Here is a 69725-nt window from a genome sequence, read left to right as displayed (position 1 = left end):
TTTTACAGAAAATTTGTAAAACATACTCCACTGTTAACACACATTAACACAGCAGCAACACGCCTGCTGACAGCGAGGAATTCAGTGATGACTGATTACACACCTCCTACCCTTACTGGACTTCACCTCAAGGGAAGACAGACAGTAAACAAGCAGTCCCAAACATATACATATTTGTATATGAGGCAAATACAGCCTAGCGGTTAAGAAGGTGAGTCCTGGAGCCAGACTGCCCAGGCGTGTAGCCTGCCTTGCTACTTCTGACCTGTATGTAGTAGAACACATGACTTAACCTCTCTGTGCCTGTGTCCTCATCTGTAGAATAGGAATCATAACACATTTGTTGTCAGGAGTAAATAAGTTATCTATGTAGACCTTTTGAAGGTCACCTGAGAAGGTAATGTCAATAAGGGAAGTGGAGACTCCCCTTGTGGTCCAGAGGTTAAGACTCCCGTGCTTCCACTGCAGGGGGCACGGGTTTGATCCCTGGTCGGGGAACTAAGATCCCACGTGCTGTGCAGTGTGGCCAAAAAAATAAATTAAAAAATAAATAATAAGGGAAGTACAGGCACCTGTACTGGGCACCCTGGAGCTGATGACAGGGGACTGAGGCACACATTCCTGAAGAAGTGGTTTTTACCATTGAAAGAGGAAGGACTAGGAGGAGTGAGACAGAAGGGAGGGACGAACTGGGAGAAGACTCCCAAGTAGAGGTGTAACCGCGGCAGTTGATGCACCCGGTCACTGGTTGTTTGGGGCCCACTTGGCAGAGGGGAGAGGTTCCCCCTCCAGGCTCCTCTCACCACACGGAGTACCGAAATCTCTGGTGCTCTGCTGAGAGGGGGGACTTTAAGAGACAAGGACTGTTGAACAGGAGGTTGGCCACAGGTGATGCCCTGGGGTGGCGTGAAGAAGGTATCCTCTGAACTTCCGTTCTGCTCCCTGAGCACCTGCAGCCTCTGAGGACTCCCGTTTTGAGTTACCTTCTTTCTTTCCTCATGCCCATCTTAGCTAGAATCCTGGAGGTGAAACATCCTTAACCTCATCCATAAGTCCTGGCAATTTCTTTGAATTTTTGTTCCTGCTTCAAAGTGGGCTGGCTCGGGGAGGAAATAACGGTCTCAAAATGATAAACTGAAGAGGGAAATGCACAGGATCACCAACCTCTCCGCGGCGTGGCCCAGCACAGAAGCAAATTTTGGCGAGGGTGGGATTGGAGCAGAGTCCAAGGGGGAAGTAAAGCAAGTGAGCCTTGAGGTGCCTTACCTGGAATGCCTACTACACACACGTGTCAGATGTACATACACAACATGGTACACGGTTTGCACTTCAGGAACATGGAAAGTAATGGGGGGCTTAAGCAGGAGAGTGGGAAAATCAGACTCAAATGTTACAAAGATCACACTGGCTGCTGTGTGACAAATGAACTAGAGGAAAACCCAATTAGAGGCAGGAGCACCTGTTAGGAAGCCAGTGCAGTAGAACAGATGACAGTGGTGATCTAGACCAGGGTCTAAGCTAACTTAAGACTATTTGGCATTTCTCCAATTGCAGAATTCCAAGGATGCTGGAAGCCTATGGATGAGGATATAACAGTTGTAAAGACTCACAAAATGTGTACTAGTACTTCCAGGAGAGTTCCATTTAAACAGCCCCCCTCCCCAACCCCGCTTCCTCTGGGAGTAGCTAGCTGTAGTCCTGCATAAAAGAAAGATCTGCCACCCAAGCACCTCTGCCTATGAGATATAGAGAAAGCAGAGACTGTAAGTGTCTCATCTGAGCAGCTGACATCCTGGACAGTGACCACTCTCAGGCTTCATCTAGTATTTTTTCTCCACCTACTCCTATTCCCCATTTTACAATTAGGAATACTAAGGAGAAGCCCCTTGCTCTGCTGAATACTAATGCCAGAACAGTTTCTAAGCCAAAGCAGAAGCATCCAACAACAGGGGCTGGAGAAAGAGGACAGAAGGTAGGAGTGTGACAAATATCCTCCAAGCAGAGTCCCACCTGCCCTCTAACTTCCCACTAGGTGTTTGAAGCTCTTCCAGGAAAGCCCTGTTCCAGACTCAGGATTAGGAAAGCAGGAAAGCAGGGTACTGGAGCCTCCTAGCATCAGCCCTTCAGGTTCCCTCACATCCACTGTGTCATTTTTGGAAGATGCTGCAACCTGAGTCAGACAACAGAATAAAGAACATTTATTCCCAAGCAGAAAAGCAAAGGCAGATAAAACTGCAGGGGGTTCCTAAGAACCTGTTTTCTATGTTTAGGATCAAGAGAAACCTGAAGAGGGCCTCTGAAATTTACAAAGCTTAGGGGTGTTAGTGAAGAATGGCCAGTCCCTTCTTGCAAAGGTGACAGGCCTGACATCATTCATGAGTCATTCATTCATGACTCAACCCTGATGTCATTTGTTCTTTCCAAACCTTCCCTTTGGATTTCTCCCCAGAATCATTTGTGTATAGTGTGTCTAAATTTTAAGAGCCACAGATTCTTTTCGGAATAACAACAGTAAGAAGGTATAAAAGTCTACCATTCCTCCTCTGCAGCACCCCTCCAGTCCATTTCTTCTTCTTCATTTTTTTTTTTTTGGCCATGCTGCCTGGCATGTGGGATCTTAGTTCCCTGACTAGGGATTGAATCCACGCCCGCTGCAGCGGGAGCATCAAGTCTTAACCACTGGACTGCCAAGGAATTCCTCATTTCTTCTTTTGTGTTCTCAATACAACCAGTGACATCCTGGCACTTACTGTGTGATGGGACCGATGTAATAATCTTCTAACTGGTTTCTCAGATGCCAGCCTTTTCCAGCTCCAGTATATCCTGTATATCTCTGCTAGACCATTTTTCCCAAAACCCCATTTCATCACTTCCTGTGATCTAAGAATCTATGACAATTCACTACTAAATCCAAACCCTAATATCCAAACCCAGATATGTTCAAATAATCAAATCTCATTTTCTACCTAACAAGACTCTTCTCTGCCCATGTGGCAAGGCTGCTCCCTTCACTACCCTTCCAGTGTACTGCATTTATCCTAGTGAAGTTGCTTTGGTCTTAATAGGGTCTCATCTGCCTAGGCCACTCTTCTTGTCACTTGGAATCCCACCACTTTTTCTCTCATAAGCAAACTCAACCCTTTCATGAAATCTTTTCTAACCTCAGAAATCCTTACCTTCTGAATACCAGACACTGTGAATGAAACAGCCTTCACGTTAAATAATAAGATGGGAACAAAAAAGGGAGAAGACCTGTTTCCAAGCCCTATTTGTATTCCTTTCCTAGGACTAGAAAATCGAATGTAAGGCCTTTGTAATGCAGGCATCTACCTTCTTTCTGATTAGTTAGCCAGCATACGCTGGTTTACCAGCAGGAAAAACAGGAATGTAAGGAGCCCTGGCAACTGAGTAGGGCCCTTGGCCTCTGGTGACATCCCAACTGCTTATGTTGGAGCAATGTCAACTCTGAAATGGAACAGTAGTATCAGGTGATGACTAGTCTATGGAATAATACATAAATCTTCACTAATACCAGCAACCAAAACATGCTGTTTTCTTTTTATACTCAGAAATGATGTCTTAGTAACATGAACATGTCAATTCAGTTAAACATCAATAAAGAATACATTAACGACTGATTAGTTCTTATGCATACAGCCAATGAACACTCCAAAAAAACAATAAAGTCCATTGTTTATGGATAATTAACATATCCAGAATTTTCCACTGGGCCCAAATCTCCTTTTCTCAAGCGAGTTTCGTTTTGTAGGGCACAGTTTGTCATTCCATACATAGGAACTTAACTAAAATCAGCAGAAGAAACTCTGGGGACTGAAGCTCAAGGCCTCCATACATTTTTACATCACTGATGTCTCAAAATGGCACAAGGTCACAGAAGCAGCTACGGACCATTACGCCCAAGAGGCTAAGCACTGGCAGGAATGAACATGGACTGCAGTGACACTGGGGGACTTTCCAGAGCCATCCATACAGTGAGTCTTTCTTACCTTTTAAAAAGACACATACTCCTTTGGGAGTTTCTCCCCAGGAAAATACATTTAAACTCAAAACACTGCATAAACTTCATCATAAACTCCATAAAACCCATCCAGTGAGTTCTTAGGGGTCTAGCCGCAGATAAGGAACTGTTAGTCTAGATTTCTACCAGATACCCATTTATTCCTACTACTGAAGAGTCTGAAGCACATCGCTTCCCATTTTCCTGCTCGGATTTAGGGCTACTCAGTAGATAGGTTACACACATTGTGAGAAGGCGGGATGTACTCAGCCTACAGCCTCAGGAGTCCACACTCACTTAATTATTGCCTTTGTTTTAAGTTATTTCAGGGTTGGTCCACAGGACTTTGCAGGGGCTGGGGGGGGCATAAAATTTCTTCCCTTCTTACAAGACTCCCAAGGTGGGTCAGAGTTGGCCACAAGTACAAACAAGACTCAACACAGTCAAGTGCCCCCAGGGGAATGTGGCAGGACTGACAGTCTGCGGTTCTCTCTGTAGCAGCTGTAACGTCAGATTAGGGAAACCACCTGGGGGGCTAACATTGGCCCCTTCCCTTCCCAAGAGACAAATCTGGCCCTAAAACACAGAAATGCCTACAAGGAAGGTCTGGGATTGGAATAGTTCTCATCACAGAAAATCCCTCTTCCAGGCCTGGTCCTAGATAAAGTGGCCCTTCCGTATCTAAGTCAAAGAGCTGAAGAGGACTCTCAGCTGGGGTTTCCTATTGCTCTTATAACTCAGTTTCATCTCATCTTTGCTTTGTTGCTCTGTGGGTGCCAACAGCTTTGGCCAGGTGTGAGGAAGTGTCCATTACTATTATTTGCTCTGACTGCTCTGCACAAAGATGCCAAGTAAGGATGGAGCAAAGGCCTTGGCAGTTACTCTTGCCTTGGACAGATGAATGGCTGTAGTCCACCTTGTCCCTAAGTTGCACCTGTTTGTATTCCAAGTACTGTGAACGCAGATATTCAGAATTCCTTTATAATCAAGATGCCTAAATTCTGAAATCATTCCCCAGCTCTGATAAAAAACTTGCCTTCTGTGATCTGGAGGCAAAGCAAGGATTTCTGACTACTGCTGATCGCTTCTGGAGCCCTGAGACTGGCCATTAGCAACTTGAAACCACAATTTTCACTGAGGATCCAAACCTCAGAGCACCTTTTATTTGCTTAGGGCTACTAAACGGTCAAGGTGATGTTAGGGATGTAAAAAAGATGCTGCAAGTGCCCACAAGATCAGGTTTTGTGGCAAGCCAGGACCACCACTAATTCTCCACGATGACTTCTCCACAGGACTTGCTCAAGCACAAGCACAGTTATCAGATGTGCATTCTACACAGATTGCACCCGCTGAGAAGAACAAGTCATGGTCTGCAACACAGACTTGTGTACACCAAAGATCCCAGGTTGGCATTTTGGTCCATGCTTAGCAAATCTTCCTGCTCTGGCCATCAGGACAGCGGGGACCGACAACACTCAGATGAGCTGTCCCAACCCAAATCCAAAGCAGCAGCTAGCAGGTCTCCTCTGCTGCTTCATGCCACACTCCAAACATGATGACTGGCTTACACACCAAACCTACTCGGTCTCTCTCTCTCTGTGTTCCCTCTTCACCTCTACTCTGTCACTTTCACGAGGGCTGGAGGCTGGCGTGAACAATTCTAAGCAGAGAACAGGCTGGGGCTGCCACAAAGGCTCCTGAGCAAGTGATCAGCCACAACAACTACATTAGCGTAATGATGTGGGAAAACGCTGGCCAAAAAAAAAGACGGAATTTCCAAAAGGTAAATTTCTGTGTATTCATGCCTAATCTTCAAAAGTTGTGTAAACAATTTTTTTCTACCTTCCCCATCACTTGTACAATTTTTGTCAAGTCCAAACGTAATTTAAAATGAGGTAGGTAGTTTCTCTCTCCTCGTGCCTTCATCTTTGTCTTGACTGTTGAGGCCTGTGCCGTGAAAGCACTCGTGTCCCGTGCAGGGGGAGCACCAAGGGTGGCACCAGTGACTGCAGAAGCTTCTCAGTTGGCTATTTTCTCAATCTCGTCCAAGTCATCTGTGTCCAGTCTTTCTATCTTCTTATCTGGGGGAAGGAAAAGAGAATTCAAAGAGACCAACATGGGGTTACAGAGACACACACTCAGGGAAGGAACAGCACAGCAGGGAGGGAGGAAACACAGGTCTCTGCTGCCTAGGAACGTGCTGTGCCTCTGGCCACAGAGATCCTTCACTGAACCCCAAAGGCTTCCAGTGACTGAGCAAGGGACACGGACAGCAACAGCCAGAGCCGCAGGCCCCTCAGCCTGGCCAGGGGGGACTGTCATTCAAGTCCCTGAGCCCTGAGCTCTCCAGGTGTGCATTTGAGAACTTCCACATTGTAGGGAAGGAGGGGAATGGGACAGAGACAAAGGCCTCTCTCGGGGCCACAGGAAAACCTACCCTTCATCCTCCCCTCCCCCACTGGACTTGCCCCTGTAAGGGAAGGGCCCAGCAGGGGACACTCCCAGGGACTCACTGAAATGCTCCTGGATTCTGTTCAGGATGTTCATGCTGTGCTTGCTGTCCACCATGTTCACGGCCAGGCCCCTCTTGCCAAAGCGGCCGGTGCGCCCGATCCGGTGCAGGTAGGTCTCGTTGTCCGGGTTCCCATCCTTGTCCACGGGAAGGTCAAAGTTGATGACGACAGACACCTGTTCCACATCGATACCTGCATGAAGGAGAGTTGGACAGGAGTAAGGATGGGAGACAGAAATCACTGTCGTCCACAGTCAGGCCTACACACACCAACCTCAGGTGGAAGGAACAGTCTGGGATGGGCCAGCTCTGGGATTCAGACAAAGGGGCAGGTAGCAGAACCCAGAGGGAGAAAACAGAACTGTGGCAGGTGCTGACCAAATTATGAAATCAGCCATCAGGCTCCAGAGAGCCTCTGCTGGATACCAGTATCTGGAGAAGCAGCTAAAGCCTCACGGGGGGCCCCAAGAAGAGCAGGCGCCGTTCTAAGCCACCAAGTCAGGACTCCTGGCTTCTGTGAAAGTTCTCCTCTGCCTAGGGAATTCAAACAGGCTCTCCTAGAGAACAGGATCTCCCGCAAACCACCGGAGTGTGCCCCAGATGAGGATCCCTCTCGCTACCCTGAGCCTGCAGACCAGGACACAGTCTCTGCTCACCGCGGGCACACACGTTGGTGGTGACCAGCACCTTCTCTTTGCCCTCTCGGAAGCGCTCGATCACTGCAGCCCTCTGCTCTACCACCATCTCACCACTCAGCAGAGCCACCTGGTGGCCTTCCTTTGAGAGCTCTGCTGCCAGCCAACTAGCTGTTTTGCGGGTCTGGAGTGAAAAGAATTGTTTTAAGTGAAGATACCTGTAAAAAAAAAAAAAAAGAAGACACCTGCAGAAAAGTGGCTTGTTGCCATTAATATATATGAAGGCTCTACTGAGTTCAGTCAGCAGGTTAGGCTTAAAGTTTCTGAATATTTTTTAGCCATGTGATTTTTTTTTTGAATAAATTCCTTCAATGATCTTAGTGTTTACCTATAAAGACTGGTTTGAGCCAAAGGGCTTCATTCCTAAGTACTCTATATTACTAAAACTTTAAAATTATTTTCCTGGATGTTATTTGGAGGTTTTTTTCCCAAGTTATCTCTAAGAAGTGGGACCAAAGAAGGTTTAGATCTTCAGTCTTCCCCTTACAACTCATTACAACCTGCGAGAATATGTCCTGGGCAGATGGAGGTGATTCATTTCCTTTCCAGCCACAGGGAAGGAGCCTGGTCCCCCAGCACTACGTGGCGCTGGCTGAGAGGGAGGGCACAGGGCCACACCCTCCAGTGGAGCTCCTCCCCCGCAGGCCTCCTCCTGCTGCTGCTGCTACTCACATGGCAGAAGATCATGGCTTGAGCAATGGTGATGGCCCCGTAGATATTACACAAGGCCTGGAACTTCTCATCTCTGCTGTTGCACAGGACGTAATACTGCTTGATGGTGTCCAGTGTCTCCTCCTCGCGCTTCAGTTTGATGATGTTTGGGTCTGGGACCACTTTCTGGGCAAATTTCCAGACAGAGTCTTCAAAGGTGGCAGAGAAAAGCAGCATCTGGCAGTTCCTGGGAAGCATCCTGCAAGGGAAGGCCCAGGTGTTCGACATGACCCCGACCGAGTGTTTCACTGGAAGGAACAGAAGCACAGCCTCCCCAGGCTTGGATGACCTGCGTCCCCAGGAAGGTGGCAAAGCAGGGAGGAGCACTGCAGGGAGGAGGGAGGAGCAGACGTGGGGCAGGGACAGGTGGTGGTAGAGTCCCTAAGTCTCCTTCCTCAACGCAGGCTGGGGGTATGGTCAGTGCGACATGGAAACGGCCCACCAAACAAATGCCTCTGAAAGCTGCAGAGTAAAGAACCTAGCAGGAGCAAGAAAAGGAGGGTGAAGGAAAAGGAGATGACGCTGCAGATCAAGAGGCCGAGAAGTTCCTCCTGGCTCAAGAGTTCCTACCTCTGGATGCGGATGCTCTGATCTTGGTGGCCCTGAGTAGCTATCATCACGTCAGCCTCATCCAGAACAAACACCTTGATCTTCTTGGGGTCAATGAACTTGAGCTTGGAGCACCAGTCCAGAACGGTCCCAGGGGTGCCGATGACAATGTGCTCACTGATCTTCTGACCTCTTTCCACTGTGGAGACAAGATGTGCTCTGTGGGTGTTTCCATGGCACAGCCAGCTCTACTCTCTGAGCAATTCTAAAGCTATGATGTATTTTAAAGCAATTGTTTTGATGTTTGCGTTAATATTTTAAGGAAAGGTTAGGATAGCACTACAGGATTTAATGGACATACACACAAAAAACAGTAATGCCGAAAAGATTTGGTAAGAGTATAAACAATGAGATGAAAATGGTATTCTTTTACATTCTCTATAATCATCAATCCTCTTTCAAGGATTTCTTATCTTTATTTCTTCTCTGTCAACATCATTCTCCCTTGCCCGGGTTTGCATTTCCTCACAAGTAGACTTTTTCAAAGTTCTCACTCTAGTATACTCTGCCTCTCAGTTCTCCCAGCGTCTAAGATGTCAAATGAGTCAGTCGCCTTTATGTGCCCCTTTCCCAGGTCAGTAAATAAGATTCATTATGAAAGGTTTTGTCTTTTCCAAGAAACAAACTGCCTCTCTTAGAGTGCTTCCCCAGACTAGGCCTGGCACAGCATGGCACATTCTTGGCCCTGTGCAGCCTGAAATTGAGAATTTGGCTCATTTTGGGTTAGATGGTACTTACTGATTCAATTTTTAGTCCTTTAATTACAGTATAACCTTAACCAAATACATACAAGCTCCCATAGAAGTCACAGCCAAGGGACTTCCCTGATGGTGCAGTGGTTAAGACTCCACGCACCCAATGCAGGGGACCCAGGTTCAATCCCTGGTCGGGAAACTATATCCCACATGCATGCCGCAACTAAGAGTTCACATGCCACAACTAAGGAGCCCATGTGCCGCAACTAAGGAGGCTGTGAGCCGTAACTAAGACCCAGTGCAACCAAATAAATAAATATTAAAAAAAAAGTCACAGGGAAAATTTTGCCTTAACATGAATGTTGAGTCAATTTAAAGCTAACAAATGCTCCTTTTTACTTCAGTTAACAAACCAATTACTGCCCTCCACAAACAAATGTTCAGAATCCTCTGCCATTCTAACTCAAATACAAACTGCAATATTTTAGATGTCTTAAGACAATTAGGGGGAAATGAAATGGACTAGATGTTAGTTATTAAAAATGTGTTATTTTCTTGGTTGTGGTAAGGGTATTGTGGATATGCTGCAGAATGTTCTTACTATGAAGTGCACACTAAAGTACTTAGGAATAAAGAGCCACAGTGTCTACAAATTACTTTCAAATGATTCACCCAAAAAAAAAAAAATACGGACATATATACAGATAAAGCAAATATGGCAAAATGTTTACTTTTCGAATCTAGGTGGAAGGCACATGTGTTCATTGTATTATTTCAACTGCGTACATTTTGAAATTTTTCAAAATAAAAAGTAATTAGCTTGATTAACAAGGATCACATATTCATACTCACATTTATTGCCACGAACAGCATAAGCTAGCTTCAGTTCAGGGTAAAATTTGCCCATCTGCTCAATCACTTTTCCCGTTTGAAGAGCGAGCTCGTAAGTTGGGGAGAGGCACAGACACTGGTAGGGAAAGAATGCAGAGAGAGGATTCAAGACACTCACTATTATGCAACAGGGAATTACCATTAGAACTTAATGATTCCTCCAGCTGAGGCTGAAGCAAAGAATATATAAAGTGCACACCATTTGACTCTTTAAGCTGCAGAGTCATAAGCTATAATTCTCAGGGGTCAGAACTCTGGCTGGGTAAAGACACTTGAGAACAGCTATTGGCCACTGGTATACCAAAAGCCCCATGTGAGTAGGGATCTGAAATTCCAATTGGAGATAAGCTTCCTTTTCTCTTACTCAGAAGGTTCTCAGAAGTTCCTAATGGATGATAGTTGTAGATTAAGGAAGTTTTTCTTGCAACTAAAGAAGCCAAGCCTATCAGATCAGCAGTATCCCAGGCCTGGCAAATCATTGAAAGGGGAACAGGATTTTTGTTATTACTGGAAGATCAACCATGTTGTTTGTGCTCAACTTACGGGGTTCTAGTTTATGTGAAAAGTAATACAAAGCTCGGCTTTTAATCCATCAAATGGCATTTCCCTTCCAGCTATGAGTTAGAAAACCCAAATTCACCAAGCCCTTACCTGGGGGTATCTGTTTGCAGGTTCTACTTGGCTAAGCATGGCCAACACAAAGGCAGCTGTTTTACCAGTACCAGACTGAGACTGGGCTATTAAGTTCTGTGGGCTGTACAAGAAAACAAACTGTTTAGGAGTATAAATCTCATGCATTCTTTCAGCGAATAAAAATGAAGCATAAAGCTTAATTAAAGAATGAATATTCCGACTTAATTTACAGAAGGAGGCCTTGGATTCTGTAGTAAAGTTACATATGCTAGCTTCACAAATAGAAGATTTTATGGTTTTGATTTGAAGTACTCCTTCCTTATCTTTTATCTGTTCTTGACATAGCAGTGAGTGATTCTTCTAAAATGTGAGTCAGCTCATGTCACTTTTCTGCTCAAAAACCTTCCAATCACTCCAGATTTCATTCACAGCAAAAGTTAACATTCTTCTAATGCCCTACAAGGTCGCGCCTGGTGTGGCTCCCCACTAGCTCCCTGTTCTACCACCTCACCACTGCCGGCCCCCTTCCTCACTCCACCCCCCTACAGTGGCCCCGGCGCTGCTCTGGAAACATGCCAGCCATGCTCTTGTCTGAGGGCTTCTGCACCGGCTATACAGTGCCTGCTACTACTGTCCCCAGACGGTAACATGACAACTCTCTCCTCTCCTTCAAGTCTTTGCTCAGATATCACCTATTTAATGAGATTCTACCCTAACTACTTGATTTAAAGTTGCAACCTACTTTGAAAAGCCTTAAAAAAGATGTACTGGTAGATGGATACATGATAAAGCATAGTAAATAGTCACAGTAAAATGTCACTGAAAGAATCTAGGAGGTGGGTGTATAGGTGTTCACTATAAAATCCTTTCAACTTTTCCATAATAAAACGTAGAGAGTCAAACTGCAGTCAGGTCCTTGGTATTCCCAATCCCCCCATCATGCTCTATTTTTCTCCTTAGCACTTATCACCTTTTAAAAAAAGAACTTTATTGAGATATAATTCATATACCATACAATTCATCCATTTAAAGCATACAAGTCAATGCTTTTTGGTATATTACATTAATGATATTTTAAAATTGTGGTAAAATAGATAATATAAAATTTGCCTTTTTTTTTTTTTTTTTTTTGTGGTACACGGGCCTCTCACTGTTGTGGCCTCTCCCGTTGCGGAGCACAGGCTCCGGACGCGCAGGCTCAGTGGCCATGGCTCACGGACCCAGCCGCTCCTCAACATGTGGGATCTTCCCGGACCGGGGCACGAACCCGTGTCCCCTGCATCGGCAGGCGGACTCTCAACCACTGTGCCACCAGGGAAGCCCAAAATTTGCCATTTTTAAGTGTACAATTCAGTGGCATTAATTATATTTACAATCTTATCACCTTTTAACAGACTATATATTTGATTTATTTTTAGTAAAAATATATCATCTATACTCCAAACTAGAATGTAAGCTCCTTGTGAGCAAGAATTTTGGTCTGCTTTGTTCACTAATGTATCCAAGTGCCTAGAATAGTATCTGTTACAAACCAAGCCCTCAATAAATATGTTAATGAAGAAAAAGTACTAGAAAATTCTCCCAGATCTCTTCTAACATTGACAATCTAACACTGAGCATCTATGAAAGCATCAAGATCCATAAATACAAGTGGCAAATGTGAAACAATCTAATAAGCAGTCAATTTATTCATTTTTAAGTATGCTCAAAAGACATTATACATCTTGAAAAATACATTATGACACAGAACAAAAAAAAACTTTGAGAAAATACAGACCTAAAGCATCTATTTTCAGACAAATAGGGAAAGGGGGATTTAGGATTATATGCAGTACAAATTTAGATAATCATATGTGATGTAGGGATCAGTTTTTATAAACAGTTCCTCATGCTCTAGAACCTTGTTCCTCAAAATGTGGTCTGACACCAGCAGTACTAGCAACACCGGGAAGCTTATTAGAAATGGTGAACCTCAGTCCCCACCTCAGACTTACTGAAATCAGAATCTGCATTTTAATAAATTCCTATGAGATTCAAACGCCTATGAAAGAGTAAGAAGCACTGCACCAGAAAATGACCTTAGCAATTGTACTATTCTGGTCTCCTAGAACCCTGTTTGGTTTTTGTCTTCTACATTTGACACATATATTTTACTTATCCATATAATGAAATCATGGTGTATATAAATGATATAAATGTATTTACCAACATAGAAATATTATTATGTAATTATCGTATCAAAAAAACATTTAAACATTTTATATGGTTCCTTTAAGAAAAAAGTATACATATGCAAGTTTACATAGAAAAACATCTAGAAGTCTCTACTCCAAATATTAATAGTGTAGGGGAGAGGGAGATTACAAATTATTTCTTTTTTCTTATTTTTCACTGTTTTCTAACTTTTCTAAAATGAGCATGTATTACTAGTATAGTTTTTTAAAATAATAAAAGTTAAAAAAAAACATGGGAGGTTAAAAATGGGATAGAGTTGCATCAGGACACGTACGGCTCAGCAAGCATTAAAGGCAATGCGTTCTCTTGTATCTTGGATGGACGGTTGAAGCCCATGGCGTAGACTCCCTTGAGAAGCTGTGGTTTCCTAGAAAAACAGTTAAAGATGAAAGTCACAGTCTCTTTGGTTAAGGAAAGAAGCCAAATATCTAGCTAACAGTACTGGAACTGTGAACTGGACACAATGTATAAGTGCAGCTAAAGCTTTTACAAATTACCTAGAATTTTTACTTACTAGCCCAAAGCAGCTAAATTCTTTTATTAAATTTGTGTTAACTAAAAATGTTCTGTAGTGATGAAAAAATTCTTGTAACAGGCCTAGGATTTCTATCTAAACACAAAGGGGAGAGACAGAAAGTAAATGCTCACAGCCGAAGCTCCTCGAAGGACTTCACTGAGTAGAGTGGGGAGTTTGGATCCCGCTGCAGAACTTCCACTTGGTTGGTGTTATCAACAAGGTTGCTTCTGATCAGCTTGTTGAGTAAGGACTGGGCGGCTCTGTCCTCTGTCAGGAAAAAAAGAGTGTGAAGATTTAAAAAAGTCCATGAAATCCAGCGTGATGATCTCATCTGAATTCAGCTGCCATTGGTATTTTAAGCAATAACATGCATTTGTACTGGGACTCCTAATTCAAGGTAGAGCTTAGTTTAGATTTATAAATGCAATTAAAATAGTTTTATTAAAGGGAAAAATTATGATACTCATATCATCTGTTGGGGCCTCATATTCTTCTCCAGAACTCTATTCCTAACAACTATCCTTTCTTGAGGTTACTGATTTCTCCTATCCAAACCCAAATATTTACTCCCCAATTTACACTCAATATAAATTTAAAATTATGAGCTTAAGGGACTTCCCTGGTGGCACAGTGGTTAAGAATCCGCCTGCCAATGCAGGGGACACAGGTTCGATCCCTGGTCAGGGAAGATCCCACATGCTGTGGAGCAACTAAGCCCGTGCGCCACAACTACTGAGCCCATGTGCCACAACTCCTGAAGCTTGTGTGCCTAGAGCCCATGCTCCGCGACAAGAGAAGCCACCACAATGAGAAGCCCGCGCACCACAACGAAGAGTAGCCCCCACTCGCTGCAACTAGAGAAAGCCCATGCACAGCAACAAAGACCCAATGTAGCCAAAAATAAATAAATAAAATAATAAAATTATGAGCTTAAAAAACACATCACAACAATGGAAAAAAAATTAACAAAGTCTGTATCTTGATGTTGGATGAGCTGTTCATTAAATGTGTCAAAATACCAACAAATATATATAATTTTATTAGAAAATGGTGATGCAAGTTAAAATTTCTTTTATAAAGACCAATACAAGATAATCATTCAGGGAATATTTCCTGCTGCTGCTGAAGTTTATCAGTTGTTCAAAGTAAAATTTCTCTAAAATGTAAAGAATTAGAATCCCTTTACCAATGACTATGTTGAAATTTTATTAGCACTGTGACTCCCATTAAAGTCCAGCCAAGTAGGGTGTAAAAATGAAACCTCATAACATTCCATTCTCTTAGACTGTAGAACTTCATGTATACGTAACTCTAGGCTAGGTTACCTTTCTCTTCTTCATCTGCCTTCTCTGTATTAGCATTGGTCTTGACCACAGCACCTTTATCAGACACAAAGCGGCCGTCATTCAAAATCACATCCCATACCCAACAGCTGAGACAATTCAAATTCTATGAGACACTAGAAATGTAAAGGCCTGGGGAGCAAAAAAATAAATGAGGAAACCAAGCCACAGATAAAAACATTTTATTGTTCCTATATAAACAAAGGTATGAAAACTGTTGCTTATATTTCAGTTCTTTCCAAGTCCTCTCACTTTACCTCAAAAACTAATATTAATCCCTCACAGCGTCAATAGTTCTCTCATGTTACAGAAAGATGGTTACAGCAATGACCAAAACCACCTTGATGCTCAACAGAGGAATATCTATATCTATGCAAATCATATTTCGTCAATATACAAACACCATAGTGCCATTAAGACTCTTTGTATATAAATTGTTGATTAATAGAAACATATATTCAATGTTGTAGTTCTGTAAAAACGTACAGAAAAATAATTCAGAGTGAGGTGTTGCAATTTCTCCCCTATAATGTTAAATACATCAACAAAAATTCAATGGACATCTTAGGTTTTTGGTAGATACGATTTCAGAATAATTACAATAGGTTAACCCTCAGGTTGTTCATACTTTGTCTATCTCATCTCAAATTGAGGAATATTTTAAAAAACATAATCATTGGTGGTATATTTTCATGGTTAGTAATACACTTTATAATTTATAAGCCAATTAGGCATCCTCATGCTTATATGAAGCAGCACACCAAACAATCCCGTTTGTTGATTCCCAAATCAAATGACTGCCAATATCTGCCAGCCCCCTGTCTGGTACACATATAATCTTTTTCCAGACAGTTGTCATGTTAAAACATTAATACTAAAGGAAATTATTTTTGTTTTCAAACTAGCATTTAGTTACTCACCATTGGCATCTGGTTTGATTTTCTCTTCCTTAAGATGCAAGTTGCTCAACTAAATGGAGAACATGGGGGGGAAAGTGTCAGGAAAATCACTTAAAAGATTTTGCATCAATAGTGCCTCCCCCAGTGAAGCTGGGAAGAAATGAACCACTCTCATGACCTATTCGTTAGGACATATTCATTAGGTTGTTCTGCTGGGCTCCTTTTGTTTACTAAATGTTAGAGTGAGAATAAACAAAATATCCCACAAAACCAGTTGAAAAAAACTGGTTACACAACAGCTCAAAATCCACACTTCCTAATTACAATCCTTAGAAAGAATTATAATTTGTGAGTTTGCTTAATGCCCGGATTACACAGATTCTCTCAATCTCTCAACAGAATACCATTTGAGTTGTCACTCTCATTTTTCAAATGAGGAAATTTAGAGAGATACTGGAAAATGGCAGTCATTCTTCAGAGAACACTGAGGCGGGAAGACTGCAATGAAAAGCATCTGTGGGTGGGAATCAGTCACGCTGCAGGCTATGTTGGAGCGACAGAGCCACAGCACGCCAGTATGCATCCTCACATTCGGGTTGCCTTGTGCTAGATGTCTGGTATTTTAAATTGGGAACAGCCTAGAGCATCATGGCACACTGTGTAATCAAAATATCCAGCAGGATGAAGTGGGAATAGAAAGGAAGGGATAAAGGAAAGACATTTCAAAGAAAGATTTATTAGGACTTTGATTAAACACTGTAAGTTAGGGATATCCTGGAAGGACTTATCTCCCCTATTAGGATGAAAATTTGTCAATTATACCTCAATAAAGCCAAAAAAAAAGAAGAAAGAAAGGAAAAGAACAGAACTTAAAGACGGGATATTTTTATTTTTAGTTGACCTTCGGATCTAGCCAAAGCAGGTGCTCTAATCATAAAATATTAAGTGGAGCTTAAGACATCATGTAGAGAAGGGAAAAAGAATGAAAATCACCACCACAATCAAATGGCTATTGCTTAAAGCACCACTTGCACAGGTTTTCTGTCTTGAGGTTCATTTCTGCTTTTCCTCTAAGTCCAAGAAGGGGGAAAGTGGAGGGAGGAATGAAAAAACTGTTTTAATAAGTGGTTAGCTGGGAATGGAGGAACCTCACTTCTATTGATGGAAACTGAAAAGGCAGTTTCTGGTGTCTGTCTGCTTCGCTGTTAGGGTGGATGGAGGAGGAAGCAGGGGACGGGGGAACACACTGGAGAGACTGGCAAGACGGAATTGGCAAAAAAAAAAAAAAAAAAAAAAAAGGAAATCACTATGAAGCAGTAAAAATCCTTCATTAATTCTGAAGGACAGAGAGCACACTAACAGATAATGAATGAGGCAACCTGCACCGTGTATGATATATAGTAGGCGTTCAATATATTCTAGTCTTCACTAAAGCACTCCTCTTCCACATCCTGCCAATGAACATGGTTTAAGCCTAATATTCAAGGCTGTTAAAAACAGAGACAGACAGACTGACTTACTGGCAATATTTACAAGAGCAGGGTTAATAGTACTCACGCCTAGGGTGATAACTGCTACCTAAAATAAATGATAGGGTTGAGGTATAAGTGAGTTAGAAATATCCTTTACTGTAATAATCAGTGATAAAAGGACAACCTATTCTTTTGTTGGTATATTGTTACAATTGAAGCTAACAGAGTAAATAAACAGTTAAATAAAATGCAATGTACAGAAAAAGTTGATAGCAACAATGTAAATGAAACCAGGAAATGTTGTTTTGATTACAATGTATCAGAATTCTGGAGAGGTTCCAGCAGATCCTGAAAACATACTCAGCCCTCACTTTGCTGTAAGGATCTCAAAGCCTAAACAGCAAAAGCACCAGGACAGTGAAGTTCACATCACCTACTGCAGTGTCAGTGAACTGAACGCTGAAACTTACGTTGAAAGTCCAGTTAGTTCCGATTCCTTCCTTTGCTCCATTTACTTGGACCAAAAGGGAGAAACCAATTTCTCTTGCAACTTCATTCAAAACTATTTTGCAATCCAAAAAATTAACCGAAAGGCAAAAAAGCCAAAACACCCACCTTATAATATCTACATTTTTTCAATACCTTTAGTTAATATTCTAGCTTTTTTTTTTTTTTTTTTTGCGGTACGCGGGCTTCTCACTGTTGTGGCCTCTCCCGTTGCGAGCACAGGCTCCGGACGCGCAGGCTCAGCAGCCATGGCTCACGGGCCCAGCTGCTCCGCGGCATGTGGGATCTTCCCGGACCGGGGCACGAACCCGTGTGCCCTGCATCGGCAGGCGGACTCTCAACCACTGCGCCACCAGGGAAGCCCAATATTTTAGCTTTTAAGATGTGTTAAAATAATTGGAATCTATACAGTTACACACTGCATTTTATTCAAAAGCTACTTGAAAAAGGATTCTCGAGACAGAAGAAGGAAGATTTAATGGTTATTCAGTTATACTGAATAAGGAATGCCTTAGGCACAATGGTGAAGTAGGAGACTTAAGAGTCTTACTCATCAGGGTTTCCTACTCCCTTTGCCCTTCTCTAAATTGAAATTTCCTAAGGAACAAGGGGAACAAAGAGGAACCACAGGGGAATTAGGAAATAAACATAAATAGGATTTAATATTTTCTTTTCTCAAATGAATAAGAAATGGAGCTTGATGAATATTTAAAACACAGTAACCTTGCACTGCACATGTCAGAGTCACCTACATCACACAATTCCTGTGGAGATCCTCAGTGGGAGTTCCACAAGGCAGAAGGAAAGAGCTGTCTTTACTCATTTGTTCAGTTTTAGAATATTGGGATCTATTATAATTTACCTGTGCATGATTAAGTAAATTCACAAAACTTATCCGAGTTTAACTAATCTGTACAATATGGATAAGTAATTCAAGATTCCTGCAAAGAAAATGAATTATAGATAACAATAACTATAATAATAACAATCACTTATATAGCACTTATTTCAGGCATGTCCATAAATCAGTGAGGTAGGTACTATGATTATCCCCATTTAATAGATGTGGAAATTGAGGAACAGAGAAGTTAAGCAATTTGCCCAAGGTTATAAGTGTTGGGCCCAGAATACAAATCCAAGTCTGTCTGGCTACAAAGTCTTAGGTCTTAACTTCTACACAATAGTGCCTCTCATAGATGATACTAATCTCAAAAAAATAATAATAAACTTAAAGATGATACAATGATGCAGTCACTTTGGAAAACAGTATGGCAGTTCCTCAAAAGTTAAACACAGAGTTACTATATAATCCAGTGATCCCACTTTTAGATAGATACCCAAGAGAACTGAAAATGTCCACACAAAAACTTGTACATGATCAAGTACATATGAATGATCATAGCAACATTATTCATAATAGTCAAAAAGTAGAAACAATTCAAATGCCCATCAATGGACATCAATGAATAGATAAATAAAATGTGCTATCTATACAATGGAATATCATTTGGCAATAAAAGTGAATGAAATACTGATACATGTCACCACATGGATGAACCATGAAAACATGCTAAGTGAAAGAAGCCAGCCACAAAAGAGCACATATTATATGATTCCATTTATAGGGAATGTCCTGAATAGGCATATCTAAGGGGACAGAAAATAGATTAGTGGTTACAAGGGGCTGGGCTGGGAGGTTGAGGAGAAATAGGGGTGACTGCTGACGGGTACAGGTTTCTCTCTGAGGTGATGAAAATGTTTTAAAATTGACTGTGGTAATGTTGATCTAATCTTCCTATTACATAAAAAAATTAACTCAAAATGGATCACAGACATAAATGTGACATTTAAAGCCATAAATCTTCTAGATGAAAATACAGGTGAAAAGCTTTGAGGCCTTGGGTAAGGCATATTTCTTAGAGAGAACACAAAAAGAACTAATCATGAAAAATTGACAAATTAGAATTAGCCAAAATTGAAAATGTCTCCTCTTCAAAAAAGTACTGTTAAAAAAATTAAAAGGCAAGTTCCAGTCAGGGAGAATATTTATGCAAACGACATATTTGATAAAGGACTTGCATCCAGAATACATAAAGAATTCTCCCAACTCAATAATAAGAAAAACAATCAGATTTTTTAAGTGGGCAAAAGATTTGAAAAGCCACTTCAAATAAGTTATACAGGTGGCAAATAAACACATGAAAAGACTCTCAACATCATTAGTCATTAGGAAAATGTAAATTAAAACCTCAGTGACATACCACTATACACCTATTAGAATGGAGGGAAAAAACTGGCCATGCTGCGCTGGTGAGGATGTGGAGCAACTAGAGCTCTTATACATTGCTGGTGGTATAACAAAATGGTACAGCCACTTTGGAAAATAGTTTGGTTTGTAACTTACAAAGTTAAACATACACTTAACATATAACCCAGCAAATCTCACTATTAGGTATTTACCCAAGAAAAATGCAAACATAAGTCCATACAAAAATCTGTATCCTAATGTACATAATAGCTTTATTCATAAATGCCAAAAACTAGAAAATACACAAATGTTCATCAACAGAAGACTAAGCAAGCTGTGGTACACCCATGCATGGAATACTACCCAGCAATAAAAAAGAACAAACTACTGATCCATGCAACAACATGGTTGAATCCCAAACGCATTATGTTAAGTGAAAGCCAGATTTTTTAAAAGCCTACATATTATATAATTCCATTTATACCACATTTTGGAAAAGGTGGAACTAAAATGACACAAAACAAGTCAGCAGGTGCCAGAGATGGGTGGGGAGAAGGAAGTGAATGCAAAAAGTTTGATGGAACTTTTTGGAGTTGTAGAAACGTTCTATATATTGATTGTGATGGTAGCTACACAACTGTATGTCTCTGTCAAAATTCACAGAACTGTAGCACTAACAAGGGCGAATTTTACTTTATATAAACTATATCACAATAAACTTGACTTAAAAAAATTAAAAGGCAGTCCAAGAGATCCAACATTCAACTGATAAGAGTCTGGAAAGAGGAAATGAAGAAAAACCAAGGGGAAGAAATCAACAATGAGATTTTTCAAGAAGATTTCCCATAACACAAGGACAAGAGTTTTCCAGATTGAAGTTCCCACCCAGTACCTAGTAAAATAAATGAAAACAGACCCATATCAAGACACATCATCATGAATTTTCTGAATACTGGAGACAAATAGAAGATTCTTCAAGCTTAGAAAGGGAAAAAGAGGTCACATCGGGAACCAGAATGGTCTCAGACATCTCAACAACAAATACAGAAATCTAGAAGGCAATACAACAGTGTCTTTAAAATTTGGCAGGAAAATAATTTCCAACTAACAATTCTACACCCAGCAATACTATTGTTCAAATGATAGGGCAAAATAAGCTAATTTCGGAAAGGCAGTATCTTAAAAAAGTTACTTCCCATACACACCTTCAGAAAGCTGATAAATGGCTCCACCAAATCGAGAAAGATGAAGAGAGGGGATACAGAAAGGAAGGGATCCAATACAAGAGAAGAGGAGGAAGTCCCCAGATTGAGCGCAAAGGGAAATTTGCCCTGTACCCCTCCAGCCCCCAAAATGAACTGGGGCAACTAGTACAGTTTTTTTTGTTTGTTTTTTGCGGTACGCAGGCCTCTCACTGTTGTGGCCTCTCCCGTTGCGGAGCACAGGCTCCGGACGCGCAGGCTCAGTGGCCATGGCTCACGGGCCCAGCCGCTCCGCGGCATGTGGGATCTTCCCGGACCGGGGCACGAACCCTCAACCACTGCGCCACCAGGGAAGCCCCAACAACTAGTACAGTTTGAAACAGGCTAAATAAAAGACCTGGGAGAAATGGAACTGACAGATCACTTGATGTGTGGGAACATCCTGAGATAAACTTAGACAATTAGCAAAGAGGCTGGGGTTGAATTGGTGATAAACACACAAAAAAAAGGCAGTTATAAATTCCAAGGGAAAAGTTGTATAGGAAATAAAGGTATTCCTGAGTTACTAATAATATAAGCACAGAATACTGATCTAACTAAAGTCACAATATAATGGAAAGATGGGGAATGGGAAGGTGTGCTTTTGTGGTGGGGATAGGAGGATGGAGGAAAGTGTCAAAATCAATTAACACCTAAAACGGAAAATTCAAGAAGTAGCAAAGCAAGCATGTTATTCAGGGAACAAGGAGGTCAGTATCGTAAATCAATGTCGAGAGAAATAAGTTTTCTTTGGAGAGGAAGAAACTGGCGGGAACCACTTTCTAAAACTATTTGACTATCTATGTGCATATGAAACATTTTTATCAGTTATAAAAAATAAGACTAAGTCCTTGTTCTCGAGAAATTAACAGAAATAAGTACCAACAAAGCGGGTTCGAAGCACTATGAGAACTCGAGTGTTTAGGCGGGAAAAATGAATTCTACATAGTAACGTTTAACCCATATCTTGCTTACTGTGTGTCAGGCCCAGAACAAAGCTAAGCGGATCAGGAGAGGATTTACTGACTGCCAAGCCTACAGAGTCAGTCATTCATCATCACTGAGCAAGCTGAGGAAGCACACAAATATGAATGAATAAGCCATGGTTCCTGAGCCCAAGCAGCTCAGAATCGGAAGGTGGAAAATGACACCTACATAGGTGATTATTACAATTCAGGGTCCTGACTCCAGGAAGACAGGCGGGCGCCTGGGCTCTTTAGCTATGGGAGCGCTCACCTGCGCTTACGTAACCTGTCGGGGGCTGGGTGGGTAAACAAAGCCAGCTCAGGGTCCAGGCTCCATCCCTACGCGCACCCCATCCCGGCCCAGACCAACCTAGGGAGTGTCTTTTCCCAGGCATCTGATCCCGGCCAAAACGGCCCCCTGACCCTTTTGCGGCTGAAGCCAACTCACCGACTCGGCTGCCGCTTCCTGCTCGTCCACCGCCAGGGCCCACGAGTCGGTGGCCATGGCCGCGGGCACGGCTGGGACGCAGGTGCCGGCAAAGTAGCCGGCTGGCGCGGCGCGATCCGCGATCCGCGATCCGCGATCCAGATAGACTCCCACCCCAAAGAGGGGGGAATTCTTTCGCTCCGGCGCTGGGGACCGGAAGCGGCGCGCCGCAGTGACGTAAGAGACCGCGCCGGACCGGCCGCCCCTCACCCACTTTGGACTGGCACTTTTGTCGCCTTCAGGCCCCTACCCCTTCATTGCTCTTGGTTTCTTATCCAACGTCCAGAACCGCAGACTAAGGTAGTATCTTAAAGTGCCTAAGCTCCTGTCAACCGGCTCTCCAACCAAAGAGCAAAACCACATTTTACTCTCTATTGCCACCGTGCTGGGAGAGATGCCACATTCTCTCCCAGCACGGTGGCATAGAAGATGCTCATATAGATTGAATACACCAATACACAAAACCATTACGGATAGTGAGCAAGATGAATTTGAAAGAGATTTTTTTCCTTCGCTTTTCAGGTTGCTAATTTTAAATGTCCAGGTGTTTGGATAGCCCTCTCAAACACCGTTTGGTTAAAAATTTGTCCCACAGACTATGTGCCAACATCACTTACAGGAATTTGACCTTGAAAAATACTCAGAGTGGGTGCTAGGGAAATGTGTTCCAGGTAGAAAATCAGAGACAAAAAGCAAGCAGGTTTGTGGAACCAAACACAGTTTCTGGAATGATGACAAGAACCAGGGATGAAGTTGATAGGAGGTCCATGAAAAGGGCCGTGCAGAGCAGCTTATGAGCAAATGAGTTCACTCGAGGGATTGCCCCACTCTGGTGTAACTTTTAGAGTTAGCCCTGCCTGGCTAGAATCCCAGCTCTCTCATGTAAGGGTTCTGTGACTGGGAGAATTAAAATGTGTGTGTGTGTGTGTGTACATGGCTTTTAGAAGAGGTAAAATAAGGATTAAGTGTGACACTTTCCCTTAACTGGGATCAAACGAGCTTCTCTCTCCTTGCTACTTCACTAGAAAGAAGCTGGGCACTTCCCTGCAACCTGAGTGAGAAATGAATCCCCACTTCTTTCACTTTGCCAGTAATCCACTACAACAAATTAATTTCAAGTAACAGTGGGGTCTATGGGGAATTTTACTTGTAGACTTATAAGTAAAAATGTTTGGGAAAGTTACCCTTACAGTTCCCGCAATCCTCTTCTTGCCATGATTCTTTTTCTCCCGCACTCTTTACAGGGTTAATTTGGGGGAGATTTTTTTGGACCCTACAGGTAAGGATGTGCAAGAAGAAAAAGGTAAATATGCATTATGGCAGGCCATGACCTACATCTCCTCATGTGAGAAGCAACCCTGGGAATGTCTTGCCAAATTATATTGATCACAGGGCTAAAAGAGATTAAGGAACTTTTATGTTTAATGAGGTTAAAAATAAGCCATTAAAGGTGCAGAACTGGGGCTTCCCTGGTGGCGCGGTGGTTGAGAGTCCACCTGCAGATGCAGGGGATACGGGTTCGTGCCCAGGTCTGGGAAGATCCCACATGCCACGGAGCACCTGGGCCCGTGAGCCATGGCCGCTGAGCCTGCGCGTCCGGAGCCTGTGCTCCGCAACGGGAGAGGCCACAACAGTGAGAGGCCCGTGTACCGAAAAAAAAAAAAAAAAAAAAAAAAGGTGCAGAACTGTATACAATAGGATCCACTTGTGCAAACAAAACAAACTCACATATATGCTTGTACATACTACAGAAAATGTATAAGATACACACAAAACTGGTATCAGTGGCTGCTTCTAGTGAGGGGCTCTAGAAGTCTGGGGTGGGAGGAGACTTCCTTTTCATTGTGTACAGCTAATCCTTTGAAAATTTTTCCATGTGCGTGTTCTCCTTTTAAAATTGTATTTCAGACAAACAGGAAAGGGAATACTATAACAGACATCTAGATTCCCACCTCACGGCTTAAGAAATAAAACAATTAAGATTCAAATGAAGCCCCTGCATTGCCATCCCAAGAGACAGAAGCTCTCCTGAATTTTAGTGCTTATCTTTCCCGTAAGTGCTTTTAGTATGTATAGCTTTTCCTATTTAAAAAGAAAAAAAAAACTTAAAAATAAGCCCCAGGATTCTAGACTTTCCAATGTCCACCCCCAACACCTGCACAATGTGAGACTCCTGATAAGAAGGAAACTGGTTCCCAAAGTGGGGCGTGGAGAGAGGAATCAAGGGAATAAGAGCACCTGGATTTGAATTCAGCCTCCTGCATTTACTCCCACGTGACCTTAGGCAGCCCGTCTCCTCTGAAATCCTGGTAAGCACTCATCTCACGGTTCGAGGATTCAACGACATCACAAGGTTATAAGGGCCATCGGCCCAGTGCCTGGCCCTTGGCGAAGGCTTGATTAAATATACGCTGTTATTATTATTCCTGTCACCCCCTCCCGTCCCAGCCCGGGGTGGGGGCGGGGAATAAGCCTAAACGTGGGAAAAAAGGTCTTGTTTCTACCCTCAGAGATACTCACGTCGCCCACAGGCAGGGCGAGCGGAAAGCGCCCTACAGCGCGACTTCGGAACGGTCTAGCATCCCCGGCCATCACCCCTCAGCATTGCGGTTACCGCCGCCAACGGCGGCTCACAGCCCGAGCCTCATTGGCTGAGGCCTAGAAGCCAGTCTCGCCAGGCAATCAGAGAAGGGGGAACTGCAAGCCTGGCGCATGCGCACTAAAGTACCTAGGTGCAAAAGGCTAGGTCTACGTTTCAACAGGGGTAGCCTTTGGGTATTGAGCTGTTTTTTTCCCCCTCCCCCCGCCTTGAGTTTTTTAAACCGAGTTGTTTTTTCCTGAATGTCAGGCTCCCGCCTTAGGTTGGAAACTCCATAAGGACAGGGCAGTGCCCTCCTTAATCTTGATCTCTAGGGTCTAGCGCATAATAGACACTCACTTGGTGAATAAATAGATGAGGAATGCACATCCCCCCTCCCTGACCCCCAGATCAAACATTTTTATTTTTAATTTATTTTTAATGAATATTTTATTTAATTTTATTGATTTTATTTTATTTTTGGCTGCACTGCACTGCAAGTGGGATCCCAGTTCGACCAGGGATCGAACCCCTGCCCCGCTGCATTGGAAGCGTGGAGTCTTAACCATTGGATCACCAGGCAAGTCCCTATTTTAAATTTATTTTTAATCATTTTTTTTTTTTTTGGCCAGGCTTTGCAGCATATGGGATCTTAGTTCCCCGAACCCGTTCTCCCTGCAGTGGAAGTGGAGTCTTAACCACTGTTCTGCCAAGGAAGTCCCTGTATATCAAACTTTTTGATCTTTGCCTCTGAACAAATAGGTGAAGAAGCTCATTCTCTAGTTTAGGCCACTGCTACTCCAAGTGTGATCCCCAAGTAATAGCACAGATAACACGTGGGAGCTTATTAGAAATTCAGAATCTCAGGCTTCGCTCCAGACCTACTAAATTGGGATCTACATTTTAAGATCCTAGTGAGGCAGGAGATAGATGGGCCCCAGGTTAGACATTTACAACTGGCCTCCCGTTTACATTTCATGAGACAGAAAAAAGTGGGTCAAGCTGGATACTTACAACTAGCCTCCTGTTTGCATTTCCTGAGACAGGAGATAGGTGAGCTGCACGTTAGGCATTTACAATCAGTCTCCTGCTTGCTCTGAAATAGAAGAAATGACAGGGACAGGGTAAATAGCCAAGCTTTGTCTCTTGTGGATGCCTTAAGATAACAGTCATGGCAAGAGCAAAGAGGGGCAAAACCTTGTTTGAGTAAAGGATCAAGGGATCTCCGCTTCCCCTCACCTTGGGGCAAGGGAGACACTACACATGGGCAGAAAGGCTCCTTGAGGGTCAAAAGTCAGGGGACAACTCCAGGCCATGGTGACTCTTGCTTCTCCCAGACACATTCACGTCGGGATCCATCTTGACTGAGAGGTGCGTGCGCACCGAAGGGGAGGGTCCTGAGACAAATTAGCCAGGGGAGAACAAAACAAGATGATTGGCCAGAAGGAAGACAAAGACCCGGAAAACTGCCCCTTTATAAAGAATTTAAGAATTTCCCAAAGGCGCGACTCTTTCTCTGAGTTCGCCCATGTGTCTTTCTGCATGTACTTTGCTTTTCCAATAAACGTTTTCCTTTTCTCTTTACCTTCTGCCTCCTCACCTGAATTCATTCTTGACAAGGCAGGCAAGAACTAGGAATCCAAGCCCTAGCCGCTGGCCCCTGTGGTCTAGTGGTTAGGACTCCTGGTCCGGGAACTAAGATCTTGCTTCCAGCTACCACTCACTGTTAATTGCTGCAAGCTACTGCTTACTGCTGCATGTATCAGAAATCACTAGGTGACTCCTATAGTACTTCATGGTCTGAAAACTCTTCAGTCACCCCCATTTGACCTGATAGCAAATAAATGAACATTCAAAGTCCATTTTATAGATGATAAAAGTAGCTTAGGTGCCATGGAAGAATTAGACTACATCCTTCCAAAACTAAATATTTTAGCTGTACTATCTTGAGCCCCTGCCATCTTCTTCCTCATGCCCCCAGGTAAGGTTCAACCAGTATTCTACTGCAGAGCAAGCCATGTGTGTAGCACTCACTCTTACCTACAGTCGTAAGCAATTAGCCCAGAATAAGTTAGTAGTTTCCTAAAATAGACAATTTGCATGTTGCCTTAAGATAGTTTTCCTTCTATTATATAGTTGACACTATCTGTCAGGGAAAAATATTGTAACTGGGAAGAGCCAAATCTGACTACATGTTGGATCTGTTCCTTTTACTTTAACCTTTGCTTTCCGCTGCTTTGTTCACTAAAAGGGTACTGTCTATACATAGTGGCCTGCCTCAGGGAACCCTGCCCCTGAATATTAAACCAAAGCGCCTTTGTTCAGGGAAATATCCAGACCCTGTCCACCTGTGGATGGCTGCAAGAAATAAGAAATTAACACATCCCCTCCCTGAGGCTGGCCATTACAGGGGATATTTGCAAAATTTACAGTCTTTTTACTTTACCTCCTCACCTCCTCCCCCTCTCTACTATAAAAGAAACTGGCATCCACATCCCAATAAGTGGTTATATTGAGACTTTAGTCTGCCATCTTCTCGGTCTTCTGGCTTCCTGGATAAACTCGTATTCCTTGCCTCAACACCTCATCTCTGATTTACTGGCCTGTTGTGTGGCGAGCAGAGCGAGCTTGGACTCGGTAACAGTATCATAGAGAACTGGGAATTATCTGAATAATTCATGTAGAAAATTCATTTTTAGAAGAATGTGACTTTTGGGCTTCAACAATTTCTCTTCATGTGTACTGAACCAATCACTGGGGAATAAAAAACATTTTTTTCTCTATCTTAAATTCTTTTGTTAGTGAAAGCGCTAATTAACAGCAACAACTATGGCAACATAGCTAAGTTATTAAGGCTACAACCAATATTACTTTATTTTGAAAGTACAGTTTGTACAATTTTGGCTCTCCATTTTAAATGTGCGGGTACAAAAGTCTGACCCACTTCTCAGGTTGTTGTGACTAAATATGCTATTTTGGGCCATTTCATTAAATATCTTTTTTAATTTTAATTAATTTATTTTTGGCTGCATTGGGTCTTCGTTGCTGCGCGGCTTTCTCTAGTTGCAGAGATCGAGGGCTACTCTTCATTGCGGTGCATAGGCTTCTCATTGCGGTGGCTTCTCTTGTTGCGGAGCACAGGCTCTAGGCGCGTGGGCTTCAGTAGTTGTGGCACACGGGGTCAGTAGTTGTGGCTTACGGGCTCTAGAGCACAGGCTCAGTAGTTGTGGCACACGGGCTTAGTTGCTCCGCGGCATGTGGGATCTTCCCAGACCAGGACTCGAACTCATGTCCTCTGCATTGGCAGGCGGATTCTTTTTTTTTTTTTTTTGCGGTACCCAGGCCTCTCACTGTTGTGGCCTCTCCCGTTGTGGAGCACAGGCTCCGGACGCGCAGGCCCAACAGCCATGGCTCACGGGCCCAGCCGCTCCGTGGCATATGGGATCTTCCCGGACCGGGGCACGAACCCGTTTCCCCTGCATTGGCAGGCGGACTCTCAACCACTGCGCCACCAGGGAAGCCCGGCAGGCGGATTCTTAACCACTGCGCCACCAGGGAAGACCTATTTTGGGCCATTTTGGATGAGAACAGTTGTCTCTCTTGGTTTTGACCTTAGCTGTCTTAACCTCTGGGTGCCTAAGTTTCCTCAGCTGTTAATAGCAGGTAATAAAAGTAACTCGTAAGGTTGTTGTGAGGATCAGTGTCTGCTGCATACTAAGTGCTCAACAAACGCTAGGTGTGATGATGATTATTAATGCTTTGCTGTGAACCGGGAAATTAAGTGACTTTTTGCTAGCTTTTGAGCTTGACCTTCTATTTGTGTAGCATGCTCTTTTACATAAAAAGAGTAAAATTTTTCTGAAGTATTGAAACCAAGCAGGACCCTGTGGGGCCGTCTTGGGCACAAAAGCCTTTCTAGGAAAGAGGTTTTATTCAGCCTCCTTGACCTTCCCAGAGTTCCAAAGGGCAGATTCAGACAGTTGCTCATCAGGGAAGGGAGGGAATGCAGAAACAAGGGAAGAGCAGTCAAGAAACAATAGTGCAGACTTGGAGTAGGGTCCTGGTTCCTCCTCAAGGAATATACATATAATATCTTTAAGTTCTTCTGCAGGAACTAAGGCACCCCACTCAGGAGGAGGATGGTAACTTCAGGCTGAGCACAAGATTCCTGGAGCACCACCCTGTTACCTCACCACCAACCAATCAGAAGAAAGTCACACACCCTGCAGCCCTCACCCTAAATTTTACCATAACCCCCCCAAATCATCAGGGAGTTTGGGGTTTTTGAGTACCAGTCACCCGTCCTCCTTGCTTATCCCTGCAATAAACCTTTCTCTGCTCCAAATTCCCATTTTTGGGGTTGTTTGGCCTCACTGTACATCGGGCATATGAACTTGTGTTCCGTAACAATATCTTTAACCCAGTTATGACCAGCAGCACAATTTTATACCCTTGTATTTAGATATACAAGATGATGTAGGTTAATAGTGGAGAGGTTTAGGTCATGGGCTTTGGAGTTGAACAGAAACGGGTTTGAATCTTGGCTCTTTAACTTACTTTTCAGTGTGTACTTAGGCAAGGCAGTTACTTCATCTGTAAAAGGTATGCCAGTTGGCCTGCCTCATACACAGTTTAAAAACTAAACGAAATAATGTAGGAAGTGTTTAATAATGCCTCACATATAAACATTAACTATTACTTTTCAAAGGCAAATCGAGGACCAAATGCCAATTTAATCGTCTCTCAAAAAGTACGTTATTTTTTCCATACCAAATCCAACAAGGTCTAAAGGACAAGTGTATCCATAAAGCACAACGTATCAGAATCTGAGGTCTGCATACCATTCTGCAACTAAAACGAACATAACTAGATACTAAGAGCTGTGACCTCTAGCAAACACGCGTCACCATTTCCCCCTTATTAATCATTTCAACGACTAGGATTTAGAGGATGGATACTAAAATGTCGGTCCCCAGAAGTCCACATCCTTACTTGTCACGTGACGTGCCCTAGTCCCTTCTTTCCCTGCCATTGCATCAGCCGACTTAGAGCCGCCTTCCCAGAAACCAACTAATAAGCTGATTCGTGCTCCAGTTGACTGGCATGTCGGATGACCAATAATTTCTCGGAAAGGTAAGGCGCGGCGGGGCACTTTCCACCCGCGGGCTCTGGTTGGACGGGGCGGTGTGTGCTGCCGAGGGCAGTGGTTTGGCGCTGGTATCTCTGCGTGTCTGCGGGAACAGGTAACCGTGGCTCCGGGCGCTGGGCTTTGAGGGAGGAGTTAGGAACTGCGACCCTCGGGAGAAGCAGATTGACCTCTGAGAGAGTTCTACGGCGCCGCGATAGCGGCTGTGCTAGGCGTTTGGTCCCTGGGCCAGGCCCTGTGAGTCCTCTGGAACGGGGCATGGGCTGGAGCCGGGGTTGAGGCAGCCGCTTGGCGACACGGCAGCTGGAGAGTGGCCTTTTGTCAGACCCTTGGAGCGCCGGTGGTGGAGTGGCCTCGGGTCGCCTTGCTGAGGACCGAGACCTTGGAAGGATCACTGTTGTCGCTGACCATCCGCCCAAAGCTGAGGTTTTATCTCCCCTGGTTTTAATCCCCTAGGGGCGGGCGGGGTTGCGGGCGGGTAGAGTGGTCAAGACGGGTGGAATCAGGCTGGGAGCCGTTCCCTAAATTCTTAAAATTAGCTAATAACTGATACTAGTCCAGGCCTATCTAGAAGCACTTTCCGTGCTCCACCACGTTTAGCTGTTACTTTTTCAGGGTCTGCGTTTCCAGTGTGCTTTAAATTCATTCACAGTTCGCTACTAAAGGGTTATTAATTATACCATGAAATACTTAGCAACCACTGTGCTGGATGCTGAGGACATACCCGTAATGGTGAGCAAAAACCACCAGTCATGATTCCCACTGGGCTGGAACTTACAGCCTGTTGGGGAGATGGACCTCCAGCTGTCAAATGCATGTGCAAATTATGACGGGAGACACCTGGGGCTATGAGAATAAAATAGGGAGAATCTGATCAAGAAGGAGAAGGCTTCCTTAAATAAGTCTCTTTGAAATTGAGATGCCAACAATGAGAAATTAACTAGGAGAAGGCAAAAAGGGAGAATAGGGTAGTCAGCTTACCTGGCAAGTGAAGACCATGTTGAAAGGTCCAGTGGCTGGAGCCTTAAACCCAAAGGCCAGTGTGATTTAAGGTACTTAAGACCTTTACAGTTCCTGCTGGGAAATGGAATCTGACCTCCTTTGTGCTACCTCTGTATCCAATATAGCCTTCCTGTGTATTTATATTGAATAAATGAATGAGTGGTGATGGTGACACAGCCTTTAATAGTCCCAGCGTCCATAGGGCCTAACAGCAATATATTGGATCCTTTTACATCATACTGCAGTTATTTCTGTGACTGTCTCCCTATTAAGGGCATGGACTCTCTTTCATCTTGGTTCCCAGCATACAGTATGTATTCAATACGTTGAATGAATAAACAAAGATGGAAAATTCATGTGTCTTTTGGAATGGAACTGCTTATTTTCCTCAGGTAACACATTTAGAGGAGGAGCAATGAACATTCTGAAACAGCTATGATGTTGCTGCTCAATCAGAATTAGCACCGTATGTTCATTGTTGCCACCATGATTAATATTCATTGAGAGCCATGATGAGAAGGGTCGAGGAAGAATGTGGTGTGACAAACTTTCTAGAAACCGTAGCCTTGACTCCTTAGCGTGAACAGAAAGTCCTCAGCTGTGGGGATTTTAGTCAGCTCCTTGGCTCTGTCTGCCAGTTTCACCATCTTTTTGCCCAAAGGGCTTTTTGTTTGAGTAATGAGTTGATTGAGTTGTGAATAAATCAATTGAAATTGTGATTAAACATAAATCTAAGTCACAGTCTCATCGTGTTCGCTGTGTACATCTTTCTTTGTATCTTCCTCCTAGGAAGGAAGAAAACTTTGAGCTAAGTGATGTAAAGTAATAGTATCCAACTTGTTCCAGGTTACAAGTTGCTTCCAAATACAGGATGGCTTTTGGCCTCACACCCCAGGTGGCGTAGGCAGAGTAGATCTTACTTTTTTACAAAAAAGGAAACAAATTTAGGACAAAGTGCCTTTTTATTTATTTAATTGTTTAAAAATTTTTTTGGCCATGCTGTGAGGCATGTGGGATCTCAGTTCCCCAACCAGGGATCGAACCCACGACCCCTGCATTGGAAGCACGGAGTCTTAACCACTGGACCACCAGGGAAGTCCCAAAGTGACTGTATTTTTAAAATAAATTTATTTATTTATTTGTTTGTTTGTTTATTTTTATTTTTGGCTGCGTTGGGTCTTCATTGCTGCGTGCCAGCTCTCTCTAGTTGAGGCGAGCAGGGCTACTCTCCGTTGCGGTGTGCGGACCTCTCATTGCGGTGGCCCCTCCCGCTGCGGAGCACGGGCTCTGGGCGCACAGGCTTCAGTAATTGTGGCTTGTGGGCTCTAGAGTGCAGGCTCAGCAGTTGTGGTGCATGGGCTTAGTTGCTCGGCAGCATGTGGCATCCTCCCGGACCAGGGCTCGAACCCATGTCCCCTGCATTGGCAGGAGGATTCTTAACCACTGTGCCACCAGGGAAGTCCCCAAAGTGACTTTTTAAAGGTTAGAGCCAGGTCTAGAATTCTAGAGACTTTTAGATAATGTTGTGAATGAGAGGGTTCCTATTTTTCTAGACACCCAGTGCTACATGGCACTACAACTCCATGCCAGTGGTACCCTCTACCAAGGCCTGTCACTTCTCTCTAACCCGCCTGTCAGAGAAGCCGTGTAATATACGTGAAAGAGCTTTGAAACTGTTTTATTCCTAATTTCCCTCTCTTCTGATTCCCTCTCTCTTTCACTGGCTTTGAACTCTACTTCCTCAGTGTGGCTACAGCGTCCTCACTCCCTAGCAGTCAAATAGCTGGGAAGGCAGCAGTTTAGCAGTTGGGTTCTGGAGGAGCTAAGTGGAGGCAGGTACATTCCTGCTACTTGCAAGGCAGTTCCTTGTACAGATGGGCCCATCCCCAGGTCCACTGTTTCCTCCCCTGGCCAAACCTAGAGGCCCTGGCTTTGGAGATAGTGGAACTTTGCACTGTTCTAGGCATGTGGGTTAAGACAGAGCTGGAAGGGCCCTTAGAGTTCATCTGTTATGGCCCCCTTTTGTTCGTGAAGTAATTCCCTTAAGGACTTGGAGCTAGGACTGGAACCTGGGTCTCCTGAGCCTCCCTCGTCTCCAGGGGGCTCTTCTGCTAGACTGAACTGTGAGGTTTTATTCCCATTTCTTTTTTTTTTTTAATTTATTTATTTTTGGCTGTGTTGTGTCTTTGTTGCGGTGCGCAGGCTTCTCACTGCGGTGGCTTCTCTTGTTGCAGAGCACGGGCTCCAGGCGCGCGGGCTTCAGTAGCTGTAGCACATGGGCCCAGCGGCTCCGCGGCATGTGGGATCCTCCCAGACCAGGGCTCGAACCCGTGTCCCCTGCATTGGCAGGCGGACTCTCAACCACTGCGCCACCAGGGAAGCCCTATTCCCATTTCTTAATTCCTGACCTAGGGCTTGGAACAGCGGGCGCTCCATACATTTTTGCAGTGAATGAATGCATGAAGAAACCACCTCCTCCACTTAATGTGTTGGTGTATTGAACAGATTGAGGCTGGCCCGGGAAGGAAGAGCCTGTGGGGTTGCTGTCTGCTACTGCAGCAAGTTTTGCTTCGATGATGATTTTAGCCTTGGACATTACAACACAGAGGTTTTAGGATCAAACAGCTTACCCGCGTCCTGCTTTGACATGGCCTGAGAAGCTAGGAGTCTTGTGTAATGTTTACTTATCTCTTAGTTTCAATTCCCCTAATTTTCTTTCATTTTTCCTTTGGTTAGTTCCGTAGGGTTATTTTCGAGATGGACTCAACCCTAACAGCAAGTGAAATCCGGCAGCGTTTTATAGATTTCTTCAAGAGAAATGAACACACCTATGTTCACTCATCTGCCACCATCCCTTTGGATGATCCCACTTTGCTCTTTGCCAACGCAGGCATGAACCAGGTAAGGGTGTTTTCCCTTCCCCTTGGCTTCTTTGTCCACAGAAGCAGCAAAGCAGCCCTGGAGTCAGTCAGAATCCCAGTGTTGTCCTTCCTGTGTGATCCTGCAGAATCTACTTTATGTCGTTGAACCTCTGTTTCTTTGTCTGTGAAATGAGGAATAATGATAGTGCCTGCCTTTAGGTTGCAGTGAGGAGTAAATAAAATAATGCATTTAAAATGTTTAGCACAGTATTTGAAGTAGGTACTTGAATATTAACGATCATTATTTTTAATTATGATGAGAGACCCCGATACTCATGGATTAAACTTGTATGCCTCTCAAGAAAAATACAGCTTACATCTAGTCTGTAAAGTTTTGCCTTTTTTTTTTTTTTTTTTTTCTCCTAAGGAAAAAGCTGTGCTTTATTACAATCAGAGGCTGGGTTAATCTTGCTGAGCCCTGAAGAGACTTGTTAACTCAGCTGTTGTGGTTGTCTTTCATCTTTTCATTGTCCGTGTTTCTTTCTTTATAAAATGTCAGTTCTTCAGGATTCTTTTAAGGCTTTGCTTTCATTCCCATTCTAGGCCATGCACAGTCTTATTTTTTTCTTTAATTAATTAATTAATGTATTTATTTATTTATTTTTGGCTGAGTTGGGTCTTCGTTGCTGCACACGGGCTTTCTCTAGTTGTGGCGAGCGGGGGCTACTCTTCGTTGCGGTGCGCGGGCTTCTCATTGCCGTGGCTTCTCTTGTTGCGGAGCACGGGCCCTAGGCGTGCGACTTCAGTAGTTGTGGCACGTGGGCTTCAATAGTTGTGGCTCACGGGCTCTAGAGCGCAGGCTCAGTAGTTGTGGCACATGGACTTAGTTGCTCCGCAGCATGTGGGATCTTCCCACACCAGGGCTCGAACCTGTGTCCCCTGCATTGGCAGGCGGATTCTCAACCACTGTGCCACCAGGGAAGTCCCATGCACAGTCTTATTGATTTTTTTCCCTTTTTTATTTTTATTTATTTTATTTTTTTATTAGTTTCTGCTTTATAACAAAGTGAATCAGTCATACATAAACATCTGTTCCCACATCCCTTCCCTCATGCATCTCCCTCCCTCCCACCCTCCCCATCCCACCCCTCAGGTGGTCACAAAGCACCGAGCTGATCTCCCTGTGCTCTGCGGCTGCTTCCCACTATCTCTCTACCTTACGTTTGGTAGTGTATATATGTCCATGCCTCTCTTTTGCTTTGTCACAGCTTACCCTTCCCCCTCCCCATATCCTCAAGTCCATTCTCAAGTAGGTCTGTGTCTTTATTCCCGTTTTATCCCTAGGTTCTTCATGACATTTTTAAAAAAAATTCCATATATATGTGTTAGCATACGGTATTTGTCTTTCTCTTTCTGACTTACTTTTTCCCTTTTTTTAAACTTCTTTCTTGAAGCTACTGCCACGAATGCCAATTCGGATCTACTGCTGACGAAACTTTATTAGTAGGATTTGTGTTTGGGGCAATTGAACTATAAAAGATATTTAAAAGTTTTATTTTTGGAGACAAGCATTTTCTCATGAAGTAATGAGAGCATCACAAGTTTATAAAGGTGTTTAAAAGGAGTTTTTCAATATACCTGTGACATTGAAAACTATTTAATTGGCTGGAAGTGGATTCAGGTTAGATGGGGCCCTCAGGACTTTCCTTTGGAGGTTCTCTGGGTGACTGCTTAGCCTGGTGGACCCACCAGCCCTTAGGATGCCCCTCACTGTGGGATAAGTTGACATTTTCTGTTCTCTCAGGTCTCTTCTCTGGCATGGAAAACTGGGAACATTCTCCACCTGTATTACATGAACCATGAAGTTATAAAAGTGTTTTCAGTTGTGTGAGTCCCATGCATACACCTGGAATTGAGGGCACTAATTTTAGGTGGACTCTTTCAAGGTGCTGAGTTTTCTGGAACACTGGAACAGTTTTATTCTACTCAGGCATACCTAGGCTTTGTCTCCTCCCACATGAGCTGAATGTACTTGGCAGAAGGACCATGGAGTCCAAGGTTTATAAACATTCTCTGAATAACAGTAACTAGTAGCCTGCATGTAGCACCTTCTATACGCCAGGCATTGCTCTGTGTCTTATGTGTGTGTATATATATATATATATATATATATATAATTATTATTATTTTTTTTTAAGATGTTGGGGGTAGGAGTTCATTATTTATTTTTGCTGTGTTGGGTCTTCGTTTCTGTGCGAGGGCTTTCTCTAGTTGTGGCAAGCGGGGGCCACTCTTCATTGTGGTGCACGGGCCTCTCACTATCGCGGCCTCTCCTGTTGCGGAGCACAGGCTCCAGACGCGCAGGCTCAGTAGTTGTGGCTCACGGGCCGGCCGCTCCGCGGCATGTGGGATCTTCCCGGACCGGGGCACGAACCCGCGTCCCCTGCATCAGCAGGCAGACTCTCAACCACTGCGCCACCAGGGGAGCCCTGTCTTATGTATATTAACTCATTTAATCCTCACTCTGTGCCATCCTACTGAGGCACTGAAGGCTCAAGTAAACTGCCCAAGCTCACGAAGCTGGTAAATGCTGGAACATGGATTTGAACCCAGGCAGTCATTTGCTTATGTGCTCTATGCCTCTTGATCAGAAATACCTTGTGTTTTTTTGTTTTGTTTTGCTTTGTTTGTTTTTACATTTTGAATTAGTATTTATTGAGCATCTATGCTTTTCAGGTACTTTTCTAGGTGCTGGATAATAGCTAAGTAAGATAGTTTCTGCTTTTAAGCAGTTTATGATCTAGTGCAGGACTGTACAATGTACTTTCTGCAATGATGGTAATTCTATATCTAATCACACACCAGCCATGTGTGATTATAGAGCTAGTGTGACTTAGTGTGACCAAGTGGTGCTAATTTTACTCCCTTAACGGGTCTCAATTTTTTTTCTTCCTTATCACCTTTACTACCAAGCCAGCACATTGGTTTTAGAATATGTTCTTCCAGAAAGATGGTATAAGCCCTGACTGCAGAGACTTGAGAGGAAACACAGGTTTCACTGCATCAACCTTGATTGTTATCCCAGATCTGGCAGGGCTTTCCTTTGTGCAGCTGGTGTTACTGGCAGTGGTGGAGACCGTTGGAGAACTAGGACCAGGGAGGAGCTGCTCCAAGACAGGCTGCTTCTGCTGCAGCCCACAGGGCCACCTGCCTCTGATAAGTTTCTGTATTGCAGGCTAATCAAATCCGGAAGTGAATAGTCTATGTGTGTTCTCTTCCTGCCAGCCTGTAACCACCTGATATATCTGCAGCTCTTTAAAAGTTGAAATGTTCCCTTTCTTTTTTAGTTCAAACCCATCTTTCTGAATACGCTTGACCCATCTCACCCTATGGCAAAGCTGAGCAGAGCTGCCAATACCCAGAAATGCATCCGGGCTGGGGGCAAACACAATGACCTGGACGATGTGGGCAAGGATGTCTATCATCACACCTTCTTTGAGATGTTGGGCTCCTGGTCTTTTGGAGATTACTTCAAGGTAAGTTCAAAGAGGAGATCTCTGGGCAAAGATCAAAGGGATTTTGAGCAAAACAGTCATTTCTACTGTGGGAAATGGGTTCTAACTTTGATGGTTTCATGATACAAAATATCATCTAGGAGATTCAGAAGTGAAGGACATTTATCAATTCTAAGACTTCTTGGAAGCAGTACCTGTAATTTTATGATTTCAGTTTACGTGTGGATTTCTTGGATAAATTTGACTGTGAAGATACTGTATTGGACCTCTCCTACTCATATTAAATAGATTCTGGTTTGGTCATATTCCACATCTTTTTTATCTTTTTGTAGGAATTGGCATGTAAGATGGCTCTAGAACTTCTCACCCAAGAGTTTGGCATTCCAGTTGAAAGACTCTACGTTACTTACTTTGGGGGGGATGAACCAGCCGGCTTAGAACCAGACCTGGAGTGCAAACAGATCTGGCACAACTTGGGGTAAGAATGTAGCTCACATGTGGAGAGTATGAGTATGGAGGAATAAAATGGTTCCTACACTCAGTGTCAGAGTGGGGTCTTAGGACTTGGGGTGCATTGCCATTTCCTATTTTGGGGTGTGTATGTGGAGGTGGAGGTGACTGGGAGTAATTATCCTTCGGTGCATCCGTTGCTTCTTAGTAGGTTTACTTGATCATTCTGTCGTTGAAAGCCAACATAAAGAGTCTCTTTTTTTTTTTTTTGCTTTTTATATATTTTTAGAAATTGTACATAGAGTGCATATATTTTGAAATTTCAAACTATATGGAAATGCAAAAAATAGGAAATGGAAGATCCCTAACATTACTCCTTGTTTTTAGTTTGATACCCCATATAGAGTCTTTCAGGCCTTTTTTCATATTTCTGTAGCCCTGTGTGTATGTGTGTGTCTTTTTCAACAGAGTGTATTGATATGAAACAGTTTATTTCTTATAGAAATATAATGGCGTCAAACAGGTCTAGGACAAAGGAAGTTGTGGGGTTTTTTTGTTTTTGTTTTTGTTTTGTTTTTGCGGTACGCGGGCCTCTCACTGTTGCGGCCTCTCCTGTTGCGGAGCACAGGCTCCGGATGCGCAGGCTCAGTGGCCATGGCTCACAGGCCCAGCCGCTCCGCGGCATGTGGGATCTTCCCAGACCGGGGCACGAACCCATGTCCCCTGCGTCGGCAGGCAGACTCTCAACCACTGTGCCACCAGGGAAGCCCTGTGGGTTGTTTTTTTTTAACGTAATATAATTCTAATATAAAATCACATAGCATAAAAGGTAACATGATAGATGAGTGATATGTGTTCTGGGCTTTGAACATAATATAATTTATGAAGCTCTGTATCAAGAGGAATCTGTGGAGTGATGTTCCCCTGTAGATAACAAGAATGCCCTTGATGTCCTTGTCTCATTTTCTTGTTCTTTTTACTTAAACTCCCTTGTCGTTTAGTGCATAGCTTTTCATATACTTAAGCACTGCTACTTCTTTATTTTTATTTTTTTAAATTACTTTTACTCCAGGTATACTATTCCAGTCCAGCTTCCCCTTGTACTTGGTCTGAAATCCCTCTTTGGTTAGACTCTATAGTCTAAATGTACTTGGATGTTTTTAGTAGTAACACATGTGAAACTTAAAATACTACTGTTGACTTTCTGAATCCTGTTTTACTTGGCTTGTATATATCTGTACTTTGTTTTCAAGCAAGCATAATCTTTTCTGAGTGCTCCATTATCTAGCAACTCTCAGCACAGTCAATATTTTGGAAATGTTTTAACCTTATTAAATTCTTTTTGGTATCATTTTAAGGTAAAAGACAGATGACTAAATTGGGGCATAGAGAGGTGACTTTAAATGATCAGCTGCTTTTTTTTTAACACTTACACTGTCATAATATAATTGTTTTCATTTATAAAAATGAAGGAACATTTGCAAAGAAACGGGCAAAGAAATTTGTTTAAATTCTGGTTGGGAATTCCCTGGCGGTCCAGTGGTTAGGACTATGCACTTCCACTGCAGGGGACACGGGTTCCATCCCTGATCAGGGAGCTAAGATCCCACAAGCCGGGCAGCCGATAGATAGATAGACAGACAGACAGACAGATAGGTAAATTCTGGTCATATTCAGCATAAACGTTTTCATTTTTATGTGTTCCTGTCTAGGCTTTATCTATATCTTTGCATGTTTTTATTTGTTTATGATCACAGCATATGTGCATTTTGTATTCTGTTGTAGTCACTCTTGAAAAGAATCATGTTCTGCTTCTTTATCAGGATTTGAATGCAGACCCAGCACTAGTAATTGCCAAAGAGTGAGCCTTCTTTCTAGAAATGCATAAGGATCTCCTTTTTTGGTGGATGCAAGTCTCCGCAGAATCCTGTCACTAGCTATAACTGGGGTTATCTTCCCGCTCTCTGCAGGCTGGATGACAGCAAAATCCTCCCAGGCAACATGAAGGATAACTTCTGGGAAATGGGTGACACGGGCCCTTGTGGTCCCTGCAGTGAGATCCACTATGACCGGATTGGTGATCGGGATGCGGCGCACCTCGTCAACCAGGATGACCCCAATGTGCTAGAGATCTGGAACCTCGTGTTCATCCAGTATAACAGGTGGCCTTGGGGTCCTGATCTGTTCCTGCTAAGAGTAGTACCTTGCCTCAAGCCGCGTAGAGCGAGAGGAACTCAGAGCGCATGGCTGTCTTCTCATCCTCGTCTTTGGGGACAGTGGAGCAGTGCTAAAGGCATCATGGGATCTTGTGGACATTTGTTCAATTTTATTTCTCAGGTTTTCCCTCTGATCTCTGGGACAGGGCTGGGCCTATTCTTTTATAAACTAGTTTTATTCCACATACTACCTGCTTAAGGGCTATTCCTATAATGTCATTTTTGCTATAATTTGAACTGCTGTTTTAACGCTCATTTCCTTGAAGCTTGCCTCACTCTTTAATGAACCCCAGAGTATTTCTTCCCTTTCTCCCTTCACTCCCCACCTCCCACCAAAACAGGCAGAGGCAAATGGCAAATAGACACAGCCTGCAAGCTGCAAAGTGAGTTCTACCCAGCAGGGAGAGGTGGCAGCCTGAGTCCATGTTTCATCCTCCTCTTTCTCTGGATCTTGCAGGGAAACCGATGGCATTCTGAAACCTCTTCCCAAGAAAAGCATTGACACAGGGATGGGCCTGGAGCGACTGGTGTCTGTGCTGCAGAATAAAATGTCCAACTATGACACTGACCTTTTTGTCCCTTACTTTGAAGCCATTCAGAAGGTACTGGTCCTATTGCAGACTTCTGTGGAGGTTTCCAGGCTGGACCCTTAATACTGTCAGAGATAAAACAATCATATGCTTTGCCGGGTGAGGGTACCTGTGACCATCTACCAACTTCATTGTTAATAACACAGGGGTCTAAGCACAAGGCACTGTATTTTATCGTGTGCAGGGGCGTAGCTGGAGGCTCTTCACTCTTGCTCCTGTTACCTCTCTTGGAGTTATAGGATCTGGCAAGAGGGTCGTCCTTTCTCTTTATGCCCCGTCAGTCCCCTCTGAACCTCCTAGGGTGAGGCAACACTAGAAGGGCTGCTTCCTGATGAGCTGCCTCCTGTTTTTTATCTGTAGGGCACAGGTGCTCGGCCATACACTGGGAAGGTTGGTGCTGATGATGCTGATGGGATCGACATGGCCTACCGGGTGCTGGCCGACCACGCTCGGACCGTCACCGTGGCCCTGGCTGATGGTGGCCGACCTGACAACACAGGGCGGGGGTAAGTGTGTTACACGTGGGGCAGGGTTAGGACTGACGCTGTTGAGTTTTATGGCTCTCTGTGGAACTTAACACCATACTTCATTGTTGTTTGTCTTCTAGGTAGTTGGAGGGATCCTTTTATTTTTTTTAGGGATAAAGGGAGTTTCAGCTCACTTGGAAGAGTTCACTATATTAAATTTCTGCTGCCAAGTACAAGATGATAAGGATTGTATTTAAGGTTGTTTGATAAGATATTGGCAGGGGCACGGGAGATACTGATGAACCCCAGGCAACTTCGTGACTGACAGCCAGGACCTGGGATTGGATTGTGGGCATCAAGTTGGCCGTCTGGTCTCTACTTCTTGCCTCCATCTCTGGTTCAGCAGAACAAGCTTGGAAAATAAACCAAGGTTACCCCAGGTTATCCTTGATGCATATTTGTGGATATATTACTGAGTTTTATGCTGGAATTAATGTTAATGACCTTGGGGGAATGCAAAAAAAAAAAAAAGCAGGCTTAGGATAAAAGAAAGAATCTGAAAGAGAAAGATAAAAAATTGGTCATGTTGCTTGGGTAGAATTCCAAAGGACCCACTACAAAACGCTCGGCTGGGATGTTGTCTAGCAGGAAACTGGGTTCTGCCTCTTATAGGTATGTGTTGAGACGGATTCTCCGCCGGGCTGTTCGATACTCCCATGAGAAACTCAACGCCAGCAGGGGTTTCTTTGCTACATTAGCAGATGTTGTCGTCCAGTCCCTGGTAGGTGTATTTCCTGTTCACTTCTTCTGTACTGAAGCACATACCTTAAAAGGTGTAGAGTGGGAGATATCACACTGTTAATGAGAACTTTTAGAGGAGTCATAGTATAGTCCCTGCCTTCACTGGGCTCATATCTGTGTCTCCCGTTTACCAGGGAGATGCATTTCCTGAGCTAAAGAAGGACCCAGATATGGTGAAGGACATCATTAATGAAGAAGAAGTGCAATTTCTCAAGACGCTCAGCAGAGGGCGTCGCATCCTGGACAGGAAAATTCAGAGCCTGGGAGACAGCAAAACCATTCCGGGTAAGGACCGGTTTGTTCCTTTCTTCAGTAGGCTGGTTCATCTTTCTGGAAGAGGCAAGCCCTTTCTCACAAACTGACAGTGGACTCCTGTGTCTCCAAAGGCTGAGCATAGCTTGGTTAGACCGCTTTTGGTGTAAAATGGGGTTTATAGTAAGATTATTAAAAGTAACATATTATTGTGGCAAAGTATTCAAACAGTACAGAAGTAAAAAGTGAAAATCCTCTTTCCCAAACTCATTTCTCAGAAGTCACAACTCTTTGGAGTTTGTTGTATAACTATTCAGGAATTTTCTGTATTTGCATACAAACGTATATAGGGGTGTGTGTGCGTGCGCAAGCAAAAAATGGGAACGAATAGTATATAGTGTTTTACAACTTTAATTTTTTACCAGACAGGAAAATTAATTCCAAAAGTTTTTACTTTTTATGGAAGTATAATATAATGTTCAGGGTGAAAGCCTGATGAATTTCCACAAACTGAACACACTTGTGTTCAGATTAAGAAACAGAACTTTTCCAGGGACCTCTCGTGCTTCCCCCAGGTTGACTGCAAAAGATTTGATGGATTTTCTGACAAATACACAGAACCATTACTAACTTGCCTGGCTCTTTAATCCCTCCTGTCACTGCCAGTGTCCTCCTGGGAAGGGGTTGGGATGGAAAAGAAGGGGGCCATCCCTGTCATTCTTATGTGATTCCTTTGTGCTGTGTAGGGGACACTGCTTGGCTCCTCTATGACACCTATGGGTTTCCAGTGGATCTTACTGGACTGATTGCTGAAGAGAAGGGCCTGGTGGTAGATATGGATGGCTTTGAAGAGGAGAGGAAGCTGGCTCAGGTAAAGCATTTGGGGAGTGAGCAAGAAACTCAGCACCAATCACGGCAGGACTTGGCTGCAAGGCAAGAAAGAGTGTCCTTCCATTAAAGTCTTTGAAATTCTGTTTTTCCCAAGACCAGGGGAAATTCTGTTTTTCCCAAGACCCCCCTTACCCCAGGGGATATTTGGCAGTAGTGTATAAAGACATTTTTTGGTTTTCACAACTGGGGATGGATGCTACTGGCCTGTAGTGGGTAGAGGCCAGGAATGCTGCTCAACATCCTTCAGTGGACAGCCTCCCAGAACAAGAGTTACCTGGCCCCAAATGTCAGTAGCGCTGAGATCAAAAAACTGTTTTAGAGCTTTACATTGGGCATAGTTTTACAATTTCAAGTCCTTCAGAGTTCTTTTTCTTTGACATTAAGGTAACTTATGCTTATTTCTCTTACTGGCAGCTAAAATCACAGGGCAAGGGAGCTGGTGGGGAAGACCTCATTATGCTGGACATTTATGCTATTGAAGAGCTCCGGGAAAAGGGTCTGGAGGCAACAGATGATTCTCCAAAGTATAATTACCATTCGGACTCCAGTGGGAGCTACGGTATGTTAGTGTGCTCATCTGGGGTGGTTTTCAAGCAATGAGTCTCAAGATTAGGAACCCAGAATATCCATGGTAGCCTTGCTTGCCACGCTGTGTAGTCATGCTGTGTAATTTTATACTCAGAGAGACCCTTGGTGATTGACTTTCTATTTATTTTGGAATAATTATAGATTCACAGGAAGTTGAAAAAAAAGAAATTTACCAGGAGATTCCTTGTACCTTAATACCCAGTTTTCCCTAATTGCAACATCTTGCAGGAAACAAGGGAAATGACATTGATTTATAAAATTCACAGTGGCTGTTGAATTTTGCATCGGGATAGTAGCATTCTAAAGTTAAGACAACTCAAAAGAAATAATACAGGTGCTCCATGTTTTTGCTTTTTTTGCTCCAGCAGAGATACCTAAATCTATGTAAGGAAGCCCACAAAAGGAATACATTCCTTATGAATTGACCTTGGAGTAGGGAATTTATCACTACTCTTAAATACCTACTAATCAAATTCATCAGGTTTCTGTTCAGTAGCTCACAGTTAGGGTGACCATCTGTCCCATTTTCCCAGAATTGTCCCAGTGTTGACACTGACATTGTTCCTGTGTTTCCTCACACCCTGGGAAATCCCTTGGTCCCAAGCAAACTGGGACAGTTGGTCACCCCTACTGAGTCTCATATTCTCCAGTAGAAAACCAGCACATTAAGCCCTTTTGTGGAGTCTAATAGGCTTCTTCCAACATGAAATTAGGCAATTAGGACCTAAGGAGAGTTTGAGAAATAGAATCCGATAAAAGCCAGCTAAGAATGTGTGAATGAAGTCATCAACCGTGTTTTCCCCTTGTATGCAGTGTTTGAGAGTGCAGTGGCTACAGTGATGGCTCTGCGCAGGGACAAGATGTTTGTGGAGGAAGTGTCCACGGGCCAGGAGTGTGGAGTGGTGCTGGACAAGACCTGCTTCTATGCCGAGCAAGGAGGGCAGATCTACGACGAAGGCTACCTGGTGAAGGTCGATGACAGCAGCGAAGACGTGAGCCAACAGTTCTTCTTCATTAGTGGGGAGTGGGGGCCCAGCAAAGGGCCGGGCCTGGGCCCCGGGCAGCTGCTCTGGCTCCTCGGTGTCCCCAGCCCTGAGGAGCAGACACCACCGATCTTTGAGTCGTGTTCTGTCGTCAGTGTTTCTGAAGCCGAGGGAGCTGCTTCTTGGACTGTGTTGCTTTCATCGCCGTTAGGTCCCCTTGTAGCAGGATCCTTGCAGCCAGGCTGCTTAGGTTGATCCTTGGTTCCTCCAGGCTTTCCTTGTAAATAAGGAGAGAGAGCTCTCTGGAGGGCAGACATCCTTGTAGAAGACGTGGCCTGTAGCTCAGCCACTGCTGTCTCTGCGGTCTTGGATGAGTTACCTAGTCTCGGGCTTGAGCTTCCTTACAATGGCTTTAATTCTCTAAGACGCTCCTTAATGGAGAGTGTGTGTGTGTCTGTGTCTGTGTATATATACACATGTATTACATATTTAAAGTGTTGTGTGTTTGTAATGATAAATATTTATATAGTGGTCCATATATATATGTATGTATGTATATATAATGGTATTAATGGTATGTGTGTATAGTACATAAAGGGAGAATTCATATTTATGTCCATTTATATATATTTATATATATACATATATACACACACATATGTATTTGGATTTATTTATGTATTGGTCTCCTCCTTGACTCCTCTTAGAAAACTGAGTTTACGGTGAAGAACGCTCAGGTCCGAGGAGGGTATGTCCTGCACATAGGAACAATCTATGGCAGCCTGAAAGTGGGGGATCAGGTCCGGCTGTTTATTGATGAGGTGAGTTTGAGTTGCTTTAGGCTGGTTAGTAATCATCTCTCCTTCCCCTTTTAAAAAAAATGTCTGCTTTATTGAGGCATACCTGGCATGTAGAATTACGTGAGTTGTTTAAAAGTGTACGTCATAGTGATTTGATGCAGGTTGTGAAAGGAATTCATCTCCTCCTCTGGCTTTAAATTGGTCCATCATTACTGTCCCTCCTAAGTGAGATTATAAGTAGAGGATTGCGTGTTAGGTGCAGAAGTAAATTTTGAGGGATGTCACTGAGAGTTACATCTGTTCCCAAGTTACACCACAGTGATTTCAGTTGAGATCCTATAGCTTCATTTTCACGGATTGCCTTTCTCCAGCTTAACCTCAAGTACTTCTTCAGGAGCCAAGGATCCTGTATTAAGAAATAGGTTCTGCTGCACGTGCCAGAGCTCCAAAATAATAGTAGCATAAAACAAGACAGAAATGTGTTTCTCACCTGAAAGTCTGAGCTGATGCCGAGGCCCTCCCCACAAAGTCACAGGGCCTTGCTCTTCCTTGCTTTTGTTCCACCATCATTCCTGGGGCGTTGCCCTTGCTTTCATGGTCCAAGAAAGTAGCTATCAGATCCATTTTCTAGGCCAGGGCTTGGTGGACTTTTTTTGTGAAGTGCCGGATAGTAAATATTTTTGGTTTTCTGAACCGCACTGTCTCCATCACAGCTACTCGACTCTGCCGTTGTGGCACAAAAGCACCGTAGGCAATACGTAAACACACGGGTGTGGCTATGTTCCAATAAACCGAGATATAAAAATGGATTGCAGGATGGGTTTGGCCCACAGGCCATAACTTGCCAACTCCTGTTCTAGACAGTGGGAAAGAGGAAGGGGAGGGTGTGTTCCTTTAAGGGCACACATCACTTCTGCTCCCAGCCCACTGACCAGAATTTAGTTACATGGCCACAGTTAGCGGCAAGGGAAGCTGTAGGCTTTATTCTGGGCAGCCATGGGTCCAACTAAAAGCTCTAGTACTTGGGAAGAAGTGGAGAGCAGGTACTGGGGGCCAACCAGCAGTCCGCCGCAGACCTCTCCACCGGCCTGCTCTGCCCTTTATAGCCCCGACGGAGGCCTGTCATGAGCAACCACACAGCCACCCACATCCTAAACTTCGCCCTGCGTTCCGTGCTTGGGGAGGCTGACCAGAGAGGCTCCCTGGTTGCTCCTGACCGCCTTCGGTTTGACTTCACCGCCAAGGGAGCCATGTCCACCCAACAGATCAAGAAGGCCGAGGAGATTGCAAACGAGATGATTGAAGCAGCCAAGGTAGGTTGCGTTACATGTGAGCTCTTGGGTCATGAGCTCCACTCCTTCCTGCACCATCGCTTTCTGTGTGTGGAGCCGCCCCGCCCCCGCCCCCACCCCCGCCCAGATGCTCTCACTCTGTCGAGCCGTAGTCTGTCCTGTGAACACATGTGTTCAAAGCAGTGATTTTTTTTTTTACATCTTTATTGGAGTATAATTGCTTAACAATGGTGTGTTAGTTTCTGCTTTATAACAAAGTGAATCAGTTATACGTATACATCTGTTCCCATATCCCCTCCCTCTTGCATCTCCCTCCCACCCTCCCTATCCCACCCCTCCAGGCGGTCACAAAGCACCGAGCTGATCTCCCTGTGCTATGCGGCTGCTTCCCACTAGCTATCTACCTTACATTTGGTAGTGTATATATGTCCATGCCTGTCTTTTGCTTTGTCCCAGCTTACCCTTCCCCCTCCCCATATCCTCAAGTCCATTCTCTAGTAGGTCTGTGTCTTTATTCCTGTCTTACCCCTATGTTCTTCATGACATTTTTTTTTCTTAAATTCCATATATATGTGTTAGCACAAAGCAGTGATTCTTAACTGTGCTGGGTAGGGAACAGTGCCGGTGTTCAGTGGGGGGCCTCAGGGAGGTCTTTGGTCCGCCCCTTCCTTAGGACAACCAGAGCTCTTTTAGTTAAATCTGTTCTACATATAGCGCATCCATTTAAGATTTGGTTCACGGTTTAACAAAGTAGTTGGAGATTCCTATTTTGAGCCCCTTGACTTTGCACATGGGGCTTTATTTTGGGAGGCTCAGGGCACATGATGGGCAGAGCCGAGATCAGAAGCCCAGAGCCCTGCCTGCAAGACCGCACTCTCCCTGCTGCTTCCTACTGCACCTTCAGAGAAGGTCTTTTCCCAGCTTTTTTTCCTATCTTCTTTCCGTGGCAGCCCGTCTACACCCAGGATTGTCCTCTGGCAGCAGCTAAAGCCATCCAGGGCCTGCGGGCTGTGTTTGATGAGACCTATCCTGACCCTGTGCGGGTCGTCTCTATTGGGGTCCCGGTGTCTGAGCTGCTGGATGACCCCTCCGGTCCTGCTGGCTCGCTCACTTCTGTTGAGTTCTGTGGGGGAACGTGAGTACCTCGGGGGAGCAGTGGGTGGACCTGCCTGTTGTTAATTTGCGTTACCCTCGGAGGGTGTGGGTAATAGGCTAGACCAGCTCTCATTTGTCTAAGGTTGAAACAGAGTCCTCAGAAATGCAGTTGCCAAACAGCATTCCCAGGAATCAGCATCTGTGTGCTCCCATCAGACCCCTCAGTGTCTGACGTTGACATTTTCTGGGTGTGTGATGAAATGTTCTTCCAAGGAGGGAAGGTGAAAAATGTCACCTTAACACTTACAGCTGCTTGCTCTCGTTTCCTGGACGGATGACGACAGGAGGCCTGGGAGTTCATGATTTAGCAGGGTCCTGGAGCTTCTGATCTGGTCCTAGCCCCTTTTCATTCCCAGGGCCTCACATAGTTCCCTTTGCAGGCTTGAGCAGCATCTGTGGAATTAACCTCATTGTCTCAGAGCCCCTGAGTCAGGCCCCACGGTAGACCCGGCTCAGTTTGGCTGTGGGCAGCCACATGTTTCTGCCAACTTGGAGTCCTCCATAGCCCTTGGGGGTCTTTCTGGGACCGTCTGGTGGCCTGGGAAGTTCCTGCCTGCAAAGAAATCAGGGGGGAAAAAACATTCTTAAGGCCATTCTTAAGGCCATCCAGGGCCTCCTGTGAGCCTCAGGCAGGCAGAGAGCAGGTGGGTGTGTGGAGGATGGGGTAGGGATCTGGGAGGTCACATTCCAGGCCTCCCTCTGCCCAGTAGACTTGGGCCTTCAAATGAGTCCCACGTCTGCCTTAATACCTCTCTACATGACACTCTCTAGAGCACTGGAAACAGCTTTCGGAGACTTTACATCATCCTTGCGGAGTGGCTGAGGGTAAATGAGCATTTGAGGTTCTCTGAGCCCCTGGGGTTGTCTGAGGTGCTGTGGTAAGACTTGAAAGGGAATCCACCGATACTCTCAGGCTGTTGAGCAGGTACAGAAGGCAGCAGTCCGGTGAGGGAAGACTATCCACATTTCACGCATGAGAAACCTGAGGCCCAGGAACGTGGTGCCCTGCTCAGCGTCGGCCCCAGCCAGGCCTTCTCTGACTGCCTGCCCCTTGCAGGCCACAGCTGCGTTCTGAAATAAACACGAAGGGCCTTTTCTCATCATCCCCTTGAGGGAGCTTCCCTGGGAGCGACTACCACTTAGGGCTCCTGCCTGCCAGCCAAGGGCTCCTGGGTGCTGTGAGGACCATGAACTTTGCCTTCTGCCATTCAGGCATCTGCAGAATTCGAGTCACGCGGGAGCTTTTGTGATTGTGAGTGAAGAAGCTATTGCCAAGGGCATCCGGAGGATTGTTGCTGTCACAGGTGCCGAAGCCCAGAAGGTGAGCAGGTCAGGCTGGTTTGTGGCTTACTTGAACAAGGCAAGCGGGGCCCAATCTGTGGATCCACAGTGCCGATGGTCACGTGGCCGCTGCGGTCAGAATCGGAGGTACAACACTCCCTCCAGAGTGTCCTCCCGTTACCCCGCCTGGCGGAAGAAAGCCAGCACCGCACGAAACGTTCTAGCTATCTTACATTTAATCTTTTAAAATATAGGTAAATTCTGCCATAAGATGTCTGTGTCTAGGAGGGTAGGCCATGGTTTTGCTGTGGCTTCTGTGCCCCCAGCACTTAGCCACATCTTCCTAGGGGTATGTACCCAGTTTGAGACGCATGGAGTACCGGGACAGTTGCTCTGGGCATGGGGACTGTAGCTCACGCCTGACGTGTGCCGGGGCTTGAGGAGTGATGATTTCGTAGGTGGGAAGGGCTCCTGGCTCATGAGTTCTCCGTCACCCCCTGAACCTGAGTTCCGCTGGTCAGGTATGTGAGGAGGGTGCTCCTTTCTGGGGCATGAGGCTGCAAACACTTGCTCCTGAAGGAAGAGAAAGTTCTGGTGTTCTGGGGGTGTGTTGTTCCATAGCCTGCCATCAGTGTCTGCCACCGTTTACAGAGTCGTGAAGCTGAAAGTTGCCTGGCCCACAGTGGGCAACTCTGATTGTCCTCCTCCCAGGCGCTCAGGAAAGCGGAGAGCTTGAAGAAATCTCTCTCTGTCGCGGAGGCCAAAGTGAAGGCCCAGACTGCGCCAAATAAGGACGTGCAGAGGGAGATCGCGGACCTCGGTGAGGTAGGGGCGGCCACCTCCTCAGGTCCTGGTTCTCGGTGCAGTGGGCCTTTGGACTGACTTCTGATGTCCGGCAACCTTGCCAAGGGGGCTTCCTGGATCCTGGCCTGCGGACCCCTGGAACCAGCTGCTGCCCCCGTTGCCGATGGCAGGGCAGCCCCTTCTGAGCACTAGTGGGCACTGGTGTTGAGGGGGGTGGGAGAGGTGCTGTGGGAGCCCACTGTCTCCAGGTCTTCTGGTGTTTGTTAACATTCGGGGGCTTCCCATTAGCCCATCACGGGCTGTGTTCACTGCCGTGGGGGGGACCAGGTCTAACGGGGTCCCCGCTCCCTTTTTTCTGCCCCTTTCTCTCCAGCCCTGCTCCTTACAACTCATGCACTTGCTCATAAAGTGACTCGTCTCAAGGCCAGTGGCTTCCTTTTTGTCCTTGTGTTCTCTCTCCTTCTGGACACTGGTTGGGGGACTCTGGTGTCAGAAGCCAGAAGGGTGGGGTGGGCTCACATCCTCGCTCCTCGTGGCCCAGCTCCCAGTGGACTTCCTGTTCTGGTTCCAGGCTCTGGCCACTGCAGTCATCCCTCAGTGGCAGAAGGATGAATTCCGGGAGAATCTCAAATCCCTGAAGAAAATCATGGATGACCTAGACCGGGCTAACAAAGCCGATGTCCAGAAGCGGGTGAGTCCTGGCAGTGCAGGAGCCGGGAGGATTTACCCAGCGACGGCTGTGCAGACTGCTCTCTGGGTTTCGGAGTCTGAGCCTCTGACCTGAGGCCTCTCCTCTGGACTCCCTCCCTTGCAGGTGCTGGAGAAGACAAAGCAGCTCATTGACAGCAGCCCCAACCAGCCCCTTGTCATCCTGGAGATGGAGAGCGGCGCCTCGGCCAAGGCAAGCCAGGGTTGGGGCTCCATGGCACTGCCCTGTGCCTGTCTGCTGCTTGTCTCCTCCTCTCGGGGTCTCAGCCTTCTGGCGGCTGAAGTGGGAGCCTTGTGGCTCTGAGCAGAGTAGTTGCCTGACGGCCCACTCTCTGGGACTGAGGTTGGGCTGAGCCGTGGAGAGAGCTGGTGGCTGGAGAGCTGTGGCTCCTCGAGGTGGAAGGTGAAGCTCCGAGCCAGAGCGTGGGTGAGGCCCTGTGCTTAGTCCTCCATCCAGGCTCCTGGGACCAGCACCTGCTCTTAGAAGGGGGTAGGGGGTGGGAGCTCTCTGAGAACTGAGCTCTCCAGACCCGCTGCACTTGTAGAGGGCGTGGCCCCCTTCCCCAGGGCCATGGCCTGATGCCAGGTTCTCCCCACAGGCCCTGAACGAAGCCTTGAAGCTCTTCAAGACGCATTCCCCTGAGACGTCTGCCATGCTCTTCACAGTGGATAATGAGGCTGGCAAGATCACATGCTTGTGTCAAGTCCCCCAGGTCAGAGTGCCCTGCAGTGCTCACAGCAGCTCTGTGCCAGTGGCCATAGCTTTTCTCAGGGAGCTTGGTTCTTCTTACACCTGTTTGCCAAGACCCATGTGTGTTTGTGCAACCCCTGTTAGAAGTGGCAGTTTTCGTGCTCACCTGTTTGTCACCTCCCCAGCACCCCTTCCCCTCAGGCTCTCCCCTCCCTGGTGGATATGTTTAACTGTGCTGGCTTTGCTACTCGGTATGCCTCGCCCTGGCTGTCGTACCCACTGTAGGATCTCTCTTAGCTCTGGCAGCATCACCCAGGGCAGGATTGGGTGTCAGGCTCCCCCATCTTTTTTCCATCCCACCCCTCTCCTTGTCTCCCTCAATCCCGTCCTTTGTCCTGACCCCCACTTCTCCTTCCTGTCTTCTAGAATGCAGCCAACCGGGGCCTGAAAGCCAGTGAGTGGGTGCAACAGGTGTCAGGTCTGATGGATGGCAAAGGTGGTGGCAAAGATGTGTCCGCTCAGGCCACAGGCAAGAACGTGGGCTGCCTGCAGGAGGCGCTGCAGCTGGCCGCCTCCTTTGCCCAGCTCCACCTGGGAGATGTGAAGAACTGAGGGGGGAGGGCGGCTTCCATGAGGAGGCATCTCCCCCGCACCCAGATGGATCCGTCCAGCCAGGAGCGCTCCATCCCCCACAAGGACATTCTAATCTTGGGACCTTTATACAGCCCCATCTGTCCTCCTAGCAGTAACTGGAACTTAGCCTGGGAGCCAGCCTGTGACTCAATTCCCATGTCACGCTTCTGCCCCGAGCACATCAGTGCCATCTGTCTAGAACCACTACCCCAGGATTGTGTCTGTAGAGTTCTCTGCAGACCCAAAGCTCTGGGCCTGCAGGGAGGAATCGTTTTTGCTGCAGAGAATAAAAGGACCATGTGCAATACTCGATAATGCCATGTGATTTCTTATCTCCTCCTCCCCTCTCTCCCCCACCCCCCACCCCACGGGTGCCCCCAGTGTGACAGCCCGTGGCTTCCTGGGTGTCTGTGGAATAAATGCTGTGGCTCCAACTGGCTTCTGGTCGCAGTCTTTGCCGAGTCTAGCCCCAGACCCCTGAAGTTCGGGAATAACGGCCGCTGGATTTTCCTCGACATCTGTGGAGGCGGCCCACAGAATAGAGCCCCTTGTAGGAGAATACCTTCATTTCTTAGGCCCATATCCCTTTTCCTCACTTGATGTGCAGGTTGGGTGTGAGGTCAGAGGCATTCTTTGGTATAGGAGGTGTTTAGGGTACATCAGTTGCCTCCCCCCACTCCTTTGACTGCCACGTCATTCCTGGTTCCAGGACCTCACTTGGACGGTGAGGGTGGAGACTCTGACCTGGTTCTGCGTCCATTCACCCAAGTCTGAAGACAGTTGGGTTTGGTAGCAGTAGTGTACAGTACTTGGTTGTGCCCGCTCTAGCTGATTTCATGTCCCCTGAGTACAGCAGGCTGGCTCTGGGGCCCTGGGTCATTCTCAGGCCTGCTGACTTTGAGGGGGGAGGAAAAGCAGGTCTATGCTGAGAGAAGAAGCAGAGGCCAGCAGTCACAAGGCCTGGGGGTGAGGAGTATGAAAAGCAGACAGAGGGAGGGCGCTGAGGCCCTTGGCTGCAATATGTGCATGCCAGGTGAGGAGTGTTAGGGATACCAAGAGCTCACACAGTCCAGAGCAGGAGAGACATAGTTGCATTCATTCACTCGATAAGCGTTTATGCCAGCCAGGGCACTGACAGTACAGGAGTGACCAAGGCAGAAGGTCACTGCCCTCTTGGGCAAGGCAGTGGGGAACATGGATAAAACAGTCACACACATAAGTGCAAAATTAAAATAATTACAGCTTCACAAGTGAAAGGAAGAAGCCCTACTCCCTGAGCGCAAAGGCTAGAGGTCAGCCGAGCCGGCCTAGGTCCCACTTCCGCAGGCCTGCCCGGTACAGCCGTCCATCCATCCACCGAGCTCTGGGCGTCCTTGCGGCGGCCCCAGGACTCTGCAGCGCTCGCCGTTCTCCCTCCGGGGCGGCAGGGGGCGGTGTGGGGCGGCCTGCCGCTATCCCGACAGTCCTCGCGCGAGCGCGCGGCTTTGAGCGGGCGGAAGAGCCGGCGCGCGACGCCGGGCCGACGGGTGAAGGCGGCTCGCACGCCAGATGCCGCCATGCCTGGGGATAACCGCCGCATCCGCGGGCCCGAGGAGTCGCAGCCGCCGCAGTTGTACGCGACCGACGAGGACGAGGTGCCGGCCGCTCGCGACCCGACGCGGCTCCGGCCTGTGTACGCGCGCGCCGGGCTGTTGAGCCAGGCCAAGGGCTCGGCCTACCTGGAGGCGGGAGGCACCAAGGTGCTGTGCGCAGTGTCCGGCCCACGCCAGGTAGAGGGCGGTGAGCGCGGTGGCGGCCCGGCCGGAGCGGGCGGCGAGGCCCCGGCCGCGCTGCGGGGCCGCCTGCTTTGCGACTTTCGCCGTGCGCCCTTCTCGGGCCGCCGGCGCCGCGCTCCCCCGGGTGGCAGCGAGGAGCGTGAGCTGGCGCTGGCGCTGCAGGAGGCGCTCGAGCCGGCAGTGCGCCTGGGCCGCTATCCGCGCGCGCAGCTCGAGGTGTCGGCGCTGCTCCTCGAGGACGGCGGCTCGGCGCTGGCCGCCGCGCTCACGGCTGCCGCGATCGCCCTGGCCGACGCGGGCATCGAGATGTACGACCTGGTGGTGGGCTGCGGCTTAAGCCGCGCGCCAGGGCCCGAGCCCACTTGGCTGCTGGACCCCACGCTGCTAGAGGAGGAACGCGCCGCCGCCGGCCTCACCGTGGCGCTTATGCCGGTGCTCAACCAGGTGGCCGGGCTGCTGGGCAGCGGGGAGGGCGGCCCGACCGAGAGCTGGGCGGAGGCCGTGCGCCTGGGTCTCGAGGGCTGCCAGCGCCTCTACCCCGTTTTGCAACAGTGCTTAGTACGGGCCGCCCGCCGGAGGGGCGCCGCCACGCCGCCCTGAAGCAGAACCCTGAGCAACAACGGACGCCGAGGACAGCTGCCGCTGTCCCCGAAACGACCCGCGCCGTCGTCTTGCAGACTGCGTGCGCCAAGCTGAGAACTCGGAGCGCGGAAGAGGATCTGGGGAGGCGTGCTCAGAACTGATGCACTGGACAGCTGTGTTGGTATGATTTTTTTTACAAACTGTTCCGTTAAAGGAACTTTTCTAATTGAGTTGGCTCCCAGCCACGACTCAGTTGAAGAAACCTGCGAATGCAGCCTGACCCCCAAGTTGGAAAGGACTTCAACTGGACTTACCTGGAAAGTGGAACCTGGAGCTAGTGTCTCGTAAGGGATGGACCCTATGCAGGCCAGCCAGTGACCCCCTCCTATATTATTGGGCTGCTTTTGAGAGAATGGACAAGGGGGCTGTGCTTTCCCACTTAATATCTGAGCTAAAGCAAAACCTCTTTCATATCTGAAAAATTTTGTTGTTCTTGGTACAGGATTTAAGAGAGCAAGGCTCTTCCGAGCTGCGTAGTGTGTTCTCGGACTCCTGGTGTCAAGGGCTTGGGACAGCATTATATGTGTCCTGGTGTCCCTCATCCAGTCTTGGCTCCTGGGGGGGGGGCACTTGAACTGCCAGGAGTGAGAGTTTCTGGATGTTGGAGATGGAGTCTGGCCGTTTTGTAGGGCAGAGCTGGCCTGTCTGACCACAAGGGTAAGATCTTTCCTTTGTGTCTCCTGAGCCCTGCAGGTTTGTGCTCAGGTCTGGTTTGGAGAAAAGCGGGGCAGCTTGGTGCCCTTTCTGCCCTGGCTTGGTGTGAGCTTCTGAGCTTGTGTGTCTCGGGCCTGCTCAGCTTCTCTAGGAAAGGTTGGCCTGGGACAGCCAAAGGGCCAGAATAAGGCTTGGAGACCACACCGAGAACCCCTGATCGAGAGGGAAAAAATATAAATTTTATTTCCCCCCAGTGACATAATACATATTTCCAAAGCAGATCTGAAATACATGGTATCACATCAGCAAGAAACAAGATAGAAACGACACAAAAAGGATACCCCTATTGACACCCAGACAGGATTGGGGGCTTTGAGAGGGGGAAGAGCCGCTGGAACAGTACCTGCAGTCAGAGAGTGGGCCTCAGCTTTATAAGAATGGTGAGCTGGTGCTGGGCAGTTGCAGGCCTCTTCCCTTCCCTGCCAGTCCCCAGACTCATCTGGAAACATGACCAAAGCTAAAGCCAGCACTGGGGGGAGGCTTCCTGGCTGGTCTGGCTGAGCCGTGCCTCCATTTCCGTTGCCCTTGCTCCAGAATGGGTTGCATGGGTGCCACTGAGAGGCCTTTGGAAAATCACTCAAGGCAAGGAAAGGAACCACTCGGGAAGGTGCCTGGAGCTGATGAGCCTGGAGGGGTTACAACCTACTGGTTGGCTTCCTGGTCTGCTGCATGATTCTTCACCTGTAGGAGAAGCAGAAGTAGGACTCTAGCCCCGAGGGCTGAGAGGTGTGGTATGGCTGGGAAAGGGAGGGCCATCTGCTAACAACTCCCAGTCTCTTACCCCCACCTCCCTTTCTTGGCAGCTTTGACATCTCAGTGCTACTGTAGATTCTTCCTGAGACTTGGGAACGGACCCAGGACCACCAGACTGAAGAAGGCATTTTCTCTGCCTACCCCAGTCTTTTCATAGATGTGATTCAGCCTTGGGCAGCAGTAAGTGTCCCCTGGAGCCCACAGGCCAGAGCTAGGCAAGTGGAGGAAAGGAAGCTCCTCACTGCTAACCCCCCAGCAGCCCCAGCCTTGCTGAGATGGCCCTAGTAACAGTAGGGGCTTGGCCCATCTCAGGGACCACCAATAGGAGAGGAGGAAATGGTAGGGCAGGGAACACTTGGGCCCTTTGAAGCTGTACAAAAGGCTGTTATCAGATCCAGGTTTGGATATTCTCAGTCCAGGAAGGTCAGTGTGCTCCAGCTTTCCTGGGGAGTATGGTACAATGCAAGACAGCCCAAAGACCCTGGGGCAGCGGGTGGGCAGGGGCAGGCTTACCAGATGGTTTTTGGGCAAGGGATCTGGGGCCATGGGGCACACCTGTGATATTCCCTGTACAATGCTCAAAGCCTCCTCCCCACCCACCTTCCAGGAGGAGAAATGTATTTCAGCCCAGAACTGGCTCAGCTGCCCAGCTGTAGCCCCTGGTCCATTTGAGCCGACCAAGCCCAAATTAAGAGGGGAGAAAAAACAGGGCAGGGCCCCATCTTCTCCTGGGCATTGGCTGTGATGGAAGTCAGACGCCTGCCCGCAACCACCATTGTCGTCTCCCACACAAACCCAAGTCCCTCCCTTGCTCACAGAGAGACCACAAGGAGGGTGAGAATGGGGGGAGGCGTCAGGCCACTCACTGCCTCCAGGTCTGTGTTGTGGAAGCTGTCCGCCTCTGGATGGGCCCTCTGGCCCCTGGGCTCCTGCTGGGGATCAGTGGTTCTGCACGAGGAACCTTTACTCCCAGAGCCCCTGTTCTGTTCACAGCCCTCGGTCCCTGCACAGGGAGAGTCACTGGTCAGTGGCTAGATTTGAAGGCCCCAGCTAACCCCAAAGATGCCACTTGATGCCCAGCACTGACCTAGGGAATCTAGGGCTCGAGAGGACAAGATGGGGATGGGCTGGGACACTGCTCTGGCTCCAGACAGCTGCTGAGTGGGTGGGGGTCATAGAACAATATAGAAGCCGAAAGGGTCCTCAAGCCACAGAGACACCCAGAGGGAGTGGGGGGAAGTGAACTCCAGGGAGGGCGAGGAGGAGCCCTGCACCCAGGGAAAGCCGGAGGCAGGACCCCCTGGTACCTTCAGGAGTGGGAAAACCTGGAGCCCGCTAAGGGTGTAGCCTGGGCCCACACTTGGGGAGGACCTGACCTGAAAGCTGGTCCATGCGCTCCACAGTGTCCAACAGGCGGTCCACCTGGGTTTTGATCTGGCTCAGCTCTCCCCTGATGGAGTGCAGCTCCTCAGTCTGGACTGCTGGGAGAGGGGCCAGCGTTGGTACCAGTCAAGTTCAGGAGGCAGAGGGCAGTGCTGCGAGGACTCTGAACCCACCCTCACTGCTGAGGGCCTCCCAGTTCTCCCCTAGCCCTGTGGGTGAGGGCTGTGCTCCCTCACTCACGCTTTATCTTGGGGGTCAGCTGACTGTTCCTGGGAGCCTTGTGGGGACTGAAGTTGCTCTTGACCCCCATGCCCATGTGGGTCCTCCGGCTCTTGATAGGCACCCGGTTGATTAGTGGAGGGATCCTCTGGTACTCGTACACCCTGTGGACAGGATGGAGGGGGAGTCAGGCCAGCTGGCCCCACCTGCTTGCCCAGAGGACAGGGGGCAGGACCCACCTACCTGTAGGGGAGATCTTCCCCGTACAGCTTGTAATCCAGGTCATAGTTGCTGTTGAAATAGAGATAAATGAGGAAAGGGTCGTTGTCCAGGGCCAGAATCCTTGCCTCGACTCCAGTTTAATTTGGAGAAACTGATGTATGCAGCTTTTCCTTAGAATCCCAGGATTCTTGACCAGAAGAGCCCCTAGGGACTGACTTGACCAAGGTCACTTTGGGAGACCACAGCAAACCAGCTTCCCCATAGCTGGCCTCTGTTACGGGCACGTTCCGGGTGCCTCCAGGTGGCAGGAGGGGGCAATTGCCCACAGGCTTCTGGCCAGCCAGGTCTGGGCTGTCCAAAGGCTCCTCTACCTGACCCCGGCACTGCTGATCTTACTCTGGTTCTTAGTCGGGCAAAGGATGCAAGGGAAGAGTTAAGTCAGGGCTCAAAGCCACGGAGAGAGCCTTTAATCCTTGCGTGGGAATCGCCAGGATGCAGGGCTCAGCCCTGGCAGGGCCAGACAGTCGGGGTTAGGGCCGTGGCCAGGCCACCTTCCCTTCGCTCCAGGCCCTGGGAAAGAGGCTGAGTCTGGAAGGTCCCAGGCTGTCCCTGCCTGGCCTCAGCCCTGCTCTCATGCACCGTGCACCTCCAGGGAACTGGTGCCTAGGCGGGAAGGGAAGATGGGTGCAGAGGGACAGCTGGGTCCGGCTTGGGCAGGAAGATCCTGTGGGGATACGGCTGCAGGCAGTTCGGGTGCAGCCTGAGGCTTCAGTTAAGGCAAGTGAGGAGTTGAGGGGGAGGAGAGGGGCTGCAAGCTGGGGGCAGTAAAGTTTCTGAAATAACTTTCTGGGACGGTGCGCCCACACCACCAGCTCAGGCCCAGCCGATGAGGGGCAAGGCCTATGGAAGCCACTGGAGCGGAATAGGGAACATTAGGGGGCCCCTTCCCCTTCATGCCGTGAGGTCCCCAAGCCAGTGGATGAGATTTCCGGCCAGCCCCGCCCCCGCTTTCTGGCCTCAGGAAGTCTGGTGGGCGGCCCAGGAGCTGCTGGGATGCTGATTCCGGCAGTGGGAGGCCCATCCTTGGAGAAAGGAAGGCGAGCCGGTGGAGCGCGGGAGGGCAGGTACCCATCCCTTCGGCGCTCTAGGGTTGGGGTCGGGGTCCGGGGTCCGGGTCCGGGGCACGGTGCAGGAAGCAGGCAGCCCTCTGAGGGTCAGCAACGACCAAGCTGGGACAGCTGGGGGCCAGGACAGGGCTCAAGGTTACGAGTCTCAGCTGAGCATGACCACTCTGGGAAAATTCTCACTTGTCCGGCCCTCCGTGGGTTGGCCATGGGGGCCCCCTCTCCCTGACTGGGTTGAAACCTCAGCAGAGATCAGACAGCTGGAGGGGAGGGGAGGGGAGGGAGATGGGGAGGGACCAGTAGCCGACCACCTGAGCTACCTCGATGAACCCTATCCTACAACAGCATTGGTGGTTCAGTGGTAGAATTCTTGCCTGCCACGTGGGAGGCCAGGGTTCAATTCCCAGCCAATGCAAGAAGCACACTTTTCCTTAAACACCTCTTCCTCACTTTTTTTCCTAAAATGACTTTTTAGAGTACCTAAAAGTTAATGGTAAAGGAATGGTAATTCACTGACTGCTGAGCACAGACTTGGGAGCTACCGGAGTTGAGACAAAGGCAGGATGAGTTTGCGGGTTAGAGGTTAGGCGGTATTCGCTGCTCCAGCTTGCTGTAGGTAGAGGGTCCCTCCCGGTCTGGGGTCATCCCTGCTCTGCCCCTGCGCCCAGTCATCAGCCAGGGCTGAGGCCTGTGCCCTGGGCGTGTGACCTTGATCCTCTCTTCCTAAGGGGCAGTGGCCTAGTCACACAGGGTCTGCAGGCACATCTGTCCCCTGGTCTAGGCTAATGATCACAGTGCAAGCTGGGACTTCCCACAATAAGAAAGAAAATGCACCATCCGCATGACCCAGTGGCCAGAGGTCAAGCCACCTCCCTCAGTGTCCTCAGGGGCCAAGTCGGGGGAGGGGACCTGGGGCAATCCTTCCACCACAAACCTTTCCCTCCAGGTTGACAAATGCCATTTTGAGACCCAAGACACAAGGCCTGGACTTGACCAGTTCTCATAGAGAAGTCATCCAACAACTCAGGGGCCGCCAGAACCCCATCCCTGAACCACCCCTCTTTGGGTGACTATCCAAAGGGGCCAGAGCCACAGCAACAGCCTGCTGCTCCAGACATGCTGCCCTAGTCCCCAGAGAAGGGTTTCATTCTCCCCACTGGAGTCCCCTAGGGACACATGGGTCTTAAGGAAGCCACCCCTGCCCCAGGCCTTGAATGCCAGGCACCCCTCCAAATGGAATCTGAGCTCCTGCAGGACAGCTGGCATCACTCCCCATTGCTTCCCTGTTCTCCCAGCTGCACCTACAGGACTGGGTCCGAGCCTGCTAGGCAAGGGGGTGGGGTGACATGAAATCTGGAGAAGGCAACTGGAGCTGAAGAACTGAGGAAGGGTTAACCCAGCCTCAAAGCGGCCGTGTGTAAAAACACGGCAGAGAACTATGGGAAGAAACCATTTACCTCACATCAGACGGATATTTACCAAACCATATCAACTCCCAGATGAGAGTCTCACGCACGGAGGCAAACCAACACACCCATGTGCAGTTCAGCATCACTGAGGAAATGCAAGCTTAAAAAAGTACGAGTACACACCTACCCATCAGCCCAAAACAACACAATGAAAAAGCAGTCCATGCCGGCAAAGATGATGTAGACGTTCTGGCTGCCACAGGCAGGGAGAGATTTGGCCTAATGTCTCGAGGTCAACCTGGAGGTGCAGAGGCTTCTCAGAGTAGCCCCTACCCAGCCCTGCCATCGCACTTCTGAGGAGATGAGACCCAAAAGAAACCAGAACCGGACTTCCCTGGTGGTCCAGTGGTTAAGAATCCGCCTGCCAATGCAAGGGACACGGGTTCGAGCCCTGGTCCAGGAAGATCCCACGTGCCGTGGAAGCAACTAAGCCAGCGAGCCTCAACTACTGAAGCCTGCTCGCCTAGAGCCCATGGTCTGCAACAAGACAAGCCACTGCAGTGAGAAGCCTACACACTGCAAGGAAGAGCAGCCGCAGCTCGCTGCAACTAGAGAAAGCCCGCGCGCAGCAACAAAAACCCAACGAAGCCAAAAATAAAAAAATAAGAAAAGTAAATTAAGTATTAAAAAATTATAAAAACCCCCCACAAACAAAAACCCAAAAGAAACCAGAACCTTTGGCAGCAGGCTGTTTACACACTGCTGTACCTAACAGCAACCACCTGCCCCACTGCCTTCCTGCCTCCCCCACTGGCAAGACAGAAACCACTCAAATGCCCACAGACAGGCCAGGAACTGATCGCAGACATCACAGGCTCCCAGCTGAGGGAATCCAAGGGGCCACCGGTTCACACACACCCTCGTTACACCTGTGAAAATGGCACGTTGGCTGGCAGAGGTTGGTGAGCTCCTTTCTAAACATGTTTAAAGGTTTCTTTAAAATTCCTTGAAGCTTCCCAAGTTAGAGGGAAGATTTCATCCAGAAAGGTTCCCATTGTCTACTTCCCAAACATGTATACCCAGAAAAAGCTCCCGAGCACCCCACAGGTGAGGCTCCCCTTGGAGGACTCACACCCCCGGGTCTAGGCGAGAGGAAAGGGCACCACCAGCGGGAGAGTGTCTGGGTTGTGTCAGCTAGAAGGGGCCTTGGAATGAGCTGGGTTGACACTGCCGCCCCCCCCCCCCGCAGTTTACAGACAAAACCTGTGGCCAAGGGAGACCGGACCTCCTCCAGTACTACAGGGAGTAGGACGAGCAGCCTGGCCGGCTGGGCGGGCAGCACACGGAGCAAGCCTCCTGGGGTTCTCACTCTGTCCCAGGGGAGCCCAGAGCCCCAAACAAGCTGGTGATCAGACTCCCTCCCCCGTAGGCAACCCCAGGCAGACTCACCAGGAGATGGCTCTCCCCCATGGCCTCTTCTGGCCTGGCCGGGCAGGGCCGGGCTTGGGCTCCCGAGCCATGTCTCAATCTGAAGAGAGAGCCAAAGAGTGGGACGGAGCAGGAGAGAGAGAGGGAGGGGTGGGGGAAAATGGGGCCAAGTGCACATGGGCCCCGCCTGCCTCCTGGCTGGCCCTTCCCTGCTCCTCCGCTCTGAGGCGGAGGGCAGTGCCCCCTGAGAGGCAGTGCAGTGGAGCGCCCCTCCCCAGTCAGTGGGCAGCCCGGCCTGGCCTCCAGACACTGGGCCCACCTATTCAGAGCTGGGCTCTGGCTCCAGAGGGCTCATCTTCATCCTCAGAGGACCATGGTTCTGAGACAAACAGTCCCTTTGGCTAACTTCAAAACGAAACCACCCCCCTGAGGATGGGGAGGCTGCTCTACTGTTTCCCCCAAATTACCACGGGAATCAACCCATTGCCCAGACCTTGGAAGTTGGGGGTGGTACCGTCAAGGGGCAGGAGAGGGGATGTCCGTGATCCTCTGAGGAGACACCCGTCCCTGGTTGGGTTAATTATCGAGTGTTCTCCTGCTGCCTGTCTGCCCGCCCACAGGCCTGCCTGCTGCCAGGCCTACGCCCCACAGCTGCCTCTGGTCTAAGCTCCTGGGCTGGCTGTGTCTGAAACGGCCAGGATGGCTCTGAGAAACAAAGCAAGCAGCCTGCCTGGTCTGGGGTGGGGACACCCCGCTGCCCTCTCTCTTGGTGGCAGGGGAGTCGAGTCAGCTGAACCCAATTTAGAGGAGGGCTGGGAAGTCAAGCAAGGCAGCCGTCTGTGCACCAGTCACGGGCAGACTGTCTCCTTTCTGGGCTCCTTCAGTGTTCACCACTTGAGCACGTAGCTCTATGCTCGTGGGAGACCGGGGAATCTGCTCCTTGCCGTATTCCCCCAGCTCACTTGGGGCCTGGCCACTTAGTAGGTGCTCAGTTGCTATCTGCTGAATAAATGAATGGAACTCCATTAAATAAATTCCAGCTTTTGCTTGTGGGTTTGGATCAGACCCCGGAGTTTCACCTGGGACCTCGAGGCCCCTCCCTGAGCCCACCCCCTTTCTTCCTGAATCTATGATCATCATCCATGGCCCACTTTTAACTGCCAAGACAGCAACAAATGCGAGCCTTTTCCTGTTCACAAGACTTCCTGCAACACAATCACCAAGAGCAGTTATCCAGCACCTGCTTGCTCATGGTGAGGAACAAGGAGACCAGCAACGATGTCCCTGAGGCATTGACAATCCAGATCGAGTGTTCATTTGGGAGGAAGCTGGCAATTCTGTACCCGCACCCTCAGCCTTCTCTTCCATTCATGATCCTGCCTTATCCAATTATCCACTCAAGAACACATTAAACAGATATCCGTGCACCAAGAAAACAGCTGTACTTCCATGTTGTCTGGCTTTCTATGTCTGTCTCTTTGACTTTCTTATTTGCAATGTCCGGAGAGGACAGAAAAACACACCCATGTCCACTGTGTAGGGCAGCAGTGCATGAGCACTATGAAAATACATAAAGAAAACCTCATTTAAAATGGACTTGGGAAGCTCTGAAGAGGGAACTCGCACACATGTACCATTCATTGCAGTCTGTATAACCAGCAGGAAGAGGGAAGATACGAATTATTTTGACAGAGGAGGACATTAATCACATGGGGATTTTATCTTCTGCCTTTTTTTTTTTTTAATATTTATTTAGGACTTCCCTGGTGGCGCAGTGGTTAAGAATCCGCCTGCCAATGCAGGGGACACAGGCTTGAGCCCTGGTCCAGGAAGATCCCACGTGCCGCAGAGCAACTAAGCCCGTGCACCACAACTACTGAGCCTGCGCTCTAGAGCCCGCGAGCCACAAGCACTGAGCCTGCGTGCCACAACTACTGAAGCCTGTGTGCCTAGAACCCATGCTCCGCAACAAGAGAAGCCACCGCGATGAGAAGCCCACACACCAACGAAGAGTAGCCCCTGCTCGCCGCAACTAGAAAAAGCCCATGTGCAGCAAAAAAGACCCAAAGCAGCCAAAAATAAAATAAAAAATAAATTTAAATATATTTACTTATTTGGCTGCACTGGGTCTTAGTTGTGGCACACAGGATCTTCATTGCCACATGTGGCATCTTTGTTGCTGCATGTGGGATCTTTAGTTGCAGCACGCGGGATCTTTTAGTTGTGGCATGCAGGATCTAGTTCCCTGACCAGGGATCGAACCCGGGCCCCCTGCATTGGGAGCATGGAGTCTTAACCACCAGGGATGTCCGGCTTGTGGGATCTTAGGGATTAAACCCAGGCCCTCAGCAGTGAAAGCACGGAGTCCTAACCACTGGACTGCCAGCGAATTCCCTCTCCTGCTTTAAAAAAAAAAAAGAAATTTCCTCCCTGCCCCAGCAACAACTCTCTTACCACCACTTGCAGCCAGTGAGAAACTGCCACAACCTTGAACGCTTGTTCTTTTCCAGTGAAGTTTTGTTCAAAACAGCTCTCCCCAATTTCCCCCTAAAACTTAATAAAAGCAAGCACCTCTCCTTTGTTCTCCAGGCTTGCCTATGATACATCATAACATGCTTGTCCCAAATTACAATTCTCTGTTATTTCTGAGTAAACCTATTTTGCCAGTAAAATAACTGGATGTTTTATTTTAAAGGTTGACATTGCATGGTGTCAGAAGTGGGATCCAGAGATGCCCTCTAATGACTTGGAGGCTGGTGAGCAAGCAGGTGTTGGTACCCATGGAGTTCATTGAGCTCACTGCTTTCTTGTCAACCCTGGAGTTTGAAGGTAAGTTTTTTCCTGAATCCAAGGTCTGCTCTCTCTGCATTTTGAACTCTCCAGCTTTATTGGAATCTGTTTTCATGAAGCTTTCTGGTAAGTCACCCTTTCTGTTCAAAGCGGGGAAAACGTGTGATTCCTAGTATTTTTTTGTTTGTTTTTTAAATATTTATTTATTTATTTATTTATTTATTTATTTATTGGCTGCATTGGGTCTTCATTGCTGTGCATGGGCTTTCTCTAGTTGCAGCAAGCGGGTGCTACTCTTCGTTGTGGTGTGCAGGCTTCTCATTGCGATGGCTTCTCTTGTTGCGGAGCACGGGCTCTAGGTACGCAGGCTTCAGTAGTTGCAGCATGTGGGCTCAGTAGTTGTGGCTTGTGGGCCTAGTTGCTCCGCGGCATGTGGGGTCTTCCTGGACCAGGGCTCGAACCAGTGTCCCCAGCATTGGCAGGCGGATTCTTAACCACTGAGCCACCAGGGAAGCCCCAGGACTTATTGTAACTTCTTGTTTTTCAAATTGTGATCACAGACCATTGGTGAATTTGATTAACGTTTAAGGAAATAGAACATGTACATATTGTCTGTACCTACGTAGATAAATTAATAATATATATCTTCAATTTTATCTATAATTTATAGATAAATTTATTATAGATTTGTTTATTTGTATATAAGTAGAAGATAATAGTTTCATAAAATGCAAAATAGAGTGCATGCATGACATACACTGAAAATAGGAAATACAGTTTATTTAACTTTTATTTCAGTTACTTATATGTTTTTATATACGTAAGTATACGCTGGGCCACAATATTTCTTACTGTGGAATGATCCAACACATTTGAAAGCAACTGCTCTTATACCAGAGTAAATGGAGCAACAAAAGGGTCTTACAGCCAGCTGAAAAGGCCAATACAAGAACAACCACCCTTTCTGCCCTGGACACACTCAGTGATAACTTCTCAGTGCCAGGCTATAATCACTTGTTGATAGGCTCATACTTTGTTGCCTTGTCTTTTCAAATTTACAGCCAAGTAGAAATCCTTATTTAAAAGAACATACCCCATTTCTCTTTTTTTATTCTTTTTTTTTTTTTTTTTTTTTTTTTTGCGGTACGTGGGCCTCTCACTGTCGTGGCCTCTCCCGTTGCGGAGCACAGGCTCCGGACGCGCAGGCTCAGCGGCCATGGCTCACGGGCCCAGCCGCTCCGCGGCACGTGGGATCTTCCCGGACCGGGGCACGAACCCGTGTCCCCTGCATCGGCAGGTGGACTCTCAACCACTGCGCCACCAGGGAAGCCCTATTCTATTTTTTAATTGAAGTATAGTTGATATACACATCCCCAATTTCTTATTTATTTATTTATTTTTTTTTTTCTGTATGCGGGCCTCTCACTGTCGTGGCCTCTCCCGTTGCGGAGCACAGGCTCCGGACGCGCAGGCTCAGCGGCCATGGCTCACGGGCCCAGCCGCTCCGCGGCATGTGGGATCTTCCCGGACCGGGGCACGAACCCGTGTCCCCTGCATCGGCAGGCAGACTCTCAACCACTGCGCCACCAGGGAAGCCCCCTTATTTTTTATTTAAAATTTTTTTAAAAAATTGAAGTATAGGGCTTCCCTGGTGGCGCAGTGGTTGAGAGTCTGCCTGCCGATGCAGGGGACACGGGTTCGTGCCCCGGTCCGGGAAGATCCCACATGCCGCGGAGCGGCTGGGCCCGTGAGCCATGGCCGCTGAGCCTGCGCGTCCGGAGCCTGTGCTCCGCAACGGGAGAGGCCACGACAGTGAGAGGCCCGCATACAGAAAAAAAAAAAAAAAAAAAAAAAAAAAAAATTGAAGTATAGTTGATGTGCAATATTATATAAGTTACAGGTGTACAATGTAGTGATTCACAATTTTTTTCCCTTTTTCCTATGCCACACGGCTTGCAGGATCTTAGTTCCCCAACCAGCGATTGAACCCGGGCCCTTGGCAGTGAAAGCAGAGAGTCCTAACCACTGGACCACCAGGGAAGTCCCTAGAATGTAGGTTTCTAATAACTTTAAGATCATAATGCTGAACTGGTAAAAACTTCTAAAACTTTAATGAAAAAATGATTGATTCATAAAGCTGCTAACCCAAGATCAAGATCAACAAGAATTAGTTACAGGACACTAAATTAACTAATGAGGATGATTGTAACTTTTATGACTTTTTATGCTGGTTCTGCAGTGTTTTACTTTTCCAGATTTAAGGAAACTTCTCTTCAACATCTATGACCTACAGCAATTTGGTAAAATACACCTTTGTAAACAAAGAAGAAACATTATCTTTTTCTCCCTAATTGATTCCTCCAGAATTTGGAAACTCTTATTAAATATTCTTATTTTTCATGACAATATATGTATTTGCATAAGTTCAATAAGCATCTATTCTCCTTGTAATAGAAAACAATTGGAAATATTGGCTATATTACGAAGGCTTTGACTGGATTATCAAAATAAAGAGAGATGTGCATAGATTCAGGTATGACCAGACAATTTTAAGGAACTGCTTGGAAAAATCAGGCTAGTACCTTGATTACAAGGTTCCAGCAAAGTAATCTTAAAAAGGGCTTATATTGGGCTTCCCTGGTGGCGCAGTGGTTGAGAGTCCGCCTGCCAATGCAGGGGACGCAGGTTCGTGCCCCGGTCCGGGAAGATCCCACATGCTGCGGAGCGGCTGGGCCCCGTGAGCCATGGCCGCTGGGCCTGCGTGTCCGGAGCCTGTGCTCCGCAGCGGGAGAGGCCACAACAGTGAGAGGCCTGCGTACTGAAGAAAAAAAAAAAAAAAAAAAAAAAAAGGGCTTATATGAGGGAATTCCCTGGTGGTCCAGTGGTTAGGACTCTGTGCTTTCACTGCCAATGGCCTGGGTTCAATCCCTGGTTGGGGAACTAAGATCCCTCAAGCTGCATGGCCAAAAAAAAAAAAAAAGGGCTTATATGGTCAATCACTATTCTTGCTGTATTTTTGTAAATAATCAAGCCAAATTTACTACAAACAAATTAGTTTTACTATGATTATCTTTGATAAAAAGGGTAATAACTATGGAAAGAGAAATTGTATTTGCAACTTTGTAGATACTAGATTCTTGTCCTGTTAATGATAAAGTTTCAAGGTTTTTTTATACAGCTGTAAGCTGAACTGGATTCTAAACTCTTCTAGCTTCCACAAATATCTGACTATAAATCTCCAAACTGTTCCCAATTTTCTCCCACCCTTCTGATTTGAAATCAGTAAGAACAAAGACTGCCCTTAAATGTCCTTGGAAGGGGCTATACCAGGTCCTCCTCACTACCCAGATGGCAGCCAAACCTGAGACTCAAGCCTTGGGTGTACATCTCACAGTTAAAGAAGGCTCCAACTGACATCCAGTCCGATAATCAAGCGCTGGAGACCTCTGAATCAAATTTCACCAGGAATTGAAGCAGACAGCCTCTGAAGGAGACAGCTTTCCCAGGATGACCAGAACAGGACTGTATACTCTTTCCTGCTGTTACTTCTTCCCTTATCCTCTCCCTCTTCTTCTTGGAAAGACCAAATGCTCTTGTCTGCATTACTCAATCTATTACAAAAGGAGGAAACTTATCAGTCCACTGATTCAAATGTTAATCTCATCCAAAAACACCCTCACAGACTCCCCCAGTATAATACTTGGCCAAGTGTCTGGGTACCCCATGGCCCAATTAAGTTGACACATAAAATTAACCACCATAGGGACTAAGAATCAGGAAATGGGGTGGAGGTCTTTGCCCCATCTTCACCTCTCACAAAGATTCCCAGACAGATTTCCTAAGGGACACCCTCCTGTATTCCCCCAAGTTGTGAGTGCGTGACTGCACGGAACATGGGTAGGACAGTTAATGAATGGGAGTCATAGTGAGTGACAGTGAATGATGCAAGGATGGGGAGGTTGGCAGTCCGGTGGGAAGACAGAAGAAGGCTGAAACAGAGAGGCCAAGCTGACGGAAGGACAAGAATAAGGAAAAAGGAGAGGAGCAGAAGGGGGTGGACATATTGAACGACTGGTCCCCAGAGTTCCCTGAGTTGACTCCCAGACACATCCACCCTGAATTCATGAGATGGATACAAAATAGTTCACTTATTTGCAAAGAGCTCCCAGAAAGAAAGAAAAGGATAATTGTATCATCCCCAGTATTAAAATTGCAGTGGGCAGCTAACAGTGCTTGAATTCCAGCTATTTGCCAGGCATTGTGCTACAAACTTACATCCATCATGTCATTTAATCCTCACAACAACCTTGCAGGGTAGCTGCTCCCCATCTTGTAGAAAGGTTACCGAATGTGCCCAGGGTCACATGGAGAGCCACTTGAGAGGAGTAATGAGATCTCAGTCGCCTGCCTGGCAATCTCTACGTGTTCCAAGGAGTTAGAGGACTTACTGAAAGACACTTACTGGTAGGCTCGGCTACAAGCATAGCCTGATTCTGTCAGGACCTCCAGGCCACACTGCCTTTGTACGGGGATGTTCCATTACCCACCTTACCCTGCACAGACTCCAAAGGCTGGCGAGGCCCCTGGTTAGAGCGTGGGATGACAGGGCCAGTGCTGCAGGCCAGGGGCCCAGGTGTACCAAGTGGCTTCTTGCAGTGGACCTGAGTCATTCTCTTGCCTGTCCCACATCGGAGTCCCATTCCTGTGTTAGAGGTATCCCCCAGCTTGAAGACAGAGGCTGCCTCCCTGAAAGAAGCTGAAAATGCCCTTTTCTGCCTCCTTTTCCCAACCTCCCTTGCAGCAATGTCCTGGACACATGACGTGGCTCCTCCAATTAGAACCACGTGCCCAACTTCAAGGTAAAGCTGCCAGTGGGAGAAGCTC

General features: G+C 47.0%; 4 protein-coding genes across 7 annotated transcripts; 2 read left to right on the top strand and 2 right to left on the bottom strand.

Moving 5' to 3' along the window:
* Window positions 1–5791: 5791 nt before the first annotated feature.
* Window positions 5792–25312, bottom strand: DDX19B (DEAD-box helicase 19B). Of its 3 annotated transcripts, none has more exons than XM_081215466.1 (12): window positions 25199–25312; window positions 15780–15828; window positions 14842–14895; window positions 13648–13783; window positions 13274–13366; window positions 10783–10885; window positions 10093–10207; window positions 8507–8684; window positions 7898–8135; window positions 7187–7349; window positions 6532–6723; window positions 5792–6099 (listed from the first exon to the last, which is right to left on the bottom strand). In XM_081215466.1, exons 1-12 carry the CDS (start codon window positions 25268–25270, stop codon window positions 6038–6040), a joined length of 1455 nt encoding a protein of 484 aa, XP_081071592.1. In that variant the 5' UTR covers window positions 25271–25312; the 3' UTR covers window positions 5792–6037. The 3 variants fall into 3 exon arrangements, with proteins under 3 accessions (XP_081071592.1, XP_081071593.1, XP_081071594.1); XM_081215467.1 differs by lacking the exon at window positions 25199–25312 and adding an exon at window positions 22640–22844; XM_081215468.1 differs by lacking the exons at window positions 14842–14895; window positions 15780–15828; window positions 25199–25312 and adding an exon at window positions 22640–22841.
* A 5095-nt stretch (window positions 25313–30407) lies between these two features.
* Window positions 30408–52697, top strand: AARS1 (alanyl-tRNA synthetase 1). 2 transcript variants are annotated; one of them, XM_081215465.1, is made up of 21 exons: window positions 30408–30499; window positions 34141–34305; window positions 37613–37801; window positions 38113–38258; window positions 40201–40392; window positions 40904–41048; window positions 41397–41542; window positions 42176–42284; window positions 42439–42589; window positions 43303–43427; window positions 43862–44006; window positions 44849–45027; window positions 45726–45839; window positions 46925–47131; window positions 48061–48245; window positions 49478–49586; window positions 50258–50371; window positions 50922–51041; window positions 51165–51251; window positions 51658–51771; window positions 52176–52697. In XM_081215465.1, exons 2-21 carry the CDS (start codon window positions 34162–34164, stop codon window positions 52359–52361), a joined length of 2907 nt encoding a protein of 968 aa, XP_081071591.1. In that variant the 5' UTR covers window positions 30408–30499; window positions 34141–34161; the 3' UTR covers window positions 52362–52697. The 2 variants fall into 2 exon arrangements, with proteins under 2 accessions (XP_081071591.1, XP_081071590.1); XM_081215464.1 differs by lacking the exon at window positions 30408–30499 and adding an exon at window positions 30506–30828.
* Window positions 52698–53866: 1169 nt separating this feature from the next.
* EXOSC6 (exosome component 6) lies at window positions 53867–55221 on the top strand. The gene has a single exon (XM_081215199.1). The coding sequence runs from the start codon at window positions 53939–53941 to the stop codon at window positions 54755–54757; it is 819 nt and encodes a 272-aa protein (XP_081071325.1). The 5' UTR covers window positions 53867–53938; the 3' UTR covers window positions 54758–55221.
* A 279-nt stretch (window positions 55222–55500) lies between these two features.
* On the bottom strand, window positions 55501–62683 carry LOC308605707 (RNA-binding Raly-like protein; the record flags this gene model as incomplete). The annotated part of the gene is made up of 8 exons (XM_081215997.1): window positions 62566–62683; window positions 62073–62151; window positions 58112–58159; window positions 57890–58032; window positions 57643–57744; window positions 57133–57269; window positions 56195–56250; window positions 55501–55615 (listed from the first exon to the last, which is right to left on the bottom strand). Exons 2-8 carry the CDS (start codon window positions 62141–62143, stop codon window positions 55501–55503), a joined length of 672 nt encoding a protein of 223 aa, XP_081072123.1. The 5' UTR covers window positions 62144–62151; window positions 62566–62683.
* Between the last annotated feature and the right edge of the window lie 7042 nt (window positions 62684–69725).

The sequence above is a fragment of the Mesoplodon bidens genome (assembly GCF_964165515.1).
Source record: "Mesoplodon bidens genome assembly, chromosome: 18".
In the NCBI taxonomy this organism is placed as follows: domain Eukaryota; kingdom Metazoa; phylum Chordata; class Mammalia; order Artiodactyla; family Ziphiidae; genus Mesoplodon; species Mesoplodon bidens.
Note: the sequence above shows the minus strand (reverse complement) of the source record. Positions and strands in the feature narration are given on the sequence as shown.

Coding starts and splice junctions, on each gene's coding strand:
- DDX19B (XM_081215466.1), bottom strand. CDS start 25,270: ATGGCCGGGGATGCTAGACCGTTCCGAAGTCGCGCTGTAGGGCGCTTT. Junction 13,784..14,841: donor GGCAGATGAAGAAGAGAAAG/GTAACCTAGCCT, acceptor TTTTCCTGACAG/AGGACAGAGCCGCCCAGTCC. Junction 6,724..7,186: donor CACCAACGTGTGTGCCCGCG/GTGAGCAGAGAC, acceptor TCCTTCATGCAG/GTATCGATGTGGAACAGGTG.
- AARS1 (XM_081215465.1), top strand. CDS start 34,162: ATGGACTCAACCCTAACAGCAAGTGAAATCCGGCAGCGTTTTATAGAT. Junction 44,007..44,848: donor GGACTCCAGTGGGAGCTACG/GTATGTTAGTGT, acceptor CCTTGTATGCAG/TGTTTGAGAGTGCAGTGGCT. Junction 48,246..49,477: donor GTTGAGTTCTGTGGGGGAAC/GTGAGTACCTCG, acceptor TCTGCCATTCAG/GCATCTGCAGAATTCGAGTC.
- EXOSC6 (XM_081215199.1), top strand. CDS start 53,939: ATGCCTGGGGATAACCGCCGCATCCGCGGGCCCGAGGAGTCGCAGCCG.